The sequence below is a fragment of the Papaver somniferum genome, chromosome 8, assembly GCF_003573695.1.
Source record: "Papaver somniferum cultivar HN1 chromosome 8, ASM357369v1, whole genome shotgun sequence".
NCBI classification, from domain to species: Eukaryota; Viridiplantae; Streptophyta; class Magnoliopsida; order Ranunculales; family Papaveraceae; genus Papaver; species Papaver somniferum.
Window position 1 is genome coordinate 36,457,821 of NC_039365.1, and position 70,063 is coordinate 36,527,883.

A 70,063-nucleotide genomic window follows, 5' to 3' on the forward strand; every position below is an offset into this window, starting at 1 on the left:
CAGAACTACAAGTTCTTGCAGAATCCTTCTCGAAAATTTCTCATCTGCAAGAGGTTTGGTCAAGCAACAGGGTTTTCTACTTAAAGAAATTCAAAAGCTGAAGAGTAGTAATCCGCCTTCATTTAGCACTGACATGAAGGACTGAGTTGCAGTAAAATAGATATCAATTTTTGATTTCTTTCAATGATTGTATTGGTCTATTATGAATAAAATTATTTGATTTATAATTTTCTTGTGATAGTTTTTGGTTTACATAGCATGTGCTTGAATGCTTTTATATTATTGCTATGTATGTTTATGGGATTGATTTCGGTTTTCCTACCTTAATATTCGATCTCATATATTGTGAACCCTTGTGGTTTGGGTGACTTTTTGATTTAGCAGGATTAAGTTCTAGCCCATGTTGGTAGGATTTATCAAAGAATCATGAGGGGTTCTAATAGAAACAATATGTGAAAAGTCATAATATGTTGAACCGATTTTGGTTTAGCATAAAAGCATATGTGTTTCGACGGTTTTCAACTTTTGCTTGCAATTGTTCAAACCAATTTTCAACCTTTCTCTGGTAAAGGTTGGTTGTTGTTATTCTTTTGTTTTTGCATAAGGATGACAACATGATGATATTTCGATATCAATTCTCCCTGGACGAAGACACAGACTTATTGGAGAAGTGGATGCGAAATTTGAGGTAACAATGTTGTTATTAATTGTTTTCCTGTTTAAGAAAAGCCCGGGTTTATTTCATATATATTTATTGCTTTTGCCTAACAAAATTTCGGTACAATTGATGTTTATTCCATTATGTATGTATGGATGTATATGTGATTCAATTGGTTCTGGTTAAGAAAAACTATTGTTATCTTGATTTATTGTGTGGTATCAATTGTTTAGGCTCACAAAATTTCGGTGCTTTATTGTCTATGTTGTTTCAATTGCTTCCGATTGAGGTGAATAATTATGCAAGTTGATTTATTTGGTTTGTATGAATTATTTATGACTTAACGAAATAAAAGGTTTACGGGATGAGTTGTTTAGTCCAATTCGATTTCGGATAAGAGAAATTAATTCTGATCTTAGTTAGACTTATCGAAATGAGATTTCGGTTATTCAAGTCTAATCGAATGCCTTAACAAGAAATGCTAGTTAACTAACCTAGTACTTGTCTTGTTTAAAATTGAAAGGTCTAAGTTTATGGATAATTAGAACCTGATAAGAAAAATAGAGTTATCTTTATTTTGGTCTTATCGAATAAGCGATTTTTTTTGTACAATCGGTTTAGCAAAGGAACTAAGGTGCTTAGTTGATTTTTGGTTTGCTAAACTAAAGTGGAAAAATTGTTTCGGAGAATTGTTTCCTTGATAACATATCAAAATAAAACTACTTGTAGTTTCGGTTTTGATATTGGTTATCAGAACATGGTGTGTGGAACCCTCGTGCCTAACTCTACAGGTTGCAAGTCTATTTTGAGATTTGTAAGATTCTTTTCGTGTTGTCCTTTATTTTTTCGTTTCTTTGTCATTTTGCGACAAAAAGGGGGAGAAATATATGGAGTAAACAAGTGATACTGGCATTGATTTTATATTGATTGGTATCGCTAAGGAAAAGAACATTGGTGCTTGAACGTTTATCTAAACGAAAGAGTGTAAGCACGGACTAAGGGGGAGTAACATATCATATTAGTGGTATAACAAAGACGTGCGGATTGAATATATACCTATCTTCCTTAGGGAGGTATTATCTTTTTTATTATAATGTCAACAACGACATTTTTGAGGATTAAATGTATGCAGTTTACTGTGTTGTTGAATTCGGGAATCAAACGTATGTGTAATGAATTCTTGTAATTTGTTTATACATATTATTAGAGCATTGCTCGGTCGAACTCGCATGCGTTTCTATCTCAAGCATGTTTGTCAATGTTAGTGATCAAAACTATGAGTCTTGATTTCTAGTCTATTATAGCTAAGTCTCGGACTAGGATAGAAAGTGTAGTTGAGCTCAAGGACTTTATGGAGATTCATCATACAAGTAGAAGAACTACTCCAGGAACCGGTGGAACTTCTCGACAAAAAGGTATGTGAAGACTTGAACTTATCTATCACTCAAAATTCTATCTACTCTATCTCCTACTCTTTGAGACACGAAGTCGTATGCTGTATACATAGACTTTGATTATACACATTTGGTATTTCGAGCCGAGTATACCTCGCCTATCTATATCTCGAAATATGAGTTGGTAATCTTTTCGCTTTAACCAAGTTTATCTTTACCATGTGACGAAAGTCATGATATGTTTCAATCATCTTGAAAATTGCTTTGACGAGAAATAGTGTAACAACTATATAACTTCCTCTAAGAATGTTTCAATGATTGAAATGAGAGTTTAGATGACATAACCAATGGTGGACATAAGTATTATTGTGGAAACAAATTTATTTATAAGTCCTATTCCTTGAACCAAAGTTTGTGAACTTTGTTGATCAAGAGAACCGGAAGAATGGCGTGAGCCAAGTCCGCGAACCGGCGAAGTTCTCATACCCGAGAATTTCTGTTGGAGTTTGTAAACTCTACCCGGTAACTTAAGTCCGTGAACCTAGTCTGCGAACTTGAGAAGTTTATATATCTGAAGATGATTTCAAAACTTAAACTTAAAAAGACTAAGGAATGCAGTTTGCAAACCGTGGCTATAAAATTTCATGAACCGATTCAAGTGAATCAAATCATTTTACTTCAATTGTGTCTTGTGTAGTACATGATATTTCCTTGCAATTGAACAACTCTCTAACTAGTTCATTTGAAGTCATTTGAACTATTTATGGTGAAGAAGAACATGGTTGATATGGAATGCTCATATGGATAACCATTTGGTTAACTATTATTGAACCAACAAGTGCATACGTTTGGGTACGGTTAACAAACCTAGAAGCATTGTCAAGTGTGTGTAACAAGCTAAGTTTTCGATCTAACGGTTGAGAAATATTAGCTTGAATCTAAATCAAGTTTTCATCTGACGTTGGATATTGATTGCTTTGTTACCAAGGTAACTTAATTGCAAACTCTGATTTGAAATACTATATAAGGGGAACTCCAGTATATGTAAAAAACTAATCCCCACACCTTACGTGTGATATTAGTTTGCGTGCTAGAGTCGATTCTCCTTTAACCTTTGGTTTTCTTCTTCTAAAACCAGGTTAACGACTTAAAGACTTCATTGGGATTGTGAAGCCAGACCGATACTACTTTTATCGTAGTTGTGTGATCTAATCTTGCATCTTCTATCGTACGAGTACAATCAGATTGATTGGCTTGAGATTGATATTTCCGATAGGCAATATATAGAAAGTAATCACAAACATCTTAGTCTCATTGTTTGTGATTCCACAACATCTTGTTTCGCTACCATATGATTAAGATTGTTGTGAGGTGATTGATAACTCTAGGCTGTTGTTCGGGAATATAAGACCGGAATATCAATTGGTTCCTGTTCACCTTGATTATTATCAAAAGACGGAACAAAACCTTTTAGGGTTTATCTGTGGGAGACAGATTGATCCTTTGATAGACTTGTCTGTGTGAGACATATTTTTTTATTGTCAAGTCTTCGACTTTGGGTCATAGCAACTCTTAGTTGTGGGTGAGATCAGCTAAGGGAATCAAGTGCGCAGTATCCTGCTGGGATCATATGCGTAAGGAGTACAACTGTACCTTGGATCAGTTAGAGACTGATTGGGGTTCAACTACAGTCCATTCCGAAGTTAGATTGGAGTAGGCTAGTGCCTGTAGCGGCTTAATACAATGTGTGTTCAATCTGGACTAGGTCCCGGAGTTTTTCTACATTTGCGGTTTCCTCGTTAACAAAATTTCTGGTGTCTGTGTTATTTCTATTCCGCCTTATATTGTTTTATCTTTATAATTGAAATAATACAGGTTGTGCGTTGAATCAATTAATTGGAAATCCGACCTTCCGTTGTTGATTGATATTGATTGATCCTTGGATATTGGTCTTTGGTACCATCCAAATTATTCCTTGTATTTGATTAGAACTCGCAGTTATTGCTTGAGTAAATCAAATAAAGAAGAGAGATATAAACTCGTTGATATACTTTTAGTTGATTGAGTCTTGTTGATTCTCTTAAAAGTATATTCTAGTTTGTCCATACAGATTGCTAATAGAAATATTGGGTGGTGTTGTTAGACCCCCGCTTTTTCACATATGATGTAAGAGTTTTGTCACTAAAATTGTCAAAGGGGGAGATTGTTAGAGCATAGCTCGGTTGAACCCTCCAAGTGTTGGTATGTCAAGTTTGGTTGTCATATTTTAATGAATCAAAACTCATGTTAAGAGTCGCTTGATTATGTACTAGAGTCAACTTCGTATAGGTTAGCTTGAAAGTATTATGATATGAGACATTACAAGTATTGGGAAGACTTGAAGATGTGAAGAAGCAAGGAGCTACGACGACAACAATCATCCTTCCACTTGAGGTTAACGATATTTGACTTGAACTGTTTCATTCCCTAACGTATCTTTCAAGTCATGCATATTGAAAACAAAACTGCGAAGCATATTTGAACTTTAGATAGACATAGTATTAAGGAATACAATATGAGGTTTATTGCTTAACCATTAAAATTTGTAGATAAGACATCTCCATAATCATTTGAATGCTATTGTGATTATGTATGGGTATGAGGTGAGGATTTCATCCTATGAAACAATGTTTTACATTTGTTCTAAGGAGGTCAGTTCGTAAACTTGTTTGTGAACCGAAAAGGAAATTGCCAGGTGTTATTGGTTTTGTTATTCATTGATTATCTTATGAACAATTAATATGTGTGATTGAGTATAACCGCTCACAACTTGTTTGTGTTCTTGGTAGAACTATTAACAAAGGCCTGACTTATGTATTGGTATGACTTTTATTAATGAAACCGATCTTAAGTAATCACTTGAGATGGTATGATCGGGTTTGTGATTTTATGTCTGATCAAAACTGGGAAAAGGGGAACCGATCCTAGTAAGAGGTGCAATACATCACAAAGTGGAACGGATCCTTGTATGAGGTGCAACAAGGTTTATAGCAGAAAGGGGAACCGATCCTATGAACATGAGCAACACGTTTTTAGGCAAAGGGGAACCGATCCTATGGACATATGAAACACATTCAAGTTATATACCATATATATGTGGGGAACGAATCCTAGTACCTAGTCAACCGAATTTTGGAAATCTAGTGTGACTATGCACAATACTCACATGGAGGTAGAATCGACACTTATTTTGGTAGAACCGTTAAACCCATGATTGTGATTGAATGTTATTTGATCAATCGTATAGTTCATGAAAGTCAGATGAACAAATTCTAAACTTGTTTGGAAGTGTGGCAAATCGGTTCCAAGGTTGTAAGTATGAAAGAGAACTTACAAAGTTAGGATGTCAACATACTTTGAACACATACTGTGAATGTTTATTATTTAATTGTTCAAAGTTATTCCTTAATATCTAAGGGAAGAGAATCCCAGGATCGAAACATAAATAAGTTAAGAATCTTTTAATTAAGGTTATTAATTTCATTTTGTAGGGAAATAAGAATTAGTAATGTGCATTTACTAATTAGAGATTTTTCGAGAGATTTCGATCATTATTTTTGGACAGAGCATTTCCAGGAATTATAGAAACCGAATTTGTGCCTTAATGAATATCTTGAAAATATTTTTGGTTTTGGAAATCCCTTGGTGTCCAAACTTCCTAGTATATAAATACTAAAGTTTGCATTTCTAGCAAACTAATCCTTCGTAACAGCAAACTACCTCTTGTTGTGCTGCTACTGGTGAAGCCGCCTATTCGGAGAGAAGAGTAACCTAATTAGGCGAAATCTCTTACGGTCGCGCAGTTTAAAGTCTTCTTTGGGATTGAGAAGCTCTAGTCAGTATCTTTGGTGGGAAACTAGATAATTACGGTTTATCTTTTGTTTTCATTGGTTTGATTGACTAACAGTGGTTGAACTTTGATTGCACCTAGTTTGTTTATGCTTGAGAATCTTCTCTTCTGATATAAGATTCACTTAAACTAGTTCAGAGTTTCGACAGGGATTTTTAGACTGTTGTTAGTTCTAAAGACGATCTTGTGATAATCCATTGTTAACATACTTCGTTTTGTGCGTGATTGATCACAAGAGATTCAAGTGATTGTGTGCAGGTGTTTATTGAAGATCTAAGAAGATTTGAAGAAGAAGAAGATATTGAAGATTTCTGATTTGTGAGTTCATAATCTTTGGTGTGCACAATACTTGTTCGGTAAAAAGAGGATCCAATTAATAATCGGTTTTATCCTCATTATAGAATTGGATTGACTAATTGAGTAGATCGGAATCAACATAATTCTTTGGATTAAGAGTGTTGATTGCAAAATCTTAACGATTACTTTGGTAATTGAACATAAGATAGATCTTAGGACCTTACGAAGGAGTTTATGTTAAGATAAACAGAAGAGCCTTTGTCCGACTCATATCACTTGGTTGAAGAGAGTTGATACCAAACAGATTTGTTGTTCCTTTACTATTTGGAATACGAGCCAAAGGAATTGATCCAAGTTGGAGGCGTGGGAATACATACGGAAGTAGGTGAACTATAGTTTTAGTTTCTTGGTCTCAACTATACGAAGTTGGTGTAATTTTGTGTAGCGGCTTAATCCTGAGAGTATTCAATTCTGGACTAGGTTCCGTGGTTTTTCTGCATTTGTGGTTTTACTCATTAACAAAATCTTGATGTGTCATTTACTTTTATTTTCCGCAATTATAATTATCTTTATTATAATTTAAAGTAAATCACAGAAACGTTAATTCCTATTTACTTGATAAGTGAATCCTATTGTGTTTGGTTAAGTCCGAACCTTTTTATCAAGTAAACATACTTCGTTGTTGTATTGTCTCGATCTAGTATCCATAGACGATCACACGAAGTGTGAACCGATTAGTTGCACTGTCTCGAATCAGTCCATAGACAATAACTTTCGAAGAAAGGACTTATAGGTAGGAAAAGTTTTAGATTGAAGTATATTTGGGTACCCTCGTATTTTCAGAAGTTTATGAGAAAGTTTCATTTTTGATGAACACCGAGGAAAATAACACGGCAGACGGTTATTTTCTCTGTATCTTATTACTCTTCAGAAATTTCTAAATCTGATTATATGTCGTCGATTAAATTTATCAAAGGTCCTAACGTCTCAAGTATTTTAAGGATCTTAATTGGATAATATGTATCCATACGAATCTCTAAATATTTCTAGGCCGCATTGCGAGGAGTCGGATTTAGAGTTATCAACGGATCATAAATTTTATACTCGGAGTTTGTTATGGAGGTAATATCGTGTTAGAGCATTGCTCGGTCGAACTCGCTTGCGTTGCTATCTCAAGCATGTTTGTCAATATTAGTGATCAAAACTGTATGTCTTGATTTCTAGTTTACTTATGAATAAGTCTCGGTCTAGGATAGTTAAGTGTAGTTGAACTTCAGACTCCATGGAGATCATCTTATGAAGATGAAGACCTACTCGAGGAACAAGTGGAACTTCATACAACTAAAAGGTATGTGGAGACTTGAACTTATCTATCACTCAAAAGTCTATTCTATCACCTACTCTTGAGACAAAGTCGTATAAGTATGATAGTTTTCATACATACACATTTGCTATTCCGAGCCAAGTTTACTCTCCTATCTTTTCTCGAAATATGTGTTGGTAAGCTTTTGCTTTAACCATTTTCATCTTTACCCGTGACGAAAGTCATGATGACGTTTCAATCTTGAAAATAGCTTTGATGACGATAGTCGTGAATAACGATTGTTATAACATTATAGAAGAATGTTTCAATCATTGAAATGTAGAGTTGAGATTACCATCTATGGATATAAGCATATATAATGTGTTCACACATTAGTGTATAAATCCATGTGCCGGAAACCAAGTGCGTGCATATGTGTGCATGCGGTATTGGTGAAGGAGACAGGTTCAGTACGCGTACCAGCGGAAGTTTTCATACCGAAAATTTCTGCTAAGTTTGTAAGTTTGCAAACTAGTAAACCAGTCATCTTAGGTACGCATACCCATACGCGTACCCACGAAAGTTTTCATACCCGGTAGCTAAGGTACGCATACCCGTACGCGTACCCAAGTTGGTTATTTCTCAAATCGGTAGTTCATGAACTTAAAACAATAAATTATTAGGAATGCAATCTTTGCAACCATGGGTATATTGTTCATGAATTGATTCAAGTGGATCAATCCGATTTTGTTTCAATTGTGTCTATGAATAAAGACCTAAGCAATTGAACAACTCGTCAACTAGTTCTTATGAGTCATTTGAACTAGTTATGAGAAAGATGAATACGGTTAATATGAAAATGCCCATATGGCTAACCACTGGTTAACTATTTGTGAACCAACTAAGTATACACGTTTAGGTACGGTTACTCAAACCTAAATGAATACATTTCATTTGTGTGTGATGATGAGCACGAAAGTGCGAAGCATTTTCACCCATAAATACATTAGCTGGGACTCATTTTATCACTAATAAACTTGTTTGTAGGTGTTTTCATGAAATAAGCTCTTACGGAGAAAGTTGCTCAAAAAGTGGTTTTTGTACCCCGGAGGACACATGTTATTCAGACTCTCAGTTTTGGATAAGGGGCACCCAATTACTAAGGGGCATCCTAATTGCTATTCGCACTCCCGGATTGGATAAGGGGAGGAGTGTTGATTGCCTTTGATTTGTAAAAGGAAGGATATACTCTCGGTTTGAAGAAAATAGAGGTGAAGATATTTTTTGTGTTATTACATGCTGATTTGGAGAAGATTTGTCGTGGGAGTATATTCTGCATTGATTGGAGGAGTTGTATGGAAGGAAATGGAAAGAAGATATTCTGTTTTGATTTGTTATTATCCTGAAGATAGTTCAACATCTCATATACACGTAACAGAAAAGGGAAGGAGAATAAAATCTCCATGATTTGGCAGAGAAGTCAAAAGAAGATATTTTCGGGTTTAAGTTATTTGATTCTCTGAGTTATAGTAGGAAGTTACGTAGGATATTCTTTTAATATTTTCGGATGTCTAATGGGGGGTTTTGGGATGAATCAAACAACTTAGAATCGCGTGATGATAATAATGGAAAATATTCCCGTGGAGAATAATGGAGTAAAGAGAGAATATCTGCGCATTGAACAAGAGATATTGGGTGCTGCTGAGACTATATAATGAGTTTACTGGAGTCATAGATGGTTATCGAGAGTTGGGAGAGTTTGTAACGCCTGTTTAGCGGTTTATGTTATTTTTCTCCTTTTATTCATTGTAAACACCATTTGAGCTATATAAAAAATATTTTGAGAGTGTCTACATCATGAGTAGCTAAACCCCAATCCCGTGACGACGGAGGAAGCCGAATTTCATACATGGGTAAAATTATTTTATTCTCTATATGACTTTTGCACTAATTAAAATAGAATTATGATTTTGATTAATTAGTTGTCATTTCATTTGATGGGTCATGCTTTCTTAGATGTTTTGATGTCCCATACTTAGGATTTACAACTAATATTTTGAGAATCTATCTTGGCAAAAATAAGAGTCCATGTTTTTATTTATTGAGCTAGAATTGTTGAAGAATAAATAATTGAACTTGATGATATGAATTCGGTGAAATCCTAGTCCCAATAACTCTCGTTTTTATTTATCTTTAAATTTAATCTTCACAAGTCTTAGAGTTCGAATCTTTATTACTACAACAACGATTAAAAATCACATCATGTGACAAGCTAAGTTTCGATCTAACGGTTGAAAGATATTAGCTTGGTTGAATCAGGTTTTTCATTTAACGGTGAATATTGAATGCTTTGTTACCAAGGTAACTTAGATTGCAAACCCTGATTTGAAAACTATATAAAGGAGACATCAAGCAATTGGAAAAACTAATCCTCGCACCTCATGTGTGATACTAGTTGGTTTGCTAGAGTCGATTCTCCTTTAACCTTAGGTTTTTTATCGAGACCCTGTAGGTTAACGACTAAAAGACTTCATTGGGATTGTGAAGCCAGACGAAACTACTTCTCTTGTAGTTGAGCTATCTGATCTTTCCATTTTATATCGTACGAGTTCAATTGAATAATTTACTTGAGATTATATCTCCGATAGGGCAAGATAAAAAGAAATCACAAACATCTTCGTCTCATCGTATGTGATTCCGCAATATCTAGTTTCGCTACCATACGATTTAGATTATTTTGAGGTGATTGATAATACTAGGCTGTCCTTCGGGAATATAAGTCCTGATTATCAATTAGTTCATGCTGACCTTGATTTATCAAAAGACGGAACAAAAACTCATAGGTTTATCTGTGGGAGACAGATTTATCTATCATCATAGACTTTTCTGTGTGATACAGATTTGTTTATTAAAGTCTTTGACTTTGGGTCATAGCGACTCTTAGTTGTGGCCTGGGTGAGATCAGTTAAGGGAATCAAGTGCATAATATCCTGCTGGGATCAGAGACGTAATGAGCGCAACTGTACCTTGAATCAGTGTGAGATTGATTAGGGTTCAACTACAGTCCAGACCGAAGTTAGTTTGTAGTAGGCTAGTATCTGTAGCGGCTTAATACAGTGTGGTGTTCAATCTGGACTAGGTCCCGGGGGTTTTCTGCATTTGCAGTTTCCTCGTTAACAAAACTTCTGGTGTCTGTGTTATTTCTATTCCGCAATAAAAAAATTTATATAATTGAAATATCATAGGTTGTGCGTTGAGATCAATCAATTAGAATATCCAACCTTTGGTTGTTGATTTAAATTGATTGACACTTGGATATTGGTCTTTGGTACCATCCAAGTTATTTCTCTAGTATTTGATAAAGACTCGCAGATTTCTATTTGCTTGAGTATAGATCAAATCGAGAAATCGAGATATTAACCCTTTGATATACTTTTATCTAGATTGAGTATGACTGACTAGTTGATTCTCTAGAAAGTAAAAAAGCATGGGTCTAACAATATCACCCAATATTTCGCTTAGCAATCTGTATGGACTAACTCCGAAATACTTTCTAGAGAATCAACTAGACTGTCAGACTCAATCTAGGTAAAAGTATCTCAAGGAGTTAATATCTCTCTCTTGTTTTGATTTACTCAATCTAATAGAAATCAGCGAGTCTTTAATCAAACACAAGGAATAACTTGGATGGTACCAAAGACCAATATCCAAGGATCAATCAATGACAATCAACAACCAAAGGTTGGATTATTCTAATTGATGATCTAAACGCAAAATCTGTATTATTTTAATTATAAAGATAAAACAATATAATGCGGAAATTCAAATAACACAGAAACTAGAAATTTTGTTAACGAGGAAACCACAAATGCAGAAAAACCCCGGGACCTAGTCCAGATTGAACACACAATGTATTAAGCCGCTACAGACACTAGCCTACTCCAAGCTAACTTCGTACTGGACTGTAGTTGAACCCCAATCAGTCTCCCACTGATCCAAGGTACGGTTGTACTCCCTACGCATCTAATCCCAGTAGGATATTGCGCTCTTGATTCCCTTAACTGATCTCACCAACAACTAAGAGTTGCTACGACCCAAAATCGCAGGCTTTGACAATAAACAAATCTGTCTCACACAGACAAGTCTATCAAAGGATCAATCTGTCTCCCACAGATAAACCTTAAAGGTTTTGTTCCGTATTTTTATAATAATCAAGGTGAACAGGAACCAATTGATAATCCGGTCTTATATTCCCGAAGAACAACCTAGAGTTATCAATCACCTCACAACAATCTTAATCGTATGGTAGCGAAACAAGATGTTGCGGAATCACAAACAATGAGACGAAGATGTTTGTGATTACTTTTTATATCTTGCCTATCGGAGATATCAATCTCAAGCTAATCAATCTTATTGTACTCGTATGATAGAAGATGCAAGATCAGATCACACAACTACGATAAAAGTAGTATCGGTCTGGCTTCACAATCCCAATGAAGTCTTTAAGTCGTTAACCTGGTTTTAGAAGAAGAAAACCAAAGGTTAAAGGAAAATCGACTCTAGCACGCAAAATAGTATCACACATAAGGTGTGGGGATTAGTTTTGCACAATACTAGATGTCTCCTTTATATAGTCTTTCAAATCAGGGTTTTCAATTAAGTTACCTTGTTAACAAAGCAATCAATATCCACCATTAGATGAAAACCTGATTTAGATTCAAGCTAATATTTCTCAACCGTTAGATCGAAAACTTAGCTTGTTACACACACTTGACAATGCATGCTTCTAGGTTTGTTAACCGTACCCAAACGTATGCACTTGTTGGTTCAACAATAGTTAACCAAAAGGTTAGCCATATGAGCATTTTATATCAACCATGTTCTTCTTCATCATAACTAGTTCCAATGACTTCAAATGATTTAGGTAGAGAGTTGTTCAATTGCAAGGAAATCTTATGTACTACACAAGACACAATTGAACCAAAGATAATTTGATTCACTTGAATTGGTTCATGAACTTTTATAGATACGGTTTGCAAACTGCATTCCTTAGTCTTTTTAAGTTGAAGTTCAGAAATCATCTTCAGATATATAACCTTCTCAAGTTCACAGACTAGGTTCGCGGACTTAAGTTACCGGGCAGAGTTTACAAACTCCAGCAGAAATTATCGGTTATGAGAACTTCGCCGGTTCACGGACTGAGTTCACGTACTTAGCTTCACGCAAATAGTTTGTCAACTCCAGCAGAAATTATCGGGCTTGAGAACTTCGGCAGTTCGCGGACTTGGCTCACGCCATTCTTCCGATTCTCTTGATCAACAAAGTTCGCAAACTTTGGTTCAAGGAATAGGACTTATACATTAAATGTGTTTCCACAACAATGCTTATGTCCACCATTGGTTATCTAATCCAAACTCTCATTTCAATCATTGAAATATTTTTAGAGGACGTTATATAGTTGTTACACCATTTTCTCATCAAAGCAATTTTCAATATCATTGAAACATATCATGACTTTCGTCACATGGTAAAGATAAACTTGATCGAAGCGAAAAACTTACCAACAAATTTTTCGAGATATAGATAGGCGAGGTATACTCGGCTCGAAATACCAAATGTGTATAATCAAAGTCTATATATATAGCATACGACTTCTTGTCTCAAAAAGTAGGAGATAGAGTAGATACACTTTTGATTGATAGATAAGTTCAAGTCTTCACATACCTTTTTGTCGAGAAGTTCCACCGGTTCCTTGAGTAGTTCTTCTACTTGTATGATGAATCGCCATGAAGTCCTTGAGCTCAACTACACTTTCTATCCTAGTCCGAGACTTAGCTATAATAGACTAGAAATCAAGACTTATAGTTTTGATCACTAACATTGACAAACATGCTTGAGATAGCAACGCATGCGAGTTCCACCGAGCAATGCTCTAACAATCTCCCCTTTGTCAATTTTAGTGACAAAACTATCAATACATATGGAATACAAAAAGGATAAAGAAACTTTAGTAGCTCATATTCCACATGTCTAATCTTTAACATTCCTCGAAATCTTCGTCACTTCCAAGTATTCCAATGATCCCAAAGGTTGTAAGTTTAGCATCACCGTTGTTGAAGATCCGTAGTTATAACAATGAAAAGATATAGTTCTCGATTATTGTTATATAGTGTCATAGTATTATTACACAGCGTCAAAGTTCAATCGTATCACAACTTCAACAATAATACTATGGTGGTATGTATCACTCCCCCTTAGTCAATACTCCGTCTCACATGGAAATTACTCCCCCGTACACAATGATCCGAAAACCATATGTATTTGTAGTGTGAGCTACATATTAATTTTCCCCCTTTTTGTCAATAAAATTGGCAAAGGTACAAGAACGGGATTATAATGAAATTTCCGAGAGAGACATTTCATGAAAAAAGGAAAAAATACATACCAACTAATTTAGATGCAATCATAAAGACGAAGCTAAATGCATTCATCAAGGAGTTTAAAGATACAAGATAACCCCTCTAAAATTCCACAGCTGCACACCCCTCAAGATATGACCATTAAGCACAAGTTCAAAAGAACTCTCCCCCATTAGATGTCATTCCCGAAAGAACAACAAGAGCGACCTTAATTTCGAAAGAAAAGAAGGATTTTTATTGGACACCAAAAACCATAAGAATGATTTCCTATATCCAAAAACTCAATCAAATTAATCATAAGTAAACCCATGATTAATTTAATCGGAATACGCAATCAAATTAAACACAAAAAGTGATCAATTCAATTGTCATTTGTTTTGCTCGACATAAGAAAACTTACGGAGCAATAACTAAATAACCAAACAAGATGATTAATTTAGTTCAATATGCTCGACATAACATATCTCACGGAACAACAACTAAGCTAAAAAATCAACTTGGTTGTATAGTGCTCAACATAAGATACATTACGGAGCCTCACAGTAATACATAAAATATGGATCAGGGATGATCAATACTGTGGAATACACAAGGATTCATTCTATCTTCAATCACTATTTGCATAATGACAATTAATAGACATAATCCTTGAAAACAAAAGATTTTAACCTATCTTCCATCAAAATATTTGACAATATAGGCTTAACTTTTGTATTTGTCAAAAGTCCATTCATTCTTTTACCAGTACGTGAATACCGAACACGAACGACTTTACTTTTGACAAAGTATGGGACAAACATAGTTCACGGATGTAAACACCAATATCCCATAACAAATTGCAATATATCAAATCATAAAGATTAATACTGCAAAAACATCATCCTCCAAATATGTCTAGAATTTAAACCAATAAACCTAAAAAAGAAGAAGATGATGAACAATAATAGTTATGTGCAGTCACAATCATTGTTATTCAAAGCACTAGTTATTCTTCCAACTAAACCAAAAAGAAGACATACTAGGAAACAAATAAAACTCAGTTTTTTTTGATGATTTCATACCTCTGGAATGGTCCATCAAAATAGGAGTCACTGATATCCTTGATTTTGTTGACCGTTTTTCGATCAACAATGCGAAAAAAGTTTCGAGCCTTAGCGCAGTCAAGAATAACTTTCTTCTGATTCCTGATCAAGATGTTCTGAGTACCAAGGATTTTGCCTGTCCATCAATAAGCTAGTTTATCTGCAGTTGAAGGTTACCAAGTTCGTTCTTTACTTCATTCTGAACGAGAATCAAATCCTTGACAGATTCTCCAATCTAAGAGTTATACTCTTTCCTTTCATGCATCTTCTTCAGAATAAACTCTTGAGCAGGATCACTTTCTTTGAGATCATCCTCTACAGTAGGGTTAACTTCTTCCTTGGGAATAATTTCCATCGAGTTCCTTTTTGAAGATTAATGAACACATATATGAGATATATATATGTTCAAGTGTACACCCTAGATAGAAACCCTAGAGTTCCTTGAGGAGATACGGACATTCGTGGACTGAGTCATACGCCAAAAACTGGACCCAACCAGGAAAACTGCATACTGTGTTGCTTTCAAAATTTCTCCAGCCCTAAAAAGAAAGATCACAGTGACGAAAGAAAGAAATACTAAAAACTCACATCATAAGATATCAAACATACAAACTGATAAAAATCATCTAATCACTTGAGCATCTCTCAAACATTATCCTTGTATCTCTCGAGTTAGATACAAGAACGGAACTTTCTGCTACTAAGTAGCAGAGGGATACATAGTCTCACCATAGGTTTTGAGAGAGTAGTTGTGATTTCCACCAGGATATCTGACCTCGGTATTTCTTGTTTTTCCTTGGCAGTTTCCAAATATAGGAAAATTTCTCACAGCCCTTCCTGAAGGTTCAACCAAAGAGGCTTTCTGATTACTGAGTCTAGGACCTCTAGAGACCGGTTCTAAAGGATTTTCTGAAATGGCTCTCCATACTTTAGACTTAGATTTACTAGAGTTGTTCTTATAAGCACAGAACATGTTTTCATTAGCAGCACAAGAATTTATACCACTAGAATGCACCAAAGTCCTGTAATGATTTCTAGGAAAGAGATCATTTTTATAAGATGCCTGGTTTCTTGTGATCATGAGATTCACTGCAGTAGTCGACTGAGTATTTACTCCATTGATAGTGGAAAGAACCAAATTACGAAGTTTAGAAATTTGTTTCTTTCTGGAAAAACAACGGATATCATAGTGATTTCCTTTACCACATAAATTACATATTCGTGGATAAGACGCAATAGACGGCATCTGTTTTAACTTTACAGCCATGTGAAAAGATTGTAAATTATATAAACTTTTCTCGACACAATCTTCTTCTGGAGGATATTTCTCCATGTACTGTATGTCAAGAGGAACAGTTGGGACAGAGGAATTTTTCCTTAAGACAGAGTTTTCCTTTTCCAAGGTCATACACTGTTCATGGGATAGTAAAAGTGATGCTTCTATCTTTTCTTTTTCAACACGAAAACTGTCAAGATCAGATGAATGCGTCTTGATCAAACGTTTTTCTCTAATTGAGCCTTCTTTGACAATCTTTTCAAGATCACAAATCTTTTCACGCTGTAGATTATTTTCTTGAACAAGTTTCTCAATATGTTTAGAAAAGGACTCAATGATGTTGTAGAGTACACGTTCTCGATCAATAGACTTTCCAAATTCATCGATGAGCTGATCATGATTCTGAAGATCAACAAACTCAGTAGAATCTTTTGCGATTCTGGTGAGCTCCATTTCAGCTTTTGCTATTGTGTCCAATGTCTCATTTGAGGAAGAGTGACCAACACACGATGAGACAATCTTCCTACCTTGGGATTCGGAAGAATCAACTAAGGAGCAATCCTTTGAGGTATTCCCGAGACAACTGACATGGTTGAAAGATTTAGGAGGCATCTTGGTATGCGTAAGAGATTCTGTCCTCAGACTCATATTTCTACAAACACAGACTTGTAAGGTATTGAGCGTGTTTGCCGGCTCTGATACCAATTGAAAAGGCGGGGGTCTAACAACACCACCCAATATTTCGCTTAGCAATCTGTATGGACTAACTCCGAAATACTTTCTAGAGAATCAACTAGACAGTCAGACTCAATCTAGGTAAAAATATCTCAAGGAGTTAATATCTCTCTCTTGTTTCGATTTACTCAAGCTAATATAAATCAGCGAGTATTTAATCAAACACAAGGAATAACTTGGATGGTACCAAAGACCAATATCCAAGGATCAATCAATGACAATCAATAACCAAAGGTTGGATTATTCTAATTGATGATCTAAGCGCACAACTTGTATTATTTCAATTATAAAGATAAAACAATATAATCCGGAAATTGAAATAACACAGACACCAGAAATTTGTTAACGAGGAAACCGCAAATGCATAAAAACCCCGGGACCTAGTCCAGATTGAACATACACTATATTAATCCGCTACAGACACTAGCCTACTCCAAGCTAACTTCGGACTGGACTGTAGTTGAACCCAATTATTCTTCCACTGATCCAAGGTACAACTGTACTCCATACGCCTCTGATCCCAGCAGGATACTGCGCACTTGATTCCCTTAGCTAATCTCACCCACAACTAAGAGTTTCTACGACCCAAAATCGTAGGCTTTGACAATAAACAAATATGTCTCACACAGACAAGTCTATCAAAGGATCAATCTGTCTCCCACAGATAAACCCTAAAGGTTTTGTTCCGTCTTTTGATAATAATCAAGGTGAACAGGAACCAATTGATAATTCGGTCTTATATTCCCGAAGAACAGCCTACAGTTATCAATCACCTCACAACAATCTTAACCGTATGGTAGCAAAACAAGATGTTGCGGAATCACAAACAATGAAACGAAGATGTTTGTGATTACTTTTTATATCTTGCCTATCGAATATATCAATCTCAAGCCAATCAATCTTATTGTACTCGTACTATAGAAGATGCAAGATCAGATCACACAACTACGATAAAAGTAGTATCGATCTGGCTTCACAATCCCAATGAAGTCTTTAAGTCGTTAACCTGGTTTTAGAAGAAGAAAATCAAAGGTTAAAGGAGAATGGACTCTAGCACGCAAAATAGTATCACACGTAAGGTGTGGGGATTAGTTTTGCACAATACTAGATGTCTTCTTTATATAGTCTTTCAAATCAGGGTTTGCAATTAAGTTACCTTGATAACAAAGTAATCAATATCCACCATTAGATGAAAACCTGATTTATATTCAAGATAATATTTCTCAACCGTTAGATCGAAAACTTAGCTTGTTACACACACTTTACAATGCACGCTTCTAGGTTTGTTAACTGTACCCAAACGTATGCACTTGTTGGTTCAACAATAGTTAACCAAAAGGTTAGCCATATGAGCATTTCATATCAACCATGTTCTTCTTCACCGTAACTAGTTCAAATGATTTCAAATGAACTAGTTAGAGAGTTGTTCAATTGCAAGGAAATTTTATGTACTACACAAGACACAATTGAAGCAAAGATGATTTGATTCACTTGAATCGGTTCATGAACTTTTATAACCACGGTTTGCAAACTGCATTCCTTAGTCTTTTTAATTATAAGTTCATAAATCATCTTCAAATATATAACCTTCTCAAGTTCGCAGACTAGGTTCGCAGACTTAAGTTACCAGGCAGAGTTTACAAACTCCACAGAAATTCTATAGTATGAGAACTTCCTCGGTTCACGGACTTAGCTTCACGCAAATAGTTTGTCAACTCCAGCAGAAATTCTTGGGTTTGAGAACTTCGGCAGTTCTCGGACTGAGTTCGAGGACTTGGCTCACGCCATTCTTCCGGTTCTCTTGATGAACAAAGTTCGCAAACTTTGGTTCAAGATACATAAATGTGTTTCCACATCAATGCATATGTCCACCATTGGTTATGTAATCTAAACTCTCATTTAAATCATTGAAACATTCTTAGAGGACGTTATGTAGTTGTTACACCATTTCTAGTCAAAGCAATTTTCAAGATGATTGAAACATATCATGACTTTTGTCACATGGTAAAGATAAACTTGATTGAAGCGAAAAGCTTACCAACACATATTTCGAGATATAGATAGGTGAGGCATACTCGGCTCGAAATACCAAATGTGTATAATCAAAGTATATATATATATAGCATACGACTTCTTGTCTCAAAGAGTAGGAGATATATTAGATAGACTTTTGAGTGATAGATAAGTTCAAGTCTTCACATACCTTTTTGTCGAGAAGTTCCACCAGTTCCTTGAGTAGTTCTTCTACTTGTATGATGAATCTCCATGAAGTCCTTGAGCTCAACTACACTTTCTATCCTAGTCCGAGACTTAGCTATCATAGACTATAAATCAAGACTTATAGTTTGGATCACTAACATTGACAAACATGCTTGAGATAGCAACGCATGCGAGTTCGACTGAGAAATGCTCTAACAGAAAGTATATTGGAGTTAGTCCATATAGATTGCTAATCGAAATATTGGGTGTGGTTGTTGTACCCCCGATTTTTCAATTGGTATCAGAGCAGGAAAACACGTTTAAAGACCTTACAAGTCTGTGTTTGTAGCGATCTGACTCTATGAACAAGAGTATTGTCTCTGATAAACGCGTCACCAGAAATAAAGACTTTGTTTCTATTAATTCTATCAATGAGAAAGATCCCTCAATCTCTGTTATAGACGAACCTTGTGTTCAAATGAAACAGACTAACACTGACATGTGTTTTTCTAATGAATCTGACTCTGTCGTTCAAGAGGAAACGCCTAGAGAGAGTAAATTAATTCTAAATCTTGTTAGAATTCAAGCTGATAGATTCAAACATTTAAAAAAACATGTCAATAACCTTCTTGGTGTAGTAAAATATTGTGGCTCCAGTGAAAAGGCTTCTTATAAGGAAAATCCTGAAGTTCGATCAACTCGTATCTTACTTGAGGCAAAACTTAAAAAGAATGCTTTAGAAATTGAACATCTTTTGAGTAAACTCTCCATTCAAGGATGTTCTTAAAAGTATGCTATATCATCTACTTCTACTCAAACTGAAGGAGCTCCAGTTTCAGAAGTAATTTCAGAGTCTCTTCCAACTCAAACTAATGTACAGGGGATTCACACATCAGTTGGAAGAAAGAAATCTCCAAACAATAACGTTAAGTCTGAAATCTCTAATCACTCCTGTGATCAGAAAGTGTGCCTTTTTTGTGATTCAAAAGGGCATATTGTGCAAAAAAGAAAATCCAAGTTGAAAAACAAATCGTTGATTCAACTTCAACACACATTAGATTTAATTCTTAAAGGTGTAACTGACATTCGCATGTCTAAACCAACTGGTTTTAGTTCACATCCTGTGTTTCCTACAAGGAAGTTCAGTTCGATGAGTTCCTCAAATGCACAAAAGCATAATAGACCTGTTAACAAATATCGTCCAAGAAGAACTTTTGTTCTCTCTCCTATCAGAAATGGAGATAATATTAATCCTGATGTGAATCATTTATCTAGTGAAGAATGCAAATATGAGCAGATGGATGACAACCTAAGATTGATTATTGAGGGATATAAGGAAATCATCAACAAACTGTGTACTCCATCTAGATAATACTCTTCAGGTTAAAATCCTTACTATGTTTCATATTTTGATGATAGTAAATTTTATGATAATTTTTCTCATCATAAGAGTCTTCTTCCAAAGTACGGAAGAAAAGGGTTTAACCAAAAACAATATTCATTTGATGATCTAAAAGCTCATACTTGTGTCAATTGATCACAAGGTTGAAATCTCTCACACAAAATCCTGGTTGAGAGATATGCTCAGGTATATTTGTGTCAATAGTATTCTCGGATCCTCAAGCTATTTTCTTATCGTCTTTAGCATGAGTATCTTTGCAAAATACTTGCACAAGTATTTGTGTTTGCTGTGGTAATTTTTTTTTTTGCTCTTTTTGATTGTTTGGTTAAACAAGGTGCTACTCATGCACTCTAAAATTGCTTCTCTTTTGAGACTTTTTTTTGGACTCATTGTGATTTATTCATATTACAAAGAGTTTTCTGCAAAGTCGTGTGCATACGACTCTTGTTTTTCTTTCTGCAAAGTCGTGTGTATACGAATCGTGTGACTGGCGTGAATCAATTAAGGAAACCCTAAAATTCCTTCCCTAAGAAATCTTTTAAGTACCCGACCTATTGAGTTACGTAAGTCACGTACGCATACTCTAGGTTGTTTTCTAGGTTATCAAGAATGTATTCTTCTTCATCTCGCTATGGTGATTTTGCAAGGGGATTTCTTGAGAAAGGTTTTGGTTTCGAATCAAAAGGGAGGAAGAAAAGAACTCTTGTTGAAGATGGTGCACCTAATGCCTCATGCTACTATGCCTACTCACACCAAGATGTTGAGAATGAGGATATAGTTTCTGCTGAAGTGGTTCATGACTTTCTTAAATACTTTGAGGAAGCAAAACTGCAACTTGTTGATACAATGAAGGATCTTGATGCAGTTAGAATTGAGTTGAAAAAGGTTACTACTGACCTTGGTCTCATAAAGTCACATGCTAAAGAACTTCTCAATAAGGATATCTTCTCCGAAGACGCAGTTATGAATCATAAACTCAAAGGCCTCGAAACCCGTGAAGCTGGAGAACGTGAACCTTGATTAAACTTGATGTTTTTTTTTGTTATTTAGAAAACTTCTTAAGAGAATTTTTATTCTTTTTTTTTGTTTAAGAAGGACAACTAGGGTTTGGAATAGCCATTATTGTGAGTACACATAGTTGTGTCCAACGTTTTCATCTTCATGTTTTTAGATTTATTTTTTTGAATTCTAAAGTTGGTTTGGAAGATGATTTTTTTCTATGGTTTTATGTATTGCAATATGTTATCGGATATGTGTGTTTGCGTCCGTGAACTATTATTGTCCCATACGATGTCAAAAGTTATCTCGTTTATATGTCGATATGCAAGTATTGATACAAGTTCGATGAACTTTTGACAAACAAAAGTTAAGCCTATTATGTCATTTATTAATGGAAGATAGGTTAAAATCTTTTGTTTACGAGGATTATGTCTATTGTATGTCATTCTGCAAATAGTGATGGAAAATAGAATGAATCCTTGTATATTCAGTAGTACTGATATTTCCTGATCCATATTTTATGTATATACTGTGCGGCTCCATAAGTCTTCTTGTGTGAGCATTTCCAACTAAACTAATCATAGATACGTTTGTGGTTATTTTGGTTGTGTATTACGATTAAATTAATCATGGGTTCTCTTGTGATTAGTTTGATTGATAATTTTTGGATACAAAATCATTTCCTTATGGTTTTTTGGTATCCAAAGAAATCCTTATTTTCTCCTAAAAGTAAGGTCGCTCTTGTTGTTCTTTCGGGAATGACATCAAATGGGTAAGAGTTGTTTTGAACTTGCGCTTAATTTCCATATCTTTGTGGGGAGTGCTGCTGTGGAATATTTGAGGAGTTATCTTGTATCTTTATAAACTTCGTGATGAATGCATTTAGCTTTGGCTTTATTATTGCATCTAAACAAAGTTGATATGTACTTTTCTTTGGTCTTGAAGTGTCTCCATGAAAATTTCATTAGGATCTCGTTTTCGTACCTTTGCCAATTTTATTGACAAAAAGGGGGAGAATTAATAAGTAGTTCACACTACAAATACATATGGTTTTCGGATCATTATGTAAGGGGGAGTGGCTTTCGTGTTGAGATGAAGTATTGACTAAGGGGAGTGATACATATCACCATAGTATTGTTGTCGAAGTTTTGATATGAGAACTTTTATGTTGTGTAATAATACTATGACACTGTATAACAATGACTGAGAGCTTTTGTTTTCTCATTGTTATGGGCTACGGATATTCAACAACTATGATGATGAACTGAACATCTATGGAATCATGGGAGTACTTGGAAAAGACGAAGTTTTGAGTAATGTTGAAGCACCAAGGAGATCAAGCATGTGGACACAAGCTACAAAGTTTTATCTATTTTGTAATCCATATGTATTGATAGTTTTGTCACTAAAATTAACAAATGGGGAGATTGTTAGATCATTGCTCAGTCGAACTTGCATGCGTTGCTATCTCAAGCATGTTTGTCAATATTAGTGATCAAAACTATATGTCTTGATTTCTAGTTTACTTATGACTAAGTCTCGGTCTAGGATAGTTAAGTGTAGTTGAACTTCAGATTCCACGGCGATCATCTTACGAAGACGAAGAACTACTCGAGGAACAAGTGGAAATTCATCAAACTAAAAGGTATGTGGAGACTTGAACTTATCTATCACTCAAAAGTCTATTGTATCTCCTACTCTTGAGACAAAGTCGTATAAGTATGATAGTTTTCATACATACACATTTGTTATTTCGAGCCGAGTTTACTCGCCTATATTTTTATAGAAATATGTGTTGGTAAGATTTTGCTTTAACCATTTTCATCTTTACCCGTGACGAAAGTCATGATGACGTTTAAATCTTGAAAACAGATTTGATGACGATAGCCGTGAATAACAATTGTTATAACATTATAGAAGAATGTTTCAATGATTGAAATGTAAATTTGAGATTACCATCTATGAATATAAGAATATATAGTGTGTTCGCACATTAGTATATAAATCCATGTGCCGGAAACCAAGTGCATGCATATGTGTGCATGAGGTATTGATGAAGGAGACAGGTTGAGTACGCGTACCCGTACGCGTACCAGCAGAATTTTTCATACCGAAAATTTCTGCTGAGTTTGTAAGTTTTCAAACTAGTAAACCAGTCACCTTAGGTACGCATACCCGTACGCGTACCCACGGAAGTTTTCATACCAGAAAATTTCAGCTGAGTTTGTAAACCAAAGGCAACTCAAATCCAGTAGCTAAGGTACGCATACCCATACGCGTACCCAAGCTGGTTATTTCTCAAATCGGTAGTTCATGAACTTAAAACAATAAATTATAAGGAATGCAATCTTTGCAAATCGTGGGTATATTGTTCATGAATTGAGTCTGACTGTCTAGTTGATTCTCTTAGTTGTGGGTGAGATCAGCTAAGGGAATCAAGTGCGTAATATCCTGCTGGGACCAGAGACGTAAGGAGCGCATCTGTACCTTGAATCAGTGTGAGATTGATTAGGGTTCAACTACAGTCCAGACCGAAGTTAGTTTGTAGTAGGCTAGTGTTTGTAGTGGATTAATACATTGTGGTGTTCAATCTAGACTAGGTCCCGGGGTTTTTCTGCATTTACGGTTTCCTCGTTAAAAAAACTTCTGGTGTCTGTGTTATTTTTATTTCGTATTAATTTTTTTTATATAATTGAAATATCACAGGTTGTGCGTTGAGATCAATAAATTAGAATATCCAACCTTTGGCTGTCAATTTAAATTGATTGACATTTGGATATTGGTCTTTGGTACCATCCAAGTTATCTCTCTAGTATTTGATAAAGACTCGCAGATTTCTATTTGCTTGAGTATAGATCAAATCGAGAGATCGAGATATTAACCCTTTGATATACTTTTATCTAGATTGAGTCTGACTGTCTAGTTGATTCTCTAGAAATCATATTGGAGTTAGTTCATACAAATTTCTAATCGAAATATTGAGTGTGGTTGTTGTACCCCCGCTTTATCATATTGGTCTTCGGTCAAAAGAAAATAACATAGTCGGGGGAACACGGGGTTAGGAGCCACGGATTATTTGACGAATGGGTAACGTCGGTTACCACTTATGAATTATTGAAAAAATTTCAACTGTAAAATATTTAACTACATGCCCGACCTGTCTTTTTTTCAGCACCCGAAGTATCCTAAAAATCATGCTTTGGACTAGTGACAGAACTGCAATTCACTTCTCTTGCGGAAGGTTAATACATGAATTTCTTATAGAGATGCATAATTTTTGATGTGATTTTATGAATATAACCTTCATAAAAAATCCACCATCAACAAATGTGTTGAAAGATCATTTGCTTCCATGATGTCATTTTTCTTAGACTCGTACCTAGATGGTAATGATCTGAGAATCTTGCATATTATATCCTTTTCAGAAATAGTTTTTCTCAAAGATAAAAATGCATTTACAATCTCAGAGAGTTTGAAGTGGAAATCCTCAAACGTTTTTTTGTACGAAGGTTTTCCCAATTAGAAGTGAGAGTCTGAAGTCTAGCTTCTTTTTGTGATATATTACCTTCAAATATAATCTCAAGACTATCCCAAGCATCCTGGGATGTTTGACACTTGGATGCATGATGTTGAAGGTATCGGCTTACCGCATGTATTATGGCATTCAATTCATCTGAATTCTGATTGACAAAAACCTTTTCTTCATTAGTGTACTAGTCTAAGTTCTTAAACTCAGTTTCTGAATTTACACTTTCAGTCGTACGTATCCGTCGACAACTAATACCCAAGTATTAAAGTCACGACATTGAAGAAAAGACTTTATAACATACTTCCACCAAGATAGTTGGTACCATCAAATATTGGCACTATGTTAACTGAACTCGATTCGTTTGAACCCAAATTTATTATCTTAGTAGGTTGGATCGCACCAAACACAAATTTTTAGATCTTATCGTGTTTGCCTGCTTTGATACCAATTGAAATTACAGGGGTAACGAGTACACTACAATCTTTTCGATATCAACCTACTAAAGAAACACCTTGTATAATCTAATACAGACACGAATTGTAAAGGATATTACTTAAACAAGATGTACACTTGGTATATAACGTAAGTTCAAACAAAGTGTCGATTAACGTACAGATACATTTATACTTTAATTATAAATAAAAAACAATATAATGTGGAAGTAAAGTAAATCACACGACACACAAGATTTTGTTAACGAGGAAAACTGCAAAGTAGAAAAACCCCGGACCTCGTCCAATTTTAAATGCTCTCGAATTAAGCCGCTATAAAAATTGACCACAACAACTTCGTATATTTAAGGACAAGTAAACTAACTCTAAGTTATTCAGTTCCTTCAATATCCCTGTGCCTACAACAAAATTTGGTTTACGCACGTGAAACCCATGATAGAGTCCACTATCTCAAGTCGCTTCACATGCTGTGAATACTTCAGCAACTCAACTCCTTTGGATCATAGTCCGAAACTAAAAAAGACTAACCTTTTTGTTAACTTCTCTATCAATCTCCTAGATCAACAAGTTAATCAGAGATAAGTTGAGTACAAAGGTTCTTCCGTTTAATCAATATAAACTCCTTTGTCGGTTCACAGATCAACTAAGATAAAGACTGTAGAAATAATCATTCTTACATTTATCAAATTAGATCTCAAATATAATCAACTAAATAACTTGCCGATCTATACAACAACCAATCATCTGTGAAAAGTAGATTATTAATAGACGGTGAGTTACCACCTGCTACTTTAATGCCAACAACAGTTTTGTCTTCATTGGCTTTAGTAAGATGCATGGATAAGAATTTCATATCCATGATGAATAAGTATGGTGAAAGTGGATCACATTGACTGATACCCGTAGTAGGATGAAAATTTAGAGCAAGGTGAACCATTTAGCATGATAGATATGGCAGTGGTGCTGATACACTGATATACCAAGTTGAAAAAATCATCACTAAATCTAAAACAAGTAAGTACCTAGATTAAGAAATTCTATTCTAGCATGTCAAAGGCTTTGGAAATATCCGGCTTGAGTGCCATCCAACCTTTTCCACCTATATTTTTCTTCATAGATTGAATGATTTCTTGTGCAATAATGGTGTTATCATTGATCGTCCTCCCTGAGACATATGCTGTATGGAAAGGAGAAATGATGTTATCCATAACCGGATTCGATCTGCTTACCAAGATTTTTGAGATTATTTTGTAGGAGGTATTACATAATCCAATTGGCCTGTAGTCAGCTGTAACAATTGCTTTCTTCTTCTTGGGGTATTAAGAAAATATAAGTTTTGTTTATCTGCTTTAAAATGTGCTTAGTTTGAAAAAAATTTGAACCATCTTGCAAACATCATTCCCTACAATCTCCCGTTGGCTTTTATAGAACCCTGCTGGGAAACCCTCTAGACCCGGAGCAATCCAATTTTCCATAGATTTTAAAAAATCATGAATTTCCTGTGAATATGGAATACTAAAAAGATTAGTGTTGTCCTAAGCTGAAACAATTGTGGGCAAAACCATGAAGAGACCCTCATCAATAGTAAGAACTGTGAAAGTACTAATATTCATGAAATAAACAGAAAAATGAGCAGTTATCTCCTCTCTATTTTGAATCCAGTTGCCACTTTGGCTTGAATGACATCAATGTTGTTTCTTGCTTTTTTCCGGTTGATTTTAGCATGAAATAACTTGGTGTTATAGTCATGTTCCTTGAAGAAAGTTACAATTGACTTTTGTTGATAAAAGTCAGTTATTCTTTTGTGCCATTTGCTGAGATACAAAATTAACTGTTATTATTTGATTATGAACTTCAGTGCTAAGAGGTAGATTCTGCAAACCTTTAAGATATGATTGTAAAATGTCAACCTGCTGATTAATATTGTTGAAATGCTCTCTATTCTATTTAGAGAGTGCTCGCCTAGTAGAATTTATTCTTTGTACAAATTGGAAACCAGGCGAACCACTAACAAATATATCCCAAGCTTTAGCCATTTCATCTGAACAAGTGCTATTATTAAGCCAAGTAAAGAAAAAATTGAAAGAAATCCAAAATTTATTCTGGGAGCAATCAGTTACAAGAAGAATATGTGAATGGTCACTTCCTAAATGATTTAGGTGTAACAGTTTAGAGTCAGGGTAATGGATACTACAATCCCCATTTCCTAGTGCATGTCAATCCTAGATTACTACTGCTCCAGGTAAAATATTTTCCTATGAAACCTAGATCTTCTAGCCCACAATCATTTATTACACTGTTAAACCATCCGTTACAAGATGATCATTATTATCCGAGGAGTTTGTACGATGAAGGTTCAAGTCTCCTAGGACTAACCAAGGCTAAGAAATATTTTCTCATATAGTATTGATATCTGATCACTGCTATTTTTTCCTAACATAACCAATTCGGACATACACACATGTTAATAAGAATTATGGCATGCTAGGATCAAATTGAATATAATATGAAATATATTATTATCAGCAAGTAAAACCGTTTTTCATAATAAAACTAATATACCCGATCGTCCAACCAGGTCAATAACAACATTATCGGGGAATTGATAACGAGATAAAAGAAACACCTTTTGTTTAACTAGTGTAGTTTCGCAAAGGAAAACAATGTCTGGTTTTGGGTTCTTATTAGATTTTCCAGGTAGTCTATAGTGACAATGTATTTAAATGCCTGAACGTTCCAAGACAAAATTCTCATACCGAGAGTTGGACTATAAATTAAAAAGCATAGTTAAAGAAAACAGAGATTCCAAAAACCTTGATGGAAACCAAAGTAAAAAGCGAAGAACTAACTAGATAGTGATGGTTAGAAATCAATATAAAAAGGAGAGAACGAGAAATTACCAAGATTATATGATTCCCTTGCTAATTTGGAGAGTTAATATGGGACAATCTGATGAGGTACCATCTCCATTCATTTGAGCTCCCTCCATACATACTATGTGGTTGTGGTTCACAAGTATAACATTTTTGTATGTATGAGATGCATAAGTGATCATAAGAGTATTGTGTTCATTCTTCTTGAAGTTAGATTCATGGTATTATCTTCTAGATCTCTTGCTACTTCTAGTGTCTGATATTCCATTATCTTCTGAGTTATTCACAAGTCTAGGTTTTTCTTTCTTCTTACAGTGCAATGCATATTATTCGTCTGTCATTACTTATTGATTTAATTCAGCAACAATTCTAGCACAGGTTACTGCATATCATGATCAACAGTGTAACAGTCTGCGGAAAGGATGTGTGGCTGTCTTTCCCAGTGATACCTGACCCACACTGCTTTCCCGACATTATTGTTCCATCATTCTCCAATTTCTAGAGGTTTATTTAACTTCATTTCCGCCCTGGTTACAATCTCATTTGTCCATCCTGGTTTACATTTTTCCGATTCAACTTTTATTTTCTTACCCAAATTCTTAATTGCTTCATCAATGATTGAAACATTGCGGTATTCAATCATTAGCTTCATGAACTTCAGATTCCACTGTTGTGTTGTGAATTTCCAATTTGGTATCGCAATTTTTGCTGTATACTTTTGCAAACTTAACATACACTTGTTTTATATCTTCACATTCTTCATCAGTTTTTAGTTAAAAAACATAAAAAAGATTTATCCATGTACCTGATTCCCTTTCTTTTATATTGTCTCCATAGCAAGTTGATTTCTTTTGTAACTATTACTGTAGGTACTGGATTAACATACATAATCTTGCCAATGAGACATGCAGAACACTCATCCGCAATAGATTTAAGAGCTTTTGCTGAACCAAGAGCCTTCCTAGGTTATTTTGGTGGTTGATCATTGATGCTTGTAGTTTCAGTGATTCTAGAGATTTGGTTTGCTGAGTATGAAGACATGATTTCTAATCAATGCCATCATGAGAAAGTATGAAGAATCTCTTTGATACCATACTTCCAAAAACCTTGAAATATATGCAGAAAGAAATTAGGGTTTTGAAGAAGCTGTGAAAATATTAAGGTCTTCTGTTTCCTGAAATATCGATACGATATGTTTTCAAAATTAAATGAATATTTTCCAAATGCATGATTGGCTCCGGTTAAAGTGATTTCATAAGGAGTAAGCAACTGATTCCTTAAAAAATGGTACTGACTAGGAAGATTAGAGGCAGAAAAGGGAATTTGCCATACTGGACGAGTAGTACTTGATCTGATAATGATGATATATATTTGTGTCATACTGATAGGAATCACCACGGAGTGAACGGGCAGCAAACTGCAATACTCGAGAATATCAGAAAGAATACCTTAATTCATAATTTAAAACTCTCCATAATCGAGTAAAGGAAACCTGCAATAAAAATTAAGCCTCCATTAGAGACAAATCACATGATAGAAAAATAAATATAGAGAAAATATTTTGAACGTAATTGAGAGTGATGAATCCAATTAAAAGGACTGACTTTCGCAAAAGAGAGAAAAGATAATAATCAAAACCGTAGAAGGATTAAACAAAACCTTTAGAAATAGTTATGAACAAAGAGAAGATGGAAAGTAAAACATGCTAAACAAGATTAACTAATAAAACAAAGATCAAATATAACAAGAAGATTGAAAAATAAATAAATTATGATACAATTTTAAACAAAATTATCCAACTCATGTCATCAGTTCGCAAACTACGCGGCACACAATGTGAATTTCTCCTCTTCGAAGTTGTACATGCAACTCAAGACTTTACTTTTCCATGCGTACTAATATCCCTTTGGCTGTTAAACAAGTCTAACATGTGTTTGATGATCATTTGTTTGAATATCGACAACAACTTGTCACTAGTGATGGCCCCGGTTTTGGGCCTTTACAACTTTATTTGGCTACATTACCTCTCCGAGACGGAGGGCTAGGAATGTACATCATGTCACATAAACACCTACAACTTTCTTGCGTCTTGGGCTCAAACAAAGACCTTACAAGATAATTTTTTGCGGAATGATGGAGTGACTGATATTTGCACCTCCTTTCAATGTGCACTCGAGCAATACATCCAGGTTTGTGGTTTCATGTCTTTTCTCTTCTGCATCGACGACGTTGCACCCCTCTTATGAGTATCTTGGCAGCCCCATACTGCGAGGCGATAAGAAAAATATGCCAACCAACAATTTAATTTAGGAAGGAATTTAAAACATCATACATTTTAATATGGTAATCGATCATACGTGAATTTTATTTTTTTATTCTAAACTGGGTCCACTCGGAATATCGCTCTGATACTCAAATAAGCTATAGCCAAGCCAAAAGCACCATCATAGTGCTTGGCCTTGCACGGTTTCTTCTGGCCCGGCACTTACTAAAATAGAGAGTAAGGTCTAGTCGCCATAGTAAACAGACTTGAATCAAACTGTTCACTTTGTTTTTCTCATTCTCCCAGTCGAAATAATAATGGCAACCAAAGAAGAAGTAGTAGAAGTAGAAGAGCAAAAATCCCTAGCGAAGACAACGACAACAATGGAGATGTTAATAGGATCAAATGATGAAGATGATGAACATGATTCTTGTGAATTAGTTCTTAAAAGATATTTTCTTCAAGAATGGAAACTCGTTAAATCTCTTCTTGATGATATTATTGCTAATGGTCGTGTAGTTGATCCTTCTGCTGTTAACAAGATTCGATCCATTGTAAGCCCATTTCTTCAGTCTCTATCTCATTTCATCACAATTTACTTTGTTTTGGAACGTTATAGGTATTTGATTGTAGAACTATTTGTTAGTCGAGAGAAATTGAAACGGGTTGCTGATTATTTCGGAAGTTTTGTATAAACTAGGGTTTCACTATTGAACTCAATAAATGGGCATTTTAATTTGCTGAAATGGTTGGGATAATTTGTCAATTGAGAGCTAGTTTGTCTTTGTAGCTCGTATTCGGCTACATTGTTTAGGTGTGGACGTAGGATGCTGATGTAGATTTGTTTTGGAAGCAATATTCTGTAGATGTGTAAGAAGAATTTGTTGATCTATGAGTTTAACATGGGTAGTCTTGTGTTAATTGACATTGTGGACCTATGTCTTTCTTTTTTCTTTTTTTTTTTCTTCAGATTTTTTAGTGTAAGTAATATATTTGCGGCTAGGTTTCTGAAAGTGAATAGCTTTAGAGATTGGAGGTCCATGTAATGGATGGCGTACTAACATGCTCTCCCTCTTAGATTCTTTTAGGTTAAAATGCTTTGTGTGCACAAGTAAATCTGCTTTACATTCTTCACAATTTTGACTGGGTTCTTTGTTGTGCAGTTGGATAAGTATCAACAGGAGGGTCAACTTATCGAGCCTTACCTAGAGATCATTATATCTCCGTTGATGTTTATAGTTCGATCTAAAACAGTTGAACTCGGAGTAACATCTGATGAAATTGTTAAAGTAATCAAGCCTTTGTGCATTATTATTTATACCCTGGTTACAGTCTGTGGATACAAGGCAGTTACAAAGTTTTTCCCACATCAAGTCTCTGATTTAGAGCTTGCTGTTTCTCTTTTGGAGAAGTGTCATCACACAACTGGTGCCACATCACTGCGACAAGAAAGTACAGGAGAGATGGAGGCAAAATGTGTCATACTTCTATGGCTTTCTATACTTGTGTTGGTTCCTTTTGATATCTCTTCCGTGGATACCAGTATTGCAAATACGGATGATTTAAGTGGACTTGAGCCGGCCCCTCTGGTCCTTCGGATATTGTCTTTCTCCAAGGATTATCTCTCAAGTGCAGGTCCCATGCGCGGAATAGCTGGCTTGTTGCTCTCAAGGCTTCTAACACGTCCAGACATGCCAAATGTCTTCACCAGGTTTCCCTCAATTTTCGTTTAATACTTTAATGTGCATGTCAGACTTGATTTAATTTCAATAGAATGAGTAAGCTACATACTGAATTCCATGAAATCTGATGGACTAGGAATACAAGATACACATACGCGTATCCATTTAAGATGATTCCATAGTTTCTCATTGCCAGTGAAGAAACCGTCAAGTGATTAACGCTTTCTAGCTTACACACTTGAAATTCATATTGACTGGTGCATTCTAATAAACTACTTTAAGACAGGAAGTGATGATCCTTTGTCTTGTTTAACGAGAATCCATTTGGTTCTTTGAAAGAGAGAAGTATAGTTAGTTGCTTGGATACACGGGTCCAAGAGGAGTCTATCCTTTGGTCTTTAACTCTTTATGGTATATTTGATTGTATGTGATATCGACATTGGGGGTTCAGCTAAAATGATTTGGCAGGATATCTTCCTGCTTCTTACGTAATGAAACATGTTTGCACCTGTCTTGGAGCCTGTAATGCTAGGTAGAAGTTATGGGTTGTGATTTATCTTAAAGAATGTCGTATATTGCTCACTCTTGCTCTCTTTACATATACTCTTCTTTCTTTTTCTTCCAGCTTCATCGAATGGACACATGAAGTCCTGTCTTCCGTCACAGACGATGTTACCGATCGATTTCGACTACTTGGAGTTGTGGAAGCACTAGCAGCCATATTTAAGGTTTAATTTAAAGGTTTTCAGCATTATATAGCCATGCCTATTTTCATTACAAAAATTTACAATGCAAATCAGCTGGCCAAAACGAACAAACAAGAGACTGTCACATTTTTAAGAATCTCCGCACTGTTAATAGTACATAGAAATCTGACAATTCAAAGTTCTTCACCCTCTCATCTCATGAGTTTTTAGTTGTGTTGCTTTCTATTACTGTTACTCTGCTCCTCATTCATCCATAATATCCGGATTACATTTACTCGTGGAAACTCATCTATATGGGTTTTCTTCTTTCTTTTGCATTCATATGCAGGCTGCAAATAGGAAGGGTTTAGTTGATGTAGTGCCAATTGTTTGGAGTGATACTTCAGCCTTGATGAAGTCCAGTACCGCCACTAGGAGTTCTTTGCTTCGGAAGTTGTTGGTGAAATTAACACAACGTATTGGGCTTTCTTGCCTGCCCCAACGTTCTCCATCATGGCGTTATATGGTTAGAAAAATATCTAATAATCTTCCTCTTCACTCATTATGATTTATTGTCATTTTCTATTTCTATATTACTCCTGGAGATCCTTCAGCTACGCCATATTAATTTTTCATCCTTTTCTTCCTTATTGTATTTTGACCTTAGAAAATTTATTTGTTTATATTTATGATATACAACAACCCTTGCATGCATGGTGTCTAATATCATATATGAAGTTCTATAGATTTTATGTGCCACTTCACTGGAACCGCAAATCATTGGACCTACCTCAGAGATATATGGAACCCTATATGACAAATATCAGACAGTCAACTTTAATCTCAAAACTTGCACCATACTGGGAAAATAGGAAAGGAGTGGTCAAAGTATGCCACTCTATGTCTTCTCTTCTCTGTTCAAATCTTTTATTCAGGAAAATTAACACATCACATCTCTATTACATGCCTTTATACTGCTATTTTATTACTAATTCAAGGACACTGCCCATATCAGTGCTTTAAACTTTTTTTTATCCTGTTCTTCTCTCATTTTTGAGTGTTTATTTTTTATTTTTGATTAGGAGATTATACTAGGTGTTCGTAAAAAGACATGTGCAGCAAAAGATTTATGTTGTTAATATTAAACTTTTCAGTTGCGTCTAACCTATTTACTTATGAAACAGGTGAGCAACACCTCTTTGGGAAAGCAAGCTTCCGTAAAAAACAACCAATGCAATCAAGGTCTAGATGCAAACTTATGTAATTTGGAATCAAGTGCAAGTTGTCTGCCTGAAGAAGATATGGATGTTCCAGAAATCTTAGAGGATATAATTGAGCTGCTATTATCAGGGTTGAGAGATATGGTATGTAAGAAAGATGCTATTACCATTGCATAGGTTAGGTTGCATACTTGTGCCTTTTAGTTCATTCTCTTTGGAGTGTTTGGGTCTTATCTAATAGACTAATTGCCACGTGTTAGGTTGATGGTTGACCGCTACATTCTGTAGTCGTTGGATTTTTGTCTTCCGTAGATGTCCGACCCTATGTTAGGTTTTGCCAATGTATAAGTGGGTTACGAGTTTTGCTTGTACATATTAAATGTTTCATTGACTTTGGAAATAGATTTTCTCGTTCGGACATTGTTTGTTGTTCGAATGAGCACTATATCTCATTTGATCTTAAGGAATAAGTTATGGATCATTCTTAAAAGGAAAGACCTAGCTTTTACTGGTTAGGCTTGCATGCAAGGCTTCTTAAGTAAAGTAAATTATATATATGTGATGAAAAGTACAAGGGGGATGCATGACACTCATTTGGAATATTTTTCTGTGCATAGTGCAAACAATAATGATAAAGTTGGTGTTAAACTCTTAATCACAGAATATATCTTTTTAGTATCCAAAAATGCCAGTTGTGCCTTTAGGTCCTGCTGGCATCATAAACTCAGCCTACAAATATTGTATCTGGTTTCTTAATAATTTGTATAAATTGACAGTGTGTGTGGTTATATAATCTGAAGTTACTGTTACTATTCAGGACACTGTTGTGCGATGGTCTGCAGCAAAGGGTATAGGACGAACAACTGCACGTCTAACGTCTGCGCTTGCTGATGAAATCCTATCATCTGTGCTAGAGTTATTTTCACCAGGCGAGGTTTGCTATAGTACCTCTTTCTTGTTCAATGGCAGTAAGTCATGTCATTTTGCTACGGGTACTCATGGTTAACATCAGCAGAATAATCCAGTTTCCCTGTAAGCCTTTTGGCATATGTGCTAGCCAATGAGGTCTTAAACTTTAGCTAACTTTGTCAGTTGGGTTTATAGGGAGATGGTTCATGGCACGGAGGTTGCTTAGCATTAGCAGAGCTGGCTCGGAGAGGTTTGCTTTTGCCTGTTAGTCTTCCTAAAGTTGTTCCTGTTATTGTAAAGGTAAAAAGGCTTTCATCCTTTTTGAATACTAGTCCATATCTTGCAGTTAAAACTAAAAGCAAATGCTTTCCGGTTTTCCCTTTGAACACCTGGTTGGCTCTCGTCTATCTCTTTGCTTGCTCTTTTGAGTTTGGCTCTTACTTTATAGATCATTTCTACCTCCGTATCTCATCAACCCTCGTAAACTTTTGGGAGACTTTCTTTGTTCCTTCCTAGTTGAACCTTTTCTATTAGGATAAGCTTGCTGTTTACGGCACCTGAGTTTCATAGTAACACGGCCTTATGAAGTGTACAATTTTGTCAGGCATTACATTATGATGTCCGAAGAGGTCCACATAGCATTGGATCTCATGTTCGAGATGCTGCTGCATACGTTTGTTGGGCCTTCGGTCGTGCATACTATCGTTCTGATATGAAAAGCATTCTGGAACAGCTTGCCCCGCACCTTCTAACTGTTGCATGCTATGATCGTGAGGTGGTTAATTCTTTTCTCTCCCAACTTTTGCCTACCCTATTTGTTAATTTTCAGTTGGAGATCTTATATCCTCATGTTTATTAGGTAAATTGTAGACGAGCTGCCGCGGCTGCTTTTCAGGAAAATGTTGGAAGACAAGGAAGTTTTCCGCATGGAATTGACATAGTGAATACGGCGGATTATTTTTCTCTATCTTCACGTGTAAACTCGTATCTTCTTGTTGGTGTATCTATTGCTCAGTATAAGGAGTATCTTCATCCCTGCATCGAAGAACTGTTGGACAGCAAAATCTGTCATTGGGTATGGTCTAAAGCTCATTTAACTTCTTTTTTTCTATGTCTTTGTCTCTGCCTTCTTCTTCTTCTCCTTTTTTTTTTCTAAAAAAAATTTGGAGGTTCAATTTTCGTGAAACTGCAGAATCGTTTGTGTGGTATTTTCTCATACTGTTTTTTTAATATCTAACTCAAACAAATTTGACATATCCAGGAGAAAGGCTTGAGAGAACTGGCATCAAAAGCCATGTCCTCTCTTGTAAAATATGAACCTCAATACTTTGCTGATTTTGTTCTTGAGAAATTGATCTCTTGGACTCTGTCATCTGATTTGTGCATGCGGCATGGTGCAACTTTAGCTGCTGGGGAGCTTGTTTTGGCTCTGTACTCATGTGATCTTATACTTTCCACTGGTTGGTATCTTAGTCTTCTCGTTAAACTCGTGATTCACCATATACAGAATGATTTTTTATATTTTGTTCTTGTTACTAAGTAACATCATAAATAATCTACTATAGTTTTTATTCTTTACCATCTCTTCTGGTTAGTAGTACTGCAAAACTACACCTTACTGCCTAGCCAACATGAAAATGTTCCTGTCTCTCGATTTTTGTGGGGGCAATCTTCTCATAGTTTCAATCATCCTCACACTTAACACACTCCAATACTTGACTCCCTGAAAATTTACAATAATATGGTTGGCTCAAAACAGAAGAACTTCAACGAGTTCTTTAAATTATTCCTTGGATCATCTCTATATCGGCCTCATGGTCATGTGTGCATAATATTAACGTGCGTCGGCTTCATTGTCATTCTTAATTGTGCTTTGCGACTGTAACCAAGATGATCTAACCTCAGTTGTCAGAAATAGTGAGATTATGAGCATGCCTCATTTGCGTGTCTTTCTTTTTAAGCATTACCCATTGCAGTTAGCGTACTAGTGCAAGCTCATCAATGTTTTCTTCCTACGCACAGATAAGCAAAAATCTGTTGCTGGTGTGGTTCCTGCTATTGAGAAAGCACGCCTTTATCGCGGGAAGGGGGGAGAAATTATGCGTGCTGCTGTTTCCCGGTTCATTGAATGCATCTCTATCGCCCACATACGTTTACCAGAGAAAATAAAGCAAAGCTTGCTTGATACCCTAAACGATAATTTGCGACATCCCAATGCTCAAATACAGGTGCAAATTTGTTTGATTCTGATATATTTGGCTGTATCTGTGACTATACCAGGATCCTAATATATTATATACAGAATACTGCTGTTGCAGCCTTTAAGCACTTTGTTCCAGCGTATTTTGTCTGTACTGATGATGGCGGTCCAAAGGATATAACATTAAAATATCTGAAACTCTTAAAAGATCCAAATGTTGCTGCTAGACGAGGATCAGCATTGGCTATGGGTGTTTTACCTTTTGAATTTTTGGCTACAAAGTGGAGGGCGGTGATATTGGAGCTTTGTTCCTCTTGTGCAATAGAGGTCTATATTCTATTATTTATTTTTTGTCATATGAGCATTTTCACCTTGAGATTATCAAGTGATTTTTAATATGCTGAGCCGTTTAAAAATGCAGGATAACCCTGATGATAGGGATGCTGAGGCACGTGTTAATGCCGTCAAAGGTCTTGTATCAGTATGTGAAACCTTAACCAAGGAAAGAAAAGTTTCCTTCTTCAAGTCTACCGAGGAGGACAGATCTTTGTATCTGCTGATCAGTAATGAAGTGATGCAGACTTTATTTAAGTCTCTCGATGACTATTCTGTAGATAACAGAGGTGATGTGGGTTCCTGGGTTCGTGAAGCAGCTATGGATGGGCTCGAAAGATGCACCTATATTCTTTGTGAGAAAGAATCAATTGGATCCCCAAGAAATACAGTTGAAGTTGAATCTGTGTCAGATACAGTTGATCCTGAAGTGAAAAGTAATGAACCAAAGGTCCCACTTTTCGGCGAAAGTCATGCAACTTGTTTAGTTGGTTCCATTGCAAAGCAAGCTGTAGAGAAGATGGATAAATTAAGAGAAATAGCCGCGAAGATTTTGCAAAGAATTTTGTACAATAGCAACATCTTTATACCCTGTATACCTTACAGGGAAAAGCTAGAAGAAGTTATTCCTAATCAAGGAGATCTACAGTGGGCGGTGAGTATATTTCTGACTCCATTTAATGTGTTTGGTGAATTTCTTCTGTTAACAAGTTGTTCTTCACTTTTATGCAGGTGCCCACTTTTTCATACCCACGCTTCCTACAGTTACTTCAGTTTAATTGTTACAGCAAATATCTGCTCTCTGGTTTAGTTATCTCCATTGGTGGACTGCAAGATTCTTTACGGAAAGCATCACTTGCAGCTTTGCTAGACTATCTACAAGTTACAGAAACCGGAAAGAATGATAAGAAAAGCTCCAGAGAATATGATCTTTGTATTAATCTCGTTTGGGTTCTTCAACAATTCAAGAGATGTGACAGAGTTATTATACCCACCTTGAGGGTAAGCTACTTCATAAGCTGTTGATTTATTTTGTACTTTAGGGCTAGCTACACAAAGCCAACTCTTCTTTATGTTTATCAGATTACTCTCTGCTGGCTGCCTAATCTTGATAATACACTTTTTACAGGTTATCGAGATTCTTTTCAGCAAAATGCTTTTCTTGAATATGGAGGTTAGTTGACTCAACATACCCAATCAGTTTATATGAATACTGTGTAGTTTTTTCTCCTTGCTTTTCATATCTTTAGTTCAGGAGATCAGTCCATTCATATGATGCAGTGATGTCAGCGATTTATATATAGGCTTAATTTATGATAGGAACCACATTCTTGTTCTCGTGTTGTCTCCCGTATAAGTTCTTCTTGCATGTAAAATAATCATCGTCCTGATCACATAGGCATGTAACAATTAGTTCAGCATTCTTGTAACTCGAGTGACTCGCCACCATTAGGCATAACAAACTTTGTACATGTTACCAGAAACTTATGAAGATCTCCAACGTGATTCAAGCAGTTGCTGTGAATTTAGATATGCTGATTTATAGGATATATCCCATCATTTTGAATTTTTAACCAAAATCATGTTCCGTTGTATGCATATATTACATAAATTGAACATGAGATATGAAGCTCCTTTGGCTCATTTAGGTCTGTTTCTTGTTTGAGAAAATGAGCAAACGTATCTGTTACATGAGTTACCTCCCTGGGGCTGAACTTAGGATGCTTAGTTTTGTTTGAAATTTCAAGTACTAAAGTGAGTTAGTGGTATTTTGTGGGGCAGTTCACATCCATTTCTCTGGTCATCTTTTTGTTTGTTTGTTTAGTACGTAGTTAAGAATTGGTCAGCGAGTCAAATTTGTTTGCAAGATTCTATAGTGATCTACTATTGACACACTTTATATAAATGACAAAAAGGGCCACGCGCGGGACTTTTGTGCAAGTGTTTTGGATTCCCTGGTTGTCGAGTTAAAGAATTCGAAGGACTTCTCCAAATTATGCACAGGAATATCTATTCTTGGATATATCGCTTCCATTTCGGATCAGATTAATTATCAGGCATTCTCTCAGCTTCTTACCTTTCTTGGCCACCGTTACCCCAAGGTTCGTGAGCATACATTATGAAACATTTTACTCTTTACTTCAAAGATTACGCCAATTGTTAAGTTTTGATGTTTGGGGTGTTAGCCTTTGATGACGGGCTAAGATTGTGATTTCTTTTCCAAACCAATCTATTGGACATTGTGCCTCAAAACAGTTCTCTCGCTGTTTAATTATGAAAATATGCATCTCAAACCCGAATTGCGAGGTTCACAGTATGTAGAAGGCTTACATAGATGCCCCCTTAATTTTAACCATTGCCTCGACATAATAAGCATGGTTCTTCTGTTGTCTTTTTTCCTTCCAGATACGGAAGGCTTGTGCTGATCAGGTTTATCTGGCCCTCCTTCAAAATGCAAATGTTATCGCAGAGGACAAAATGGAGAGAGCACTTGAAATTGTTTCAGAAAGCTGTTGGGAAGGTGATATACAGGAGACAAAGCAGCAAAAGTTACAATTATTCGAAATTGCTGGAATAGAAATTGGGTCACAATTACAAACTTCAAACAAAGAATCAAAAAAGGACGGTGAAAGGAAGAGATCAGTAGCGGATGAAAATGCATCATACTCCTCATTAGTTGATTCATCAGGCTTTTAAGCCACAAAAATTTGTAACCTGCTTTTAAAGTTTGTTAATGATCTTAGTTCCTGGGCCCTGGAAGTAAAGTATCTGACCTTCAAAATTTTGGATTTACATAATTTTCAATGTACCATTACTGTATTTAATATCTTGTCTCAATATTTCTTTTGTGTATTAGTTGGACGGGTCTGTTGAAAAAATCCCTGCAAACTTTTCACGTTCAGGGTTTGCATAGGTTTAACGTATCGCCAATGTACTCAATTTGTTGTCTCCATTTTACTTGTATAAGATGAACGGATCTGTGGATTAAATACCTGCAAAATATTCACACATAGAATGTATCGGCTATGTACTCAATTTGTTGTCTCGATTTTCTTGTTATTAGTCGGACGGAAAAAATCCCTCACCACCAACTTCAGGGACAGCTCTATATTTCACCGTGAATCAGACCTCCCACAAAATGAATGCAGTGAATATTTTGAAGCACAAAAACAGAAGAAAAATCAACATGATTTTGTTGTTTATTACGTAGCCCCAAAATTAATGAATAGAGCCCACAAAATACGTTGTTTCCGATCTGATATCGCAATATTCAAGTGTAATAAATGCCACATCATTTGGCGGGAGAGTTTAGGCGGGAGAATCTTACCACGTGGGATGCCAAGTCAGATTTGGCGCCCATCTTAACACTGTTTCCCGCCAGTTTTGTGTCATATATATAATCTTGTCTTCATCGTTTAGGCATTATTCCCTCCATTTATTTTTCTACTGTACCTGCGACTGATATCAGATCCCTAATTAAATTTTTAGAAATGAAAAAAGCCTCAGCGCCATCGTCAATTTCTGAAAGCTTCAGACAGAAGAAGATTCGATCTGTAAAAGATCTGAAAGAGTATATGATGGCAAGTAAATCTAAAAAAGAAGAAGAATCGTCCTCCATGAATCCAGTCACACCTGTCTCTAAACCCAAAAAGAAGAACCCAATCACACTCCCAGAAAAGTAAGATTTGACTTTGATTTGTTTGATTTCACATTATTGTTAATTCATTTTGTAATGCTTGCTAATTTTGGATTCATCTTCAATCAGGTATGAATTGTTGATTGATTTCTATAAGAGTATGGAAAAGTCAATCAGATTACTTAGAATGAGACGAACAATGACTACATTCACTAATGTTTCACGCAGCGTTGAATCTCTAACAAAAAGGTAATTCCAATTTGCCTATTTCATTCATTTCCTTTAGATCTACATTTCTGTGTTCTTTGTTTCTGATTTCCAGTGGTTCATGCTTTTTAGGAGATTTACTATTGCAAATTTAGCGCAAATCAAGTATCTATTACCAGAGGAGATTGTATTAGAAAGGGTTACAATACAACAAGACGAGTTAACTCAGTTTAAGAAGTCGGATTTTTTGATTTCTTTGCCCCAAAATTATGAACCTGGGAAGGGGTTTTCAAGTCTGGAGAAGGTCTTTCGATCCCGCCTTAAAGATTTTATGAAATCTCATCCTCAGGTACTCCCTTTTAGCCTTTATGGATTTCAGCTTTATATTGTGTATGATGTCCTTCCTTGTACAGTCAATTGCCAATTGCAATTTAGGCTTCAGAATTCAGATTCACATTTTAATGTGCTTAGGACTTATTAGGATTCGTTTTCTCTTTGGCTACTTACAACTATTATTGCCTTAATTTAGAAGTTCTGTTACCTATTTCCTTTTCCTAGAGTTTAACTATTCTAAGTATCTCTAGATTTAGTATCTGTTTTCCTATTTATATTCAGGATTGTTTTCCTATTTCTTCTTGTTCGCATCTATTTTCTTCCCAATCTCCAGATTGCTTTCTTTCATATTAGATGAGGATCTCAATCTCTAACTATTGTAGACTTGGGGTCAGTTTTACGGGTGTCGCTGACCAGTGTTTCTTTGATCAGGATGATGATGTTCCAGAGGGAATACTGCCTCGACTATTTAATCCAACAAAAGAAGATAACACTAGAGAAGCTGCCAATCTTGTTGCGGCCTCTGTCCTACCTAGTTCTTTCAAGAGTCGATTTTCAGCAAAGGCTCCAATCCTAGAATCAGAAAAAACAGACCTATTATCTATTCCTTTGAAACCTTCCACCTCAAAAGCACCAGAAACCTCAGCCTTATGTGAAATTTCAAAGGAGGAATCTCCTTTTTCAGCTATTCCATCTCCTCTTAGATATTCTTCTAAACTACCCATTACTATCAACTCAACAAATTCAGTAAAAACACCTCCTCCAAGCCCTTTGGCAGCTTCCGTCGGAATCAAATCCAAGGAAATTGAAGATTGCTATTCAAAAGATGTTGGTGTCTTTGAAATTACTCCAGCTAAAGTCATATCCACTCCATCAAGGGTGATGATGACTGTCACACCTGATCTCCCAACACCTAAGAGAGAACGTAAAATACATCAAGAAGATGATTCAGTTGAGTCACCAAGCAAGTTGCTTCGACGCCCACCTAGGAACAGGTCGTTGTTGTTTAATACTCCCGTGAAGAAGGCAAATCCCATGGAAAAGATAAACGAGGAGGCGAGTTCTTCGACTGGTCTAAATAATCTTCTTGGGACGGAGCTTGTGCAATTGGTAATTCAACACTCTACCTTGCTAAGAATCATTTTGAGATCTTTCTAAGCCTTATCTTGCATTTAAGTAGGAAGAGCCTAAACATTTGAGTGCTGAAGTCAGTATTTCATTGTAATCCCACTGGATGGTTAACTGAGTTTGTTCTTTTTCAGATAAAGGAGAATGAGAAAAGGGTAATGGAGGAGCAAGACTCAGACCTGTCTCGTGCAAAGTTGAGGAAAAGGATGATTGCCAGGCTTCCGAAAATGTTTGACATGGTCCATCTCATATTCAACTCAATGAAGCGCAGTGTTGCCACAAAAGAGGAAGTTATACAAAAAATAACTGCAAACCACATTGATGTAATTGATAGAAGTAAGACCCTTGATTCTACGACTATTATGATAATCAATATCTTTTCTAAAATAATAAGAGTATGATCTAACTTGAGGTTCTTGGGATTTCAGGAGAAACTGAAGAACAGTTGGCACTTCTGAAAGAATTACTTCCAGAATGGATTTCTGAGGTGGTGGCTTCTAGTGGTGATACTCTTTTACGGTAAGCTTTGATACATAATAGCATGATTTATGTAGCTGCTTGAATGCTGATTGAGGATATTTACTTCGTTTGGTGTTTGCATCTAGAAGAACAAAACCATGGTCCAGTATTTAACATTACATTTTCATTGGATTCTTTTGCAGTATCAATAAGCTGAGAAGTACTGACGAATTACGAAAAACACTTGACCAAGCCGTCTAAGTAGGTGCTCTCTTGGCTTTTCCCTGAACTATTTTTGGGGGTCCAAGTTTCAGCCTAGCTCGAAATATCATAGCTCCTTCAATCAGCACTAGGTTTCGAAAGATTAAAAAAAAAAGCACTAGGTTTCACTAACACTGGTTTATTTATTTTGTTCTTTCTTTTGCTTCCGTTTCGAGGGAAGTTTTTGAGCTTGCTGTCTACCGTGTACATATATATTACAAATCGTGTAGCAGTTTAGGCTGATGATGTAACATAATCAATTTAATACAAAAACCATTTGGCGTTCCCATTACAAATGTTGTCTCAGCTTTCTTGTTTGTAATTTTATATTTGTTGGATGGGTCTGTTGAAAAAATCCCTGCAAATTTCACATTCAGGATTTTCATAAATTTAATGAATCACCAATGTACTCGATTTGTTGTCTCGAATTTTCTTGCTTGTATTAGTCATGTTTCACCGTGAACCAAACCACAAAATGAAAGAGGTCAAAATTTTGAAGCACAAAATCAGAAGGAAAATAAGGATTTGTTTTGCAGAGAGGTAGGCAGACGGTTATAAAAGACAAGAATACCTTCCCCGAGGCTAAGGGTAGGAAATAAAACTGAAGCATTAGCTGGTTGAGGAGACCAGAATACCTCCCCTAACGAAACCTGGCTAAATTGACAAAACAGGGTCATTAGGAAGTAATTTGTAGAAATCCCTTATCCACTATTCATAATAATACCTAATATATCCTTATTAAATTAGTGATGATTAATTAAGTTAATATTTATTAAATTAATAAGTGTTTGAGTAGGATTATAATGTTTGGATTAGAGTAGAAAATCATTTTTCTTTTTTAAGGTTGGGAGGGAAAGAAGTAGAGGGAAAAAAAGGAAAAAGTAGGGTTTGTGATTTTTCTTACCAAAAATGAAACTTTATAGTGATGATGAAGACTCTAGTAGTGATGAAGAAGGGGGTGCATCAGATTATCATGATTTCGATCCTACCGAATTGGATAATTTGTTGAATGAAGAAGAAGATAAAGTGAACCAAAGAATGCTTGAGGATACTATTCAAGCACAAGAACAATTTCGTCGGGAGGAAGAAAATGATAATGCTTCTAATAAACAGGTATGAGTTGTAACGATCTACAAACATGTATTTGCATGTCCCAATTGCCGAATAAGGAAGAGATTTTCAAAACTTTAACCCAGAATCAGTTTATTCGATATCATGCCATAAACTGATTCTAAGTAAAATCCTCAAATTGGGTACATGAATCGGTATTTGTTCATCACCAAATAAACCGATTGTAGTAAATTTTTGGCGCGATGGGTACGTGACGAGAATCGTTTTTTTTTGGTGATGTACATAATCCGATTTCTTCACTTGAATAATCACGTAGAATACACAAAGTTGACAATCGGTTTATTTTCGTGCATATGTAATCCGATTTTGTAGAAAAAAGATCCAGGAGAAATGTGAACAACAATCAGATTATATGACACGAGAGGTGAACCGATTGTATACTTTGAATTTTTTTCGACAACTCCTTAATCGGTCTTTATAGTTGCACATATAATCCGATTACCTATAATCGGTTTACTCGACTGTAACATATAAACCGATTTTGAATCATCAACTTTTTGATATTTGTTGTAGATTGTTGTGGCGTTTGAAGAAGATCAACCCAAAGCCGTATCTCTGCTGGGTCCTGATATGTCTGCCCACTATTTCACCGATTTGGAATGGAAAGATAGAAACGATGCATAACAATTGTTTATAGAAAAGGGAATAAAGATCAAATGCGCGTTAGCTTTGGGACGTCATTCAAGTAAAGATCGTTTAGAATTTTTTTGTGAGATAGGTGGAAAGTAAGAAAGTCACTGGGCAAAGGACAGACTGTACGTGAAGAAGACGACAAGGGAATACATTACTAAATCAAAGAAGTATGATTGCCCGTTTAAGCTTATAGTTAATACACGCAAGAAACCCGATGATAGTAAGGTATACAAGCTCTCTAAAGTGTTGAATGGTTGTCATAATCATGATGATCCGGAATCTCTTGTTGGACACGCGGCTGTTTGTGGGTTGAAACCACATCAATGGGAAATGGTAAGGTCGATGAAAGCGTGTAAACCAAGTGATATCCTTAGGAAGATTAAGGAGGATGATAAGGATAACTTGTCCACTTTGAGGCAAATATACACGGCAAGAGCAGCTTTTAGGAGGAGGTCATGGGATGGTAGAACGGTTATGGAACAATCTCAATGGTTAGACGATCAACACGGATACACAATGAGGAAGTAAGTATTGGAAGGCAAAGTGACTCGTATTTTCTTGGCGCATCCGGAGATGATCAAGTTGGCACAATGCTTCTATCAAGTTTTGTTAATAGATTGTACATACAAGACCAACAAGTACAATATGCCGTTGTTAAACATTGCTTGCCATACTTCCGACAAGCAAACTTCACGGTAGCATAGGGTTTATGGATCGGGAGAATGATGTGAGTTTTACTTGTATGCTAGAGACCTTGAAGGAGATATACCGTGACGATCAAACTCCGAGGATCATAGTAACGGATAAGGACCAAGCACTAATGACTACCATTGGAGCGGTTTTTCCGGATGCTAAGCATTTTCTTTGCACAAGGCACATACAATGCAATATTAAAAGTAATTGTAGGGGTCATATCCAAAAACCAAAGCCACAAAAAGGTACCACTCGTGAAAAGGCTGAAGATGAGCGTCTTCAAAAACTAACTCTGGAACAAAGAGAGGAGGACAAGAAGAAAAGGAAATCGGAGTATGAAGCGAAAGGGATACTATGGAAGGCTTTTCAACATCATTGGGATTTAATGGTACACTCAATGTCCGTGGTCGAGTTCGAATCCTACTTGGAGAGTTTTATTGGGCTATGGAAGAAAGATTACGAGAAATGTGTGGTTTATTGCTTAAAGGAATTGTTGGATCCGTACAAGGAAAAATTTGTGTTTGCTTACACGTACCAACACATGCATTACAAGAATTAGGCGACAAGTATCACGGAAGGATCTCATGGACGTTTGAAAAGCTTGCTCCGAGGGAGCCAAAAAATCGTGGTTACATTATAAGAAGCCATCCATGAATACACCAAGGCCGATATCATCAAGATAACCGCTCAAATGGAAGAGAGTAGGATGAAAATCATCACAAGCTACAAGGAACACCATTGGTTGATCAGAAATTTAAATTACAGGGTGTCTCACTGGGCAATCATTTTTATGATGAAGGATTACAAATATTATGTGGAAAAGGAGACGGGGAGAAAAAGAATTGAATGTAAATGTATGACGATGACGGCCTTCGGATTTCCGTGTCGTCACATGATCGCCAAGTACCAACGAGGAATTCCTTTTTAAATCATTGATCCGTTTTGGAAGCAACTTACTTTCAAACCACCCCCAACCGAAGAACCACTCGAATCCTTTGTGGACACGGATATTGGAAGAGAAATCATCGAGAAATTCGCAAAAAAGGATGGCTTGGGAAGAAAAGTTTTGTTGTACGACTTAAAACTAGCCGCGAACCCCCATATGGTACCGGTAGGAGAACCAACGGTGCTACCGTCGACGGGTAGAACACCTTCCAACATGGATAGGAAACAATAATGGTACGAGTTTAAGGTTGCAATGAGTACCGGAAAACACCCGTTGTTGAGTCATAAAAGAATCCTTTGTTGACATGAGAAGGAAGATGCTAAATATGAAGATGCAAAGGTTCCAAAGAAAAGGGGTCGACTGAAGATGGGGGAAAGCGGGACAAGTAGCGCACAAGCCAAGAAAAATGCTTCAAACGTTCCTTTACACATTGAGAACGAAGAGGCAGCGGCTAAGAGGACAAGGGGTCGACCAAAGAAGGGAGAAAGCGGGGAAAGTAGAGCACAAGAGAAGACAAATGTTTCAAACGTTCCTTCACACATTGAGAATGAAGAGGCACCGGCTAAAAGGAAAAGAGGTCGACCAAAGAAGAGAGAAAGTGGGACAAGCGCTCCTTCGCAACATTGAAGATCCAGTCGCTCCTTCGCAACATGAAGATCCAATCGCTCCTTCGTAACATGAAGATCCAATCGCTCCTTCTCAAGAGAGTCAAGCGCCAATCAATCTAATCGTTCCTTCTCAAGAGAGTAAAGCGATTACAACACGAGTATCAAGGTTACGTGCATGGAAGGGAGAAGCAAGACAAAAGGTTTCTATGGTGACTCTAAGGGCCGCTCTTGGTGATGGAAGCACGCCTAGGGATGAACGAGGTAGACCCCATCGAACGTGTTACACCATATTCGAGGAGTATTACTATAAACTTCCTGAAATCATTAAGCCCTATGTGTTATCCACCGACGACGTGGATGTAGATGGGAATTGTGGTTATCACGTGGCGTCAGAACAAATAGGCCATATAAGTTTGCGGACAATGAGAACCTAACCCAATGTCAATACTTTAGGAAGATGGCCTTGCGCTTACAAGAAGACAATGAATTTTACATATAGATGATGAAGGAAGAAAAAACAAGACAAGACAAGACAAAGAAGTGATTTTTGAAAAAATGGTTGCTAGAGTACAAGGGCCAAAGGGGAATGGACCAATTACCCGTCAGTATTGAATGCGTATGCCTCTATGTGGTCATCTCTTGGCGGAAACGTGGAGTTGCGTTGTTCATCTATTTGGTAAGGGATCATGTTATACATACACACCAAAATACACCATTTGGGATGAATCGCTTAAGGATCGGAGAATTGTTTTATTCAACCATAACAACATACATTATATCTGTCTTAGAGTACGTGATGATTGTCCATTACCACCGGTAGATAAGTTTAACAAGGTCATGGAGGTCACCAAGGAGTGACTAAAAAAATACGATGCCAACGTGAGGCGATGAGAGGAATTGATCAAGCCGGATCAATTCGATGGTCTCCATTTGTTGGAAGTATTTTTCTTATGTTAAAAGCTTGATCTATCAGATGCTTATATTTTGTCCCTTTCTTATATTGTATTTTGCAAACTTGAACCAAGCTTAATGAATGAAAGTGGTTTTCTTTTTCGGGTAACTTGGACTCATGAAATTTGTAACACAATCGGACTTATAAAATGTTTATAAAGTCCGATTCTGGAGGTAGTTTGCTGCAGCTTTTTCAGATTCGGTTTATACTGACGATAATGTAGTCCGATTGTTGGTATACAGAGATTTTCAACTACACAATCGGAGTACATAAGGTCCAAAATGATCCGAATAATAAGTCAGAATCGGTTGATGTGTTCACTAACGTAACCCGATTGTAGTTGATGTTCATCACATCAACCCAAAATCGGGTTATGTAGGTTCACATTAAAACCCGATTAAGATTACAATCAGATTACTATGATGAACATATAAACCTATTCTGGGTGGGGTTTCAGAATTTTTTTAAAAGATTTAGTGGTAAATCATTGTTGAGTATATCTTAGATGGAATGGTTTAAAGGGCATTTTAACTCAATCACTTGAATTGTCTGATTTTGGGTTTTCTTATTATTTAACAAAAAGAAATTAGATTTTAATTGTTATTTGTGATTGATTAGGATTTAGTTTCAATTTTGATGGAAATTGAACAATAAAATGAGTTTTGATTGATTAGGATTTGTTAATTAAATTATGATTTAGTGTTTGTATTTGTGTTAGAATAATTAAGGTTTCTTTAAGAGTTAACTTAGTAATTTTACAATATTTTAGACACCCCTTATCATTTTGTATTGGATGGATGAAGAAATCCATATGCTCCAATTAAGTGGCATATGCCCCAATCTAGCCAGATAAGGGAAGCACAAAACACCTGAACCATAAAAGCCATAAAAAGTAGGTAACTGTCCTGCCCGGATGCCCCTTTTGTAATTAATCATAAATATTTAATTATTGTTAGAGGAATAAACTAGCTAGTACAATGGTTTTCAGGTTACATGTTATTACGTGCGGACTGGGTTCGAGTCCTGACTGGTTTATTTCTATTCTTTCTTTCATAATGCGATAAGCAATTCATTTGTTTTCGTTCTTTCTTGGAATATCAATTCCAATGACACAACATGATGTTTTCTTATTTGCTATCATAGTTAGGTTTCACTTTGGGAATAAGCTCGATATTCTCGCCAAATTCCAATATTCGCGCTCATTCTTATAGAAATATAAATTCGTATGACCCAGCAAGTTGTTTTCCTATTGGCTAAAATTGTTAGGTTTCACCGTGTTCGACATTCCCGCCCAATGCACTTGAAATTCAAACTTTGAATTTAAAAAGTGAATTCCCGCCTAATCTTAATAGAATACCAATCTGTATGACCGAGAATGCTGTTTTCCTATTGGCTATCATTGTTAGGTGAAGCGGTTCATTTATTTTCGTTCTTTTTTGGAATATCAATCTGTATGACACAACATTATGTTTTCCTATTTGCTATCGTAGTTAGGTTTCACTTTAGGAATAAGCTCAAAATTCCCGCCAAATACCAATTATTCGCGCACATTCTAAATAAGAATATAAATCCGTGTGACCCAGCAATCTGTTTTCTTATTGGGTACAATAGTTAGGTTTCACCGTATTCGATATTCCCGCTCAATGCACTTGAAATTCAAACTTTGAACTTAAAAACTGAGTTCCTGCCCAATCTTAATAGAATACCAATCTGTATGACCGAGAATGATGTTTTCCTATTGGCTATCATTGTTAGGTGTAGCGATTTATTTATTTTCGTTCTTTCTTGGAATATCAATCTGTATGACACAACATGATGTTTTCCTATTTGCTATCATAGTTAGGTTTCACTTTGGGAATAAGCTCGATATTCCCGCTAAATACCAATTATTCGCGCCCATATTCTAAAGAAGAATATAAATCCGTATGACCCAGCAAGTTGTTTTCCTATTGGCTATAATTGTTAGGTTTCACAGTGTTCGACATTCCCGCCCAATGCACTTGAAATTCAAACTTTGAATTTAAAAACTGAGTTCCCGCCTAATCTTAATAGAATACCAATCCGTATGACCGAGAATGTTGTTTTCCTATTTGCTATCATTGTTAGGTGAAGCGATTCATTTATTTTCATTCTTTCTTGGAACATCAATCCGTATGACACATCATGATGTTTTCCGAATGGCTATCATAGTTAGGTTTCACTTTGGGAATAAGCTCAACATTCTCGCCAAATACCTATTATTCGTGCCCATTCTAAATAGGAATATAAATCCGTATGACCCATCAAGATGTTTTCCTATTGGCTACAATTGTTAGGTTTCACCGTGTTCGATATTCCCGTCCAATGCACTTGAAATTCAAACTTTGAATTTAAAAAGTGAGTTCCCACCTAATCTTAATAGAATACCAATCCGTATGACCAAGAATGTTGTTTTCCTATTGGCTATCATTGTTAGATTTCTCCTCTAAGTAGGACAATCTTTTCTCACAAATACATCTTGTCAAACCCCAGAGAGAGAGATGGAGATGATTCCCTTCGTAGATGGTTCCGATTCACAAAACCCTTCACCCCAAGCACAAAACCCTACATCCCAAACTAGAGATCACATAAAAGTTATTGATTCAAAAAGTCTTCCTCCAATAGCAAAACAAAAAAGAAAGTTCTTCACAAACTTCGATTCTATGAATGTCTATAATGATAAAGGTGATGTTGTTTATAATGATACTCCATTTAAATCTCCATTAATAATTTTTTGTATCAAAACATCTCTGGATTTGTGTTGGAGAGTTGTTAAAGTCTGTGGATTGGTCCTTCCATATTAAGGGGAAACAAGCGATTTGAGACTATTTTCCTTACACACCCCCCCCCCCTCACGTGTAAGGCAAGTAACTGGGCCTAACAGGTGGACCACGTACGTAATGACCAATGTGTTGAAGAGTTGTTAAAGTCTGCGAAGTGGCCCTTCCATATTAAGGGGAAACAAGCAATATGCTACTATTGTCCTTCCACACGCCCCCTCACGTGGAAGACCAGTAATTCGGCTTAACACGTGGACCACGTATATAATGACCAAAATCGGGTTATGGGTGCACAAGTGACTAATCAGTCATGGTAATAATAATGAGTCACGGTAAAAATAATAATGGCCAGAATCAGATCTACACCTCTGATACCATGTTAAAGTCTACGGGCATCCAACTCAAAACGAATTGGCTATGAGTAGAGTGACCCTTCCATATTATATTTAAGTTAATCAAGTGGAAACAAGCGATGTGGGACTATTATCCTTCCACAAGAGTTGAACAGATCAGAAAGTGTGGATTTAATGAAATTGTTTCTCCCATTTTCAATGTGGGTGATTCGAGATATGATAATTTTCTCACTTTTCTTTCTTTTCTTTTTCTTTTCTAAGTTTTTTTTTTTTTAATTTTTTCTAAAACACGATTGCATTCCTAAATTACTTATATCAAATGTTTGATGATTTCTTTTGAGGGAACTAATTATGTATCCAAAGGGGAAAAAGATAGTTTTTGGCCATCTTTCTCTGTATCTGCGTCCCTTGGAGTTAAATGACACTGTCGAGATGGAGGTCAAAATATCAATAACCAGAGAACTTGAAGACCAAAAAACATTGGAACAAGGTCTGTGTTTAATTTCGTCATTGTCAGTTTTTATTATTAATAATTTCATCTTTATCAATTTTTATTATTACAAATAATTCTATATTTTATCTTGTGAGTTCATAGCTTTAATCTTTGCAGAAATGAGTCACACTTTTCCTGCCAAAAGCACTGAAAGAAAGGGTTGGGATAAATTCGTGAACCGGAAGAATCTATGTTGCTGGAAATGGATTTCTGAAAAAAGATAGTTTGATGATTGATGTTGACATTAAATGTGAGTGGACTTATGATGATGATGGTGATGATGATGGGGATACTGCAGCGGAAGCTCAGAGGATGGTAATGGAGTAGAAGCTTGATGAGCTTATTAATGGTAACTAAGTCTCGGAATTTAAGAGTAGTAGATGGAGTATATAGGTACTGTTTGGTAACCATTATTTTAATGGATTATAAGTCCATAATCCATTATGCAAGTTATAATGGATTTTATATGTGTTTGCTAACCATTATAATAATTCATTATTTTAATCATAATTGAAAAAAATTCATTATTTCCATAACCAGAAAAAAGTTGTTTTCAAAATTTATTATAATCAGTTATTTTTTCTAATAAACTCAAATTGTTTTTTTTTCTTCTTATTTTGTCTAAACTATGAAGAGAGAGACAAAAAGACAACACATGACTAAAAAAAAGTCCTCAATCATTGTTTTTTCCTCTCCTTTTTGAAATCATCATTTAAGATCATCTATTATTTGAAAAAAATATTTTGGGAAAATTTATTTTTAAAATGATTATATTAAAATCATTTATCAATTTATGATTATCCATAATCATAAATTTTACAAAACAATGCCATAAATATATGACTAACTGGTTATCGGGTTAAAGTACATTTAGTAAATCTTTTTGAGGGTTGAGGGTTTTTTGTATTTGCTACAATTTAAAGCTTAACCTCAATGTATCAAGGTGTTTTTGACAGCACTCATAAATAAAATTGAAATTCTCTTTCATTATGTTTAAATGCAATTGTTTTTTTACTTTGAGGATATCTATTATGTGACACATCGATATGAGGTTATTTGGACTGTTCTTAACTAAATTGTTCAGAACCTTAAAAGCATTTTTTGATGAAACTCAATTCGATAACAAAAACCTAAACAATTGAATACCACCCGATCAATAGTTAGTAGTAGCATATATATAGTCATTCCCGGATCCGTTCAAGTAGAGTTCTGTTTTTAAGCAAATTTTTAATAACTTGGAAGAGATCAAACCAATATTGTGATTCAACAACTTTAACGGAAAGCAAAGATGTTAACAATTTGTCTACGGTACCACATCCTATGCTTGTCAAGAGCCTGTTCAGTTCCGCTTAGCACTCAAGTAATAATCTCTTAACTTTCGTTTAGTGACTGGTGTTTTGCACTTTTAGGGTGTTGGTAGTTCTAGGTGTTTATGTTTTGTGTTTTCTTGGGTTTGCAGGCTGATTAATATTCCGGGTCTGGAAGCAGCAGTGGTTGCTGCAGCAAAGTTCTTGAGCAAGGCAGTAATTCTGGCAAGACAAAAATTGAAGGTCTGGGATGTCTGTGATCTTATGTTTAGGAACTTGATTTTTTGTTGGAGCTGTGCGGAATCCCAAGTGGCTATTTGCTTCTATTGAGTATTTGTTGGGGAAAGTGGATATCCTCATTTTAGGTGGAAGAATGATCTCCACATTTAACAGTGCCAAATGGCATACCTGTTGGATCATCCCTGTTGAGGAAGACACACTTGACGCTGCGAAGTTACTTATCGAGAAGGATAGGGTCAAGAAAGTGGCTCTTCACTTACCAATTGATGTTATGATTGCTGACCAATGTGCTCCTGATGAGAACTGCAAGGTTTGTTTTTTAACACATATTTACAGGACCAATCTTCAATGACAGCTCTGTGGGGTATGCACTACTTCTGAAGAAGGATAAGGTGATTGTTACGCAATGGCCTGAACGGGGATTGCTATTGGACCTGCATTTGGACGTGTTTTTATTAAGGAATTCATACCTCATTGGCTAAGAAACTTAAGCGCAACACAACTGCTTATGAGAATCACCACATGATTTATGCGCCAGAAGAGTTTCCTCCTCCGTGTGACCCAAAAGAGCCATTGGGGGTTGAACGAACACACCCGAAGACAGGTCCATTAGCAATCACTGGCGATAACAATAATCACCTTCTCCATCTTGAGAAGTAGTGGGTACCTCACAGAGCCATTGAGGGTCAACTGCCAGAAATGAAGATTTTCAGAAGGGTGTGGGTGAGAAATTTGCATTGCATATGAAAATGCGGGGGTCTAACAATTAGACCCAGCAATTCGTTTGGCAAACTGAGAGGACTTACTCCAATATACTTTCTAGAGAATCAATTAGACAGTCAAACTCAATCTAGAGAAAATTATATCAAAGAGTTTATATCTCTAACTCTTAATTCAATCTGCAATCAACAAATAGAAATCTGTGAGCCCGATTGAATATAAGAGGAGTCACTTGAACTGTACCAAAGACTAATGTTCAAGTGCCAATCAATTTAAATCAACAACCCAAGGTTGGATTATCTAATTGATTGATATTAACACATAACCTGTGATATTTAAATTATATAACAAAATATAATGCGGAAAAGAAATAACACAGACACCAGAATTTTGTTAACGAGGAAAACCGCAAACGAAGAAAAACCCCGGGACCTAGTCCAACTTCCAACACCACACTGTATTAAGCCGCTACAGATACTAGCCTACTACCAATGAACTTCGGACTGGACTGTAGTTGAACCCTAATCAATCTCACACTCATTCAAGGTACAGTTGCGTTCCTTACGTCTCTGATCCCAGCAGGATACAACGCACTTGATTCCCTTAGTTGATCCGCCCACAACCAAGAGTTGCTACGACCCAAAGTCGAAGACTTGATAAACAAATCTGTCTCACACAGAAAAGTCTATAGATTGAATAAGTCTGTCTCCCACAGAATACCCAAGAGTTTTTGTTTCGTCTTTTGATAAATCAAGGTGAACAGGAACCAATTGATAACCCGAACTTATATTCCCGAAGAACAACCTAGTATTATCAATCACCTCACAATAATTTAAATCGTATGATTGCGAAACTAGATATTATGGTATCACAAACGACGAGACCAAGGTGTTTGTGATTACTTTTTATCTTGCCTATCGGAGATTAAATCTCGAGCAAATCTTAGAGAAGATAGTACTTAAACGGTAGAATCGATCAAGATCAGAACACGCAACTACAAAGAAAATAGTTGGGTCTGGCTTCACAATCTCAATGAAGTCTTTGAAGTCGTTCACCGTAGGGTCTCGATAGAAGCCTAAGGTTAAAGGAGAATCGACTCTAGTTGATGCAACTAGTAACACACAGGAGGTGTGGGGATTAGGTTTCCCAGTTGCTAGAGTTCTCCTTTCTATAGTATTCAAATCAGGATTTGCAATCCAAGTTACTTGGTAACAAAGCATTCAATATTCACCGTTAGATGAAAAACCTGATTCAAACAAGCTAATATCTTTCAACCGTTAGATCGAACTTATATTTCTACACACAAATGAAATTTACCCTCATTTAGGTTTATGTAATCGTACCCAAACGTGTACACCATGTTGGCTCACAAATAGTTAACCGAAGTTAGCCATATGATTACTCTCATATCAACCTTATTCATCTTAACCATAACTAGTTCAAATGACTCAAATGAAACTAGTTAAAGAGCCGTTCAATTGCTATATTCTCATAGAAGTATGCAAGAACACAATTGAAGCAAAATCGGTTTGATTCACTCTAATCAATTCATGAACATTATAGCCACGGTTTGCAAAGTTGCATTCCTTAATTTATAAATGTTTAAGTTCATGTACACAACTGATTTTAGAAAGTAACCATCTCAAGTATGCAAACGGGTACGCATACTTAAGTAGCGGGCCGAGTTTGGTTACGCCATTACGCGTACGGGTGCGCATACCAATTTACATTCCAAAATCCAGCAGAAATTCATGGACGTGAGACTTCCTCCGGTATGCGTACGGGTACACATACTTTCCCAGACATCCAACAACCGCCAGTACCGTACGGGTATGCATACTTCAGGTTCCCGGTTTTGGACTTATACACAAATGTGATAACACACTATGTTTATATCCAAACATGGTTACATGATTCTAAACTCTTTATTTCAATCATTGAAACTTTCTTAGAAGATGACAATAGCCGTTTTCACACATTATTAGCATCAAAGCAATTTTCAAGATATTGAAATAATCATAACGAAACATTCCAAGTCTACTCCAAATGATTGTATCACACAAACGATGTAAGATGTTACTCGGAAATTTTCACATGATATAATATGAACTTGGTCGAAGCGAAAGCTTGACAACAGATATTTCGAGAAATATGTAAGCGAGATAAACTCATCTCGAAATCTCAAATGTCTATATAGAAAACTATATCGTAATACGACTTATGTCTCAATATAGGAGATAGAGTATAAATAGACTTTCCAAGTGATAGATGAGTTTCAGTCTCCACATACCTTTTGTCGATGAAGTTCCACAAGATCCCCTTATTAGTTCTTCGTCTTCAAATGATGAACGCCGTGAAGTCTAAGCTCAACTACATAATCTATGTACTAGACCGAGACATCTATAAATAGGCTAGAAATCAAGACTTGTAGTTTTGATCACTAACATTGACAAACATGCTTGAGATAGCAACGCATGCGAGTTCGACCGAGCAGTGCTCTAACAATATCCCCTTTTGTCAATTTTAGTGACAAAAATTTCTATACATATGGATTACAAAATAAATAAAACTTTGTAGCTTCTAATCTAAATACTTGATCTCCTTGTCATCTTCAACACGAATCGAAATCTTCGTCACTTACAAGTACTCCATGATTCTAAACGTGTTCAACTCAGCATCATAGTTGTTGAAGATCCCTAGAGATAACAATGATAAATGCTCTCGATCATTGTTATACAGTGTCATAGGATTATTACACAGCATCAAATTTCAATTGTACCACAACTTTGACAACAATACTATGGTGATATGTATCACTCCCTCTTAGTCAATACTTCATCTCGACATGAAAACCACCCCCTACATAATGATCCGTAAACCATATGTATTTGTAGTATGAAACTACACATTAATTCTCCCCCTTTTTGTCAATATAAGTTGGCAAAGGTACGAAAACTAGTGGGATCCTCATGAAATTTTCATAGAGATACTTCATGACCAAAAGAGAATAACCTACCAACTTATTTAGATGGAATCATAAAGCCGAAGCTAAATGCATTCATCAAGGAGTTTATAAATATACAAGATAACCCCTATAATATTCCACATCCGCACTCCCCACAAAGATTTGGAAATAAAGCACAAGTTCAAAAAGAACTCTCCTCCATAAAATGTCATTTCCGAAAGAACAACAAAGGCGACCTTGCTTTTACAAGAAAAGAAGGATTTCTTTGGATATAACCAAATCACATGAAAACATGGATTTGAATCCAAAAATCTCAATTGAATCAACCACAAAAATGATCAATTCAATTGGCCATGCTCGACATAAGAGAACTTACGGAGCAACACAGTATATGCACAAAAATGTGGATCGAAGATAGACCAATACTGCGGAATAACAAGGATTCATTCTATTTTTCATCAGTATTTGCACAGTGACATATAATAGACTTAATCCTTATAAACAAAAGTGCATCCTTTCTTCCATCAAATTTGCATTATGACATAAAAGGCTTTAACTTTTGTCTGTCAAAAGTTCATTCCATCTTTTATCAGTACTTTCATTCCTACATAATATAAATAACTTTTGAACAAGTGTGGGACAGTCACAGGTTCACGGACGTAAACAACATATCCCATAATAATTTACAATATATAAAATCATAAAGTTAAAATTGCAAAAATAATCTTCCAAAAACTTAGAATTTAAATAAATAAATCTAAAAACATTGAAGATGAAAAAGTTGGAAATAGCTATGTGTACGCACAATTATGGCTATTCCAAACCCTAGTAATCCTTCTAAAAACACAAGAAATAAATTCTCATAAGAAGATTCTTAGATATAATTTAAGTTCTTTGAGAACCTCATACCTTTCAATGAATCCATCATAGAAGGTATCATTAATTTCCTTTATTCTCTTGACCGTAGACACACCATGTTCGTGAGTTAGAACACAAACTTTCCGATCAACAATCCGAGCAAGTTGTCTAGATTTGACACATTCCATGATGAGCTTTTTCTGATTCCGTATCAGAATATTTTGGTTTGCAAGGATTCTGGCCTGACCATCTAAGAGTTGGTATATTTGCAGTTGAAGATTTGCAAACTCGACCTTTGAATCGTCATGAAAACGAATCAAATCCTTGACAGATTCACCAATCTAGGAATTGTGTTTCTTCCTTGCAAGCATCTTCTTTAGAACCAGCTCTTGAATCGAATCACGTCCTTGAGTGTCTTCCTCCATATCAAGATGCACAATCTCTTGAGATTTTGCAGAGTTCCCAATATAATTCTTGTTAGGGATGGATTAATACAATATAGGATATATATATATATGTGTGTGTGTGTGTGTGTGTGTGTGTGTGTATTTTAAGTAAGGAGAAGACACTTCTCATCAAGGAAACCCTATGAACTTGCAAAAGAGGGACATGGACGTACACGCACCGTACACAAGAGAAAGATGGATTAAGAAAAATCCAAAAAGAGATAACACAGTATTTATTAATATCGTTCAGTAATCACTTTTAATTAGATCCCGAGTCATGATAGCAGGATTGCAAAAATCAGATTGATTAACAAGAAAACGACTAAAACAATAAAATTAATCTTGAGACTCCTATAATCATCATCCTTGCATCTCTCAAGATATATTCAAGGATGAGATTACCTAGAGTTAGATAAAGGAGTGAGAAGTGACCTCACTACAAATCATGGGATAAGAGTTGTACAAGTTTTTTGAGCGTTTCATTTGTGTATTACCTCCTTTCCATCGATTATGACTTATTCCAGAAGAATTTGTCATAAACACTTCTAATCGTCCATCGGAAGGATTTTTCTGAGGACTGAGTCAAGGACCTCTAGAAATTGGTTCCAGAAGAGAGAATTTGGAGGATTTCCATTTTCTTGACCTAGACTTACCATACTTGTTCTTATAAACACATGGAAAGTGTTCATTAGTGGCACAAGAGCTTATACCATAATGAGGAACATGCAACCTGTGATGATTTCTAAACGAGAGATCATTTTTATAAGAGTTATGGTTTTCCGTAGGAAGGAAATTCACTGAAGACGTCGCCAGACGATTTACTCCGTTGACAGTAGAAAGAAGCAAATTATGGAGATCAAAAATTTGTTTCTTCCTGGAAAAACAATGAAGAGCATAATGATTCTTTTTCCCATAGAAGGAACAACATCGTGGATTTGAGACATGATTGCCTTGACCCGAAACTTCTTCCTGCACATGCAAATTTTGCAAGTGATTCACAGTAGGTAATTCCTTGGAGGATTTTTTTTTTATACCAGGTAAAACCTTCTGAGTATCAGAAGAAGGTGTAGAATATGACTTAATTTCTTTTTCAAGATGTTACACTGTTCTCGGGAAAATTGAAGAGATGCAACAATTTTCTATTTTTCAACACGATAACTGTTTATTTCCGATGAATGAGCCTTGACTAAACGCTTTTCTCTAATTGAGTCTTCTCTAACAATATCTTCAAGAGTACTAATCTTTTCACGCTGTAGAGTAGTTTCTTGAATCAATTTTTCGATATTGTTAGAGAGAGATTCAATGAAGATGTAGAATTCACGTTCCCTTTCAAGAGATTTTTCAAAATCATCAATAAAATGATTACTTTTCTTCAAGGGTCTTGATTTTAGAAACTTGAAATTCAATGATATCAACAGATTTTTTCAATGATCTAGTGAGTTCCATTTCAGATTCTAACACGAGCTCGCAAATCTGTTTTTTCCCTCGGGATTCGGAAGAATCTGCTCAGAATTTATCCTTTGAGGAAAACCCAAGATTTTTGATACGATCAGAACCTTTGGAAGACATCTCTGTGTCCATAATGAGAGATACGACGTAGATCCACGGAAATCAGATTGCTACAAACACAGACTTATGAGGTCTTAAATGTGTTTGCCTGCTCTGATACCAATTGAAAATGCAGGGGTCTAACAACCACACCCAACAATTCGTTTGGCAATCTGAGATGGTTTACTACAATATACTTTTTAGAGAATCAATCTAGAGAAAAGTATATCAAAGAGTTTATATCTCTAACTCTTAATTCAATCTGCAATCAGCAAATAAAAATCTGCGATCCCGATTGAATGTAAGATGAGTAACTTGAACGGTACCAAAGATCAATGTTCAAGTGTCAATCAATTTAAATAAACAACCAAAGTTTGGATTATCTAATTGATTGATCTTAACACACAACCTATGATATTTCAATTATATAACAAAATATAGTGCAGAAAGGAAATAGCACAGACACCAGAATTTTGTTAACGAGGAAAACCGCAAATGCAGAAAAACCGCGGGAGCTAGTCCAGCCTTGAACACCACACTATATTAAGACGCTACAGACACTAGACTACTACCAATGAACTTCAGACTGGACTGTAGTTGAACCATAATCAATCTCACACTGATTCAAGGTACAGTTGCGTTCCTTACGTCTCTGATCCCAGCAGGATACTACGCACTTGATTTTCTTAGCTGATCTCACCAACAACCAAGAGTTGCTACGACACAAAGTCGAAGAATTGATAAACAAATCTGTCTCGCACAGAAAAGTCTATAGATTGAATAAATCTGTCTCCCACAGAAATACCCAAGAGTTTTTGTTCCGTCTTTTGATAAATCAAGGTGAACATGAACCAATTGATGACCCAGACTTATATTACCGAAGAAAAGTCTAGTATTATTAATCACCTCACAATAATCTAAATCGTATGATGGCGAAACTAGATATTGTGGAATCACAAACGATGAGACGAAGGTGCTTGTGATTACTTTTTATCTTGCCTATCGGAGATTAAATCTCGAGCAAATTTTAGAGAAGATAGTACTCAAACGATAGAATCGATCAACATCAGAACACACAACTACAAAGAAAATAGTTGGGGTCTGGCTTCAAAATCCCAATGAAGTCTTTGAAGTCGTGAATCTACAGGGTATCGATAGAAACCTAAGGTTAAAGGAGAATCGACTCTAGTTGATGCAACTAGTAACACACAGGAGGTGTGGGGATTAGGTTTCCCAGTTGCTAGAGTTCTCCTTTATATAGTATTCAAATCAGGGTTTGCAATCCAAGTTACCTTGGTAACAAAGCATTCAATATTTACCGTTAGATGAAAAATTCAACCAAGCTAATATCTTTCAACCGTTAGATCGAACTTAGCTTGTTAAGCAAAAATAAAATGTACCCTCATTTATGTAACTGTACCCAAACTTGTACACCATGTTGGCTCATAAATAGTTAACCGAAGTTAGCCATATGATTACTCTCATATCAACCTTATTCATCTTAACCATAACTAGTTCAAATGACTCAAATGAAACTAGTTAAAGAGACGTTCAATTGCTATGTTCTCATAGAAGTATACAAGAACACAATTGAGGCAAAATCGGTTTGATTCACTCGAATCAATTCATGAGAATTATAGCCACGGTTTGCAAAGATTGCATTCCTTAATTTATAAATGTTTAAGTTAATGTACACAACCGGTTTTAGAAACTAACCATCTCAAGTATGCAAACGCGTACGCATACTTAAGTAGTCGAACTGAGTTTGGTTACGCCAGTACGCGTACGGGTGCGCATACCAATTTACATTCCAAACTCCAGCATAAATTCACAGACGTGAGACTTCCGCCAGTATGCGTACGTGTACGCATACTTTCCCCGACATCCAACAACCGCCAGTACGCGTACGGGTACGCATACTTCAGGTTCCCGGTTTTGAAATTATACACAAATGTGATAACACACTATGTTTATATCTAAACATGGTTACATGATTCTAAACTCTTTATTTCAATCATTGAAACTTTCTTAGAGGATGACAATAGCCGTTATCACACACTATTAGCATCAAAGCAATTTTCAAGATATTGAAATAATCATAACGAAACATTCCAAGTCTACACCAAATGATTGTATCACACAAACCATGTAAGATTTTACTCGACAATTTTCACATGATATAAGATGAACTTGGTCGAAGTGAAAGCTTGCTAACACATATTTCGAGAAATATGTAAGCGAGATAAACTCAGCTCGAAACCTCAAATGTGTATATAGAAAACTATATCGTAATACGACTTATTATTAATATAGGAGATGGAGTAGAAATAGACTTTCCAAGTGATATATGAGTTTGAGTCTCCACATACCTTTTGTCGATGAAGTTACACAAGCTCCCCTTAGTAGTTCTTCGTCTTCAAATGATAAACGCCGTGAAGTCTAAGCTCAAATACACAATCTATGTCCTAGTCCGAGACAGTTATAAATAGGCTAGAAATCAGGACTTATAGTTTTGATCACTAACATTGACAAACATGCTTGAGATAACAATGCATGCGAGTTCGATCGAGCAGTGCTTTAACAACATGAACATCATATTCTTGACATAGTACATCAACTTTACCAATACGTACTAAAAAACTCCTCTCTTGTCCTGTGTGTGCTCTGATAAGCAACGATTATGAAACTTTTGGATGGTCAGGACTCAAAATGAGTTTCGGGGATGATATTTTCATTTGTGTGCTTCATCTTTGCTAGCCGCATCATAATTTTTGTCGAGTGATTTCACTTTTAATGCAAGCTAAAGTAGTTTATCCAATTTTTTGAGATTCGATTGTCACCTCCAAGACAAATTATATCTGATATTTTTCATGTGTAGGTATTTAAAGTAAACACTAGACCACATCCCTTTTATTTTTCTATGGTTCTGTAAACACGAGTTGTGTTGTGTGTTTTTGGGTTTTATAGATTTGTGTGATTGTTAACCAGAGATCAGCTATGAAGGAAAACAACAGAAAACCTGTTTATACCAGTGTTAATATCAACATACAGTCATGCCCCCCAATTCCTTCAAGTAGAGTCTGGTGTTTAGTTCTTTTCTCTATTTGCTGAATGACTCTCGTTTACCTTTCCAAGTTTTATGTCCTTACATTGAAACATAATATGTTGTTTTACTGCTGAAGCATTTTCAAGACCAAATGCTAATGTTAAGATTTTTATTTTTTTCATCTTGGAACGCGAATTTGCATAACCATAATCTGGGTATCTCATGCTCTTTTGGAAGAGATATGAAATGATCGAGTAGTTTAGGATTTGGTTTGAGCTTAATCTTTGGTCGTAGGTACATCTTGAGGCCTATTGTGCCTAGATAATTTGATCTCCTTGGAGTCAAGGGGAGTTTTCCTTAACCTTAAGTGACCTCGGAATTTGCACCTAGTAAATGTTCTATTTAATGTTGGCCTCCTTACAGGTTGACATGGCGATTGGATATAGTGGGATAAAATTCAGAGTTTGTTGCAGTCTTAAATGGAGGTGATGCGCTCCATGAAAATGTGAAGTTCCATTGAAGAGAATTGATGAATGACCCGGAGTTTGCGAGGAAGCTAGTATCTTGTAGTAGCAGAAAATCCTACTACTACAGCCCTTAGATAATCTATACAATGAACTAGGAAATCATCATGAAGAACATTTTGAAGGATTTTATTAATTTTAGAAATCAATACAAAGAAGTAAGGTAAAACCCTTAACTTGGGGAGCAAACAAATTTCTTTCTCCTAAAGTTCTATCTCTACTCTCAAAAAGATATCTCCCCCAACACAGTGGTAGTTGGTCCTATATATAGGAGTTTTACATAATTGAGGACAACTAATAAGCCACTATTTTCGGGTTTGGTGTGCGATGTTCTCGCACGCTTACATTGGGGTCTTCTCGCATATAATCTTGGAACTTCGCACTGACTTCACACTTTACTCATGACCTTATGACGTCATCAGCTTCGTCATTCGGAATACACTACGTACGAGTACGTTCGTCCCCTTATAATAGTATCCCTTCGCATAATTCCTATGGGTGCGATATTTAACCCATCCATTTTTTCTCTTATCTTAGTGGTCTTTATTATGGAAAGAGCGATGAGAGAAACTGCTCTTATAATCCTATTCGCACCTTTTATGTGATTTGTGCACCTCATCAACTTTTCATATTCCTTAACTGACATTATTCCGAAATCTCGGACTTTGACTTCTCCACGTGTCGTTTTTATCGATTCACCTTTGGACACGTTGGGATTAATCCCTGCAACTGTCGCTTCATGTCCTCTCACTCATTAATGCATTCATAAAAGTGAATTCGTGGGGAGGAAACGAAATCCTTTATAACGCCTCTTCTCGTTTTTATTCCTTTCTTTTGACTTTCTTCTTTCAACCTCTGCAACTTTTCTTTTCTTACCGTAGTTATTTTTCTGTTCAATCTTGACTCTTGATCTTTCTTCGTTCTATTTGTTGCTTCTGTTTCCCATCTGTTGTATTGCCCCTTTGATCATCTTAGCTATCTTGACTATCTTGATATTTATAATCCCATTCTAGAAGATCAACAATGGGGCATAAGCCAGGTTGGAGAATAGTAGAGCAGTTTGATAGGTTACAGGTCGAATTCAGGGATAAAGGATTCGCATTAACCGCTCCTTCTTCATCAGGGCCTACTTTGACGCTTAACCCTAAATGGTTCAAGAATGATCAATGCATTGATCATAAAATCATTATCTCTTTAGGGCAGCTTCTCGCTGGTCTGCCTATCCCCCTCTTGGATCCGCGAATTCCTCTGTTTTATAGAATCCTATCGCATGATAAATTTAAGCGTGCGATTTTTCAGTTGAGCGGGGACGCTATAAGGATCATGGTGGAGTTCGCTCGTCGCACGGATGGACTAGGATCTCTTTATCCTAGAGAATACTGGAATGAAGCGTATACTGATTTAGAAATTATTCCTTATGATTACACTGTTGAGAGCTTCTTTGCTAACTACGAAGTGGTGATTATGAAGTCTGAGTCTTCTCGCTGGGATGTTTGCCTGTCAAGGAAAGATGGCCTCGCAGAGAATCAAAGGATTATGCGAGACGTTGATTTTAACGATAAGACTAATCGCACTGCACGGAATTCTAATGACAATCGCTGGGATGTTTATCCTGTTATTCTTGAGGGTCCATATATCACCATTTATGGTGACAATAGGTCGATAAATCCGCTTCCCGAGGGTTTTTCCCTCTTCTCTCCTTGGGAGTGGTACGTCTTTCTAAACTTTGCTCCTTTGTCAATCTTTCTTTATTCTACTTTTCTTTTTTCTCTGTTTCACTAGTTTCTTCATCTCCAGATTGCCAAGCTGAAGAAGGACTATAATGCTCATAAGAAACCAGGCACACTGGAAGCTCTACGTTCGATCACTGATGAATTAAGAATACTTTTTAATTTTACTTTAACAATATTGTTGCCTCTATTTCTTATCTTTATATGTGTGCGAAGGTGGAAGGGATAGATATTGGTGGCACTGATGATGAAATCTCTTCTGAGGGCGAGGAGGAGACTGCTACTCGCGCGAAGTGTATTAGTTGTGCGAAGTATAAGGTCAAAATCGTTGTCTCCAAGTCTTCTTCGAAGAATTCCAACAAGAAAGATAATTCTAATAAGAAGATAAAGATTACCTGTACTACCTCGTCTCCTAGTCCTTTAGTTCCTTGATCTCAGGGAAATGAGCTACCATTCCCTGATGATTCTACTTCAGCTTCCTCCATGACCCAATTATCTCTCATCTTCAAAGACTCCTTCGCAGTTGCTGGTGATGATAACTTAGTTCGCGCCTGCCAAATGATTTCTTCCATATGCGATGCTCCCACTTTGAGTCATGAGTCTCTGCGAGGATCTTCCTCAGCCATATCTCCAGAGTTTTTATTTTCTATGGCTTCCATGGTATGTCTTCTTCTTTTCTTATAGACTGGGGTGAGCTTAAGCTAATAATTCTTCTTTGTACTTTAATTACTTTGAATTCCTTTGTCTTCCGGTCCTTGCAGGTGGCGCGAGCTTCTCATGCGGTTGACTCTGACTCGCAAAGAAAGAATCATTCCTTGGAGGCTGAGTGTGCGAAGTTGAAGGGGTAACTTTTGAGTAAGACATGGGAGGCAGATATTATTCGTCAGAGGAACAATCATGAGTTAGTAGGTGTGTTTCTTTTAGCTCCCTCATACCCTGTGAATTTTTGTTGTGTCTTCATATTTTTTATATTACTTAAACCTGCAAAGCTTTATAACTTAACCGAAGAGGCGGATAGACTTCCCGACGATAATGATGCCCTTTTAGAGCTTCTTAACGCCTCGGTGGACAATTTCCCCATGCGTGGTCTAGAGAATCTTAGATGGAAGGAATTGAGGCTAAAATACGAATCCCTTATTTTTGATCATAGACCATTATTAATTGCTAACAAGGATTTTCAACGTCGCGCCCGTGAGGATAAAGAGAGAATTAGGGTTTTAGAAGCCAAAAAGAATACTCTTATAACTGAGAAAGATAAGGTAATCACTAATGGTGCGAAGGCTTTGAAGCACTTTCATGAAGCTCAACTCAAGATTCAAATAGAAAGGGATTGTGCCATAAGTGGGAGGGATGCTCTTCTCGCTCGTGAAAATAAACTTCGCTCTCGTCTTCTAATAGAGAATGATACTGAGTTTGAATGGGCTGCTAGAGTCCTTGATAATGCTAGGTTGGAGTTGGCTACAGATGTTAGTTTAGAATCTGACCATACATCCCTAGTTAAAACCATGATTTCCAAAAAATAAGGTTTCTCATTGTCTTTGTTAGTAATTTTTCCCCTGCTTTATCTCTTGAGTTATGCGCGTGCGATTTTGACCCTTGTTCTTATCTCTTCGCAGCCGCTGAGAAGGAATTTCTTGAAAAGGAGCAGAAGTATCAGAGAGATATTGAAATATTACGGGCAAAGTCTTCTACTGAGATTGAAAGGTTGGAAGCGAAATTTGTAGCTAGTGACACCAAGTGTCGTCGACTCAAGAAAAAGCTCAAAGCCACCGTTTCCAATCTAACCAAGGACGCTATTTGCATATGTGACAGAGCTATTAAAGAGGAAGTGGGAGAGATTTGCTCTGAACATTACATTCCTTTCCCATCTCATTATGAGTTTGAGGCTCCTTCAGAAAATGAAGAAACTTCCGAGATCTCAGATAGTGATGCTGAATATGAGGATTCTGATGAAGAAGATCATGACTCTGAGTTTGATGAAGATAATGCTGGCAAGATGTAGTTGTATGCTTCTTTCCTTCTTTTATGTTCTTTGTATTGTACCTTTATCTTTGTACATATACTGAGTATCTTCCATCCTTCAATAGATTTCACTTTATTTATGCTTCTCCCTCATTCTCCTGTCTGTTTATCAAAAAAAAGATACTTTCCTTTCTAATAACTTGTGTTAGTTTCAGGATAACTTATAGAAGCAAATGTAATAACCTATGTGTGTGAATTTGTCATATAGTAATACATGTGCGTGAGTTCATCATGTGCACGAACATAATAATACATGTGCATAAGTTTATCACGTATGCGAATATACGATTGCTATTACGTTTGACACGAGGCAGTTATGCTAGTGCGAATAACATATTCATATTATATTTATAATCCTATTCTTGCCTCTGTTATTCACAGGAGTGCAATTGCCTCTATTAAATCCTCAGTTATGCATGTTACCTTTGTAATTCAAAATTATACCTTTGTAATTTATGGTGCGATCATACCTTTGCCTCTGCTTTTATTTCAGCCTGCAAAAATAATGTTAGTGCGGTCTTTTGTGCTTGTTCGTGAGGTCTTATTGAGCCTCCCTAATTAGAGGTCTCAATCAGCCTCCCCTGTTAATATGACTTATCTTTGCCACATGGTATTTGTTTTGGTCTTGCGACGAGATCGCAGGATGTCTCTACGCTTTCGCGCAGAGACCCATTGATATCATCTTATCATCTTTCGTATTATCGCCTCTGCAGGATTTTTTATGCACCAATACGACAGGTCTATACTCTTGTTTGAGTTATAGTCCCATTATATTGACGTCTTTTGACAAAATTCATCTTCCTAATGTAGGGTGTCTTCCTTATCTTCCTCTTGGTTTCCCTTTCAAGGAGGCGTACCCCTACCGAGTTGGGGCGGGCTCCTCCCATCCAGTGATGCAACAACCAGTTGTTTTCGCGGTCTCTTTCGAGACCACACCCTAAGTGAGGTATCTTGAGGATCGATTGTATTATAGCCAGGACTTTCCAAGAGCGGCGAGGCACGCTCCAGACGCCCCCGTCACCCTTGGCTCAACCGTGTACCGAGGCGCCCTGATCGAGTTTGTACACTCCATGATAGGGAACTTAGTACCTTAGTATTTCGACTAAGGAGTCCCTACCAGATATGCTTTTATTTCGCCCCCAATATCCATGAGTCAGGTTCCATGGTTGGTATGGCTTTCGCCCGAGCCACGCATTACTAGGTTTTCCCCAATTATGACGCGCGTTAGGGCTTATTTATATTGCCTCTTGCACAAGTGCGAACTAGGGTGCACGCCATAATTGGATACCTAGCCTCCCTAGTTAGAGGCTTTAAATTTTGTTGCCCCCTAGTGAGGTCTTATTTTGGAGGTATTATTTTTACCTCGTTTTTCTGCTTGTATATGAGGAGTATTCGTTGTAGAAGGAATATAATTTTTCTATTAATAATCTTTTCTCGTAAAACTCTGATTTTACTTTCTCTTCTTTATTCGTACAAACATGAATATCTTTACTAACACTTTATAATAATCTATTAGATACTTCACCTTTTCACTTCTTCACCCACTTCGCATATAGGCAGTACTTTTTAATTGGCTTTGTCGTGCGTCCTAACTGTAAAACTGCCTCAGATGTTTCTTTTTATAAAGCACATTCTCCAGTTTCTCCATATTTTTTCCATCTCTTTCCATTAACTTGTACATCCCATTACCAACATATTTCTTCACCACATAAGGTCCTTCCCATGCTATTTTTCATTTCTTCTTATTCTCTCGCCTGCGATATGGTGGTACTTCGCTCATGACTAACTCTCCAGGTTGGAACTCTGCCCTGTTGGTTTTCTTCACGTATTCATTCTTTTTTGCTATCTTGATCGTCCTCATCTGAATTTTTCATGTACTAGTTCCTTCCTTGTTCTCTTTTTCGATCCCAGCATCTTCTTTCTTTGATGATTCCTCACCTCCATGATAGTCATCAACTTCTCCTTCTCTTTCTATGAAATTCACCATCAATCTTTCACACCGCTTACTTTCTTCTGTGTCATGCTTCCAATTTCTTCTCTTATTCGCACGCCCTTCACTTTTCTCAACATCAATTTCATTGCATGTTTTTGCTTCATTAACATCTCCTTTGATGATTCCAACGCCTTGTGGTAACGGAAACTTGATACACTGGTGATATGTGGAGGCTACACCCAGAATGCTATGTAACCACGGTCTTCCAATTAATGCATTCTATGGAGATTCG

The 70,063-nt window shown here is 36.2% G+C and overlaps 2 protein-coding genes across 2 annotated transcripts; both read left to right on the top strand.

Moving 5' to 3' along the window:
- The first annotated feature begins 31,081 nt into the window (after positions 1 to 31,081).
- Positions 31,082 to 40,790, top strand: LOC113306521 (tubulin-folding cofactor D-like). The gene is made up of 17 exons (XM_026555452.1): positions 31,082 to 31,324; positions 31,934 to 32,481; positions 33,078 to 33,180; positions 33,488 to 33,664; positions 34,323 to 34,502; positions 35,176 to 35,292; positions 35,463 to 35,567; positions 35,872 to 36,042; positions 36,127 to 36,342; positions 36,529 to 36,727; positions 37,290 to 37,495; positions 37,570 to 37,794; positions 37,889 to 38,455; positions 38,533 to 38,802; positions 38,930 to 38,974; positions 39,717 to 39,902; positions 40,207 to 40,790. Exons 1-17 carry the CDS (start codon positions 31,088 to 31,090, stop codon positions 40,495 to 40,497), a joined length of 3,843 nt encoding a protein of 1,280 aa, XP_026411237.1. The 5' UTR covers positions 31,082 to 31,087; the 3' UTR covers positions 40,498 to 40,790.
- A 454-nt stretch (positions 40,791 to 41,244) lies between these two features.
- Positions 41,245 to 44,177, top strand: LOC113304864 (CDT1-like protein a, chloroplastic). The gene is made up of 7 exons (XM_026553999.1): positions 41,245 to 41,479; positions 41,567 to 41,686; positions 41,777 to 41,993; positions 42,410 to 43,087; positions 43,240 to 43,441; positions 43,534 to 43,624; positions 43,768 to 44,177. The coding sequence occupies exons 1-7, from the start codon at positions 41,292 to 41,294 to the stop codon at positions 43,823 to 43,825; spliced, it is 1,554 nt and encodes a 517-aa protein (XP_026409784.1). The 5' UTR covers positions 41,245 to 41,291; the 3' UTR covers positions 43,826 to 44,177.
- The last annotated feature ends 25,886 nt before the right edge of the window (positions 44,178 to 70,063 follow it).

What these genes read in the sequence shown, in the direction of transcription:
- LOC113306521 (XM_026555452.1), top strand. Translation starts at nt 31,088, where the DNA reads ATGGCAACCAAAGAAGAAGTAGTAGAAGTAGAAGAGCAAAAATCCCTA. An exon ending in TTGTTCCTGTTATTGTAAAG is followed by an intron (nt 35,568 to 35,871) that starts GTAAAAAGGCTT and finishes CAATTTTGTCAG; the next exon opens with GCATTACATTATGATGTCCG. An exon ending in GTTCCTCTTGTGCAATAGAG is followed by an intron (nt 37,795 to 37,888) that starts GTCTATATTCTA and finishes TTAAAAATGCAG; the next exon opens with GATAACCCTGATGATAGGGA.
- LOC113304864 (XM_026553999.1), top strand. Translation starts at nt 41,292, where the DNA reads ATGAAAAAAGCCTCAGCGCCATCGTCAATTTCTGAAAGCTTCAGACAG. An exon ending in GTTGAATCTCTAACAAAAAG is followed by an intron (nt 41,687 to 41,776) that starts GTAATTCCAATT and finishes CATGCTTTTTAG; the next exon opens with GAGATTTACTATTGCAAATT. An exon ending in TTATGAAATCTCATCCTCAG is followed by an intron (nt 41,994 to 42,409) that starts GTACTCCCTTTT and finishes TTCTTTGATCAG; the next exon opens with GATGATGATGTTCCAGAGGG.